At 31.9% G+C, this 72,089-nt stretch overlaps 1 protein-coding gene across 1 annotated transcript; it reads right to left on the reverse strand.

Moving 5' to 3' along the window:
* Window positions 1-13,464: 13,464 nt before the first annotated feature.
* LOC139510938 (uncharacterized) lies at window positions 13,465-15,870 on the reverse strand. The gene is made up of 2 exons (XM_071297491.1): window positions 14,378-15,870; window positions 13,465-14,204 (listed from the first exon to the last, which is right to left on the reverse strand). The coding sequence occupies exons 1-2, from the start codon at window positions 15,868-15,870 to the stop codon at window positions 13,511-13,513; spliced, it is 2,187 nt and encodes a 728-aa protein (XP_071153592.1). The 3' UTR covers window positions 13,465-13,510.
* Window positions 15,871-72,089: the final 56,219 nt, after the last annotated feature.

Here is a 72,089-nt window from a genome sequence, read left to right on the forward strand (position 1 = left end):
TGAATTTCTAAAACGAGTTCTCAAAATTAAGAAAGAATTTGGATGGACATTAGGGAAAATCACCATAAAAATATATTAGACGCCTGCCTTAAAAACATACGAGATACTTTAGTTTTACATCATGCCAAATAAATGCATACGTCTTATCGGGGCCTTTTATAGCTGACTATTCGGTATGGGCTTTGCTCATTGTTGAAGGCCGTACGGTGACCTATAGTTGTTAATGTCTGTGTCATTTTGGTCTCTTGTGGACAGTTGTCTCATTGGCAATAGTACCACATCTTCTTTTTTATATACATAATTTAGAAATAATTTTCAAATTTATAAATGATTTAAACGTATAAATTATTTTTTTTAAGATAAAGAATTGTACACTAGAAACAAACATTCAACAATCAATAATCAATTCACTTGATGATTTCCTATAACCTCAGGGTTGATGATTCTGCTGGTGGCTATTCTTCCTCGATGGGTATTACTTGCCTAAATGTCAGTAAATCTTGGTTGACATTGAACATTTTTTATATGATTATTTTCTGTACATTATCTGTTATAAAATGTTGAAGTTATCGAAACACTCAAGTTTTTTTTATCCGCAGGCATACGTGGCCTAATCAGTATTTTGGGGCACTTTTGTATTCAATTTAAGCAAGTTCCTATTTGGTTTGCCCTCCCAACTGTCAATTTGATCGCCACTGATGAGTCCGAAATCGACCTGTGTACAAAATTATAAGCATTGTATCTTTGATGATGGTGTAAGTGAAATATGACATTCATATCTCCTTTTTTGTTTTTTGAACATTAAAGTTGTTCACATTATTTCATTTAGATTAAAAAGTAAAATAACAATAATACCGAACTCCGATGAAAATTCACAACAGAAAGTCCGTAATCCAATGGCAAAATCAAAAGCTCAAACACACAACGAATAGACATCAACTGTCATATTCCTGACATGTAGAAAATGGTATATTAAATAGTATAACCCCTTGTGGCGTTTGGTTTTACTTTCTAATAATAAATGATTTGAGCAATAATGAAATGAGAAGCTGAAGGACAACTAATATATATTTAAAAGGCTAATTTACAGTAGATAACCTTCTATTATTTGTTTGTATTTAATGCGTAATTACGTCAATTATTACCTAAAATTAATATATTTTCTTCTGATTCTATTAAACGGATATAAATCCAATGCATATTTATAAGAAAATATAATAAAAAACATATTCATATTGAAACCTTAGATAATAGGTTCTAAACTTTATAGGCCGATGTAAATACTTGTACTTAAAGTTAAACAGCTTTTGCACAGTTAACTTGAGTATCGAATATTTTGTTTATTTTGTTTTACTCTAAGGTGTAAATAACCTAATATTGTGTCGATCTGGACGACAAATTTGATGATTAAAATACATGTACATGTTCCAAGAAAGGACATGATTCGATAAGACCTGATGTCGGCCCCAAAATTGAACTGATTAAGAGAAAACCGAAACTGTGCTGATTCAATACTTAAATGTTACTTTATAACAGATCAATATAAGTTTGTTAATAAAATTTGCTAAGTTCGCTAAAATGGAGCTGTCAAATTTACATATTTTCCATGAGTTTAATAAATTCGCAGACTTCAAAACGCAACAAAGAAATAATGTCTTAACCAGCAAAGACTATTTTTTCTGTTGAGTAATATATTTTCTTTGATTTGACTCTCATATGACGATTTTGAGGCACTTTGAAAATACCACAAAAATATTGGACCAAAATGTGGCCTTACCGAATCTACTCATTTGAAGATTTATTAAAGAAATCGCATCGAATAGTTTTAATGTCTGTGATTTGATAATTTTGTACTCGGATACATAAAATGAAAAAAAAAATAACATAAGACAATTAAAAATCTCAGAAATTCCCAAATTTATTAAAGACTCCACAGTGACCAGGCCGCCTGTGCTGTTGTTGTGATTTTCTTAAAAGTCCTTCAACATCAAATGCAAATAAAAACTTTCCGCCAACCAAGATAGTCGCAACGTCCGAACTTTGTTTAACATAGGACCATGTGGGTTATTCATTAAAAAAATCTTTTTATCTGGAAATTTTTACTGAATTAGAACTTATCTTTGGTGTAATGATCATTTGGTAGGTGCTAATAAGAATTGTATCCGACGACCTTGCACACCCAACTGGACGGCCGCCACGGTCGAATCCTAGCTTAACATACATGTAGGTACCTTTTGAAAATTCGTTAAAAAATTTTATTGTCTAGATTTATTTTCTTAATTGAAACCAAACTTTTGTGGAATGACTATAGGATGGGTACCTCTCTGAATATGTATCCAGTGATCCCGCCCACCAATAAGGATGGCCGCCATGTCCGAATTTTGTTTCATATATAGGACCCTATGGGAAATTCCTAATAACCTTAGGGGGGGGATACTTGGTATTTTCCTAAAAATAGTTTGAAAAAAGGGTTTGAAAAAGAAATTTCGCCTTTTCTTGAGCCTGTTTTGTACATTTAGTTTAACAGATATGATCCAATGGAAATTTTCACATGGAACCTTCGGTAAATAGGAAAATAAAAAGATATGGGGTAATTTACAGAGAGACCACACTCCATCCATGAGAAAAACGGAGGGAATTTAAAAATCTAGAGGTCTCCACAAGGCTTTCAACAAGGGTGGAATCTCACTCCTTCTGAAAAGCTCTAAATCGCCCTAACGTGTACATACGTTTGGTCATCAAGAGATTCTGGTTTCTCTTTTTGTGTGTCATAAACATTCAATTCGGATTTGAATTTAATTTACCGAAACATTTCCGTACATTAAATCTTAGGACGGTCAGAACATTTTAAGGACGCAACAGATCGAAGTACAATTTTAAGTAGTACATAGATGTGCAGTAATTCAGCTTCCTGTACATGTTCATGAAGTTCTTAATTTTGAATGTTGATTTCGTTAAAAAACACCATTTTTTTACAATGAAAAATCTCAAAATGTCCGTTAACAATGAAAAAGTTTGACCATGAAAAATCACATATCTAAGAAAAGCAGTCGTTTAATTGATTATAAGAAAGTTTCAGTATATCATGTCAAATTTCTTTAATTTGAGAGTTTTCCTTTAGTTACAAATGTAGCTCCAAGTCTAATGGTGAAATAAAAATGAATGTCTCAGAAAGTAGTGAATTAGTTTCCATAAATGACAGATGAATCGGGCCAAACTTAGTAACTTACAGTAAACAGACTACTGTAACATTGACGCACTCACCAAACTGTTTAAAAGATTTGTGTTTATGACCAAAAATTTATATACAACTTCATTTATAAATTAATCTGACTTTCATAGCGCGTCGTCACAATAATGAAAGTTATAAAAACAAAATCTATAACCAGCAGATCTATACTTCTATAAAGAAAGTATTCTTCTACAAAAGGGTATTTATTATAAAATGGTCCTAACTATAGAATAGATAGTTTACCACAGAAATCTTAAACGGAAGTTTCGACAATTTTAAACAGAAGAGATTTGAAAATAAATTTAACTTTAAATAAACACTGAAATAATTTTAATACCTCGAAGGTGTAAAGAATAAACCAACAATCTCAATCTTTAAAAGCGTCTTCATTGCATTAACCGACGAGTTCGTGTTTACAGTAGAAACAGTGGATGTGACGCCAATAAATTCATTATCATTGTAGTCATGAATATTTATCGCTTAAAATATTAAATTGATAAAGATTTTATTGAGGTCGAACCAACTGTTTCTACAGCTAAGATCAGTTACATGTAACATGATCTCGTCGATTCGCTCGACGAAGCCATTGTTTATGAAAGAACACACATTCTAGATTATGTATTTTTGTTTCCGTCAGTTCGAAAGTATTTGATCATTTCAACTCCTTTGTATTTCATAATATGTGTCATGAACAAAGACATATGTTCGATTGAATAATGATTCCCTCAGAACAAATGATAGAAATTTCGAAGATCCCGTATTTGATCCTTTACCGTTAAAATGAAAATGCCAATGACAGAGGTTGACTATAAAAATGTTTTACTGTGTTAAAAAAAATTCGACTTAAACAATGAAAACTTACACGTTGGACATGAAATATTTTGTCGATGAAGAAAATTAAATTATGTCACTTCTGAAATAAGTTTGTCGATAACGTAACTTATTCTGACGGTAAAGAAACGCAAATTCGGTCACTACTCTGTTAAGGGCTGTATAACATGAGATGGAATTTTGATCATTCGTCTATTACAATTGAAGTAAACACATGTTTTAAAAACAACTGCACCAAATCTGGAACAGTTGTTATCAATTCGTTTGATGTTAGAGCTTTTCATTTTACCATTGGAAGACGGATTTTCCATTTGAATTTTCCTCAGTGTTCAGTATTTTTTTTATTTGCTTTTTTTAATACATTTTAAGTCGTCAAAATGTACAGATAATGCCTTTTTCCGTTTGAAAAAAAAGCGACAGATACAAGTTAAATGACAAAAGATGTTCCAATAAAAAAGACAAGAGAACATCTGATTTGTGTAATTGATAAATATTTGTCATTCGTATTGTACAGATTCGACGATAATTCTAATTCAGTGATGTCACAATGGAAGAAAAGACAATGCTTTGTTCTCTCGTTTTCAAAGAAAAATGCATTAAATTTCTATTTAAAAAAACTGCCAATTTTAAGTTTAAAATGTTTTTCGGGGAAGGTATTTTATTGATGTCTCCATATTTCTGGTGATCCTTTATGATATGCGCATCGAACATAATTACGAAGAGAGCCTGACATTTAACATAATTATTATTTTGGGGAATTTAAAGTGACTACTCAAAACCGAAAATGTCACTGTTGAATTATGTTTAACATAACAAAACCAACAATATAAAAAAATGAAAACAAAGCACGTTATTAATTTCATTCGTCCGATAATAATATTTTCTTTAGAAAACTGACCTTTATTTTTTGTTCGTTTTTCTACGCAACTATTTTGAAAATACTGATGAAAATAAGCAATAGATTTTGACGTTCATATGTTTGATTGTGTAACATTTGCAATTGTTTGGTGTACTGGCAAACATATGAAAACATATGCTCAAATGTAGATGTGAAATACTTTTAACTTTACATTGGTATACTGTCTAGTGCTTTCTTTCATACACTGTACATATGTCACGTACGTCAGAGAGTGTGCTTTTTGTTATATACTGAAAGTATGCACCAAGCTCGTTTCATTAGTTTTCATTTATATAAAACCAAGCCATCAATGCACAAACTTCGTTTCATTAGTTTTCATTTATACAAAACCAAGCCATCAATGCACCAAGTTCGTTCCATTAGTTTTCATTAATACAAAACCAAGCCATCAATGCACCTTATTAAAATTTTGGTCAACAGATGTACAATCTTCATATCTTTATTTTCCACATCGATTCATAATGTCATTTATTTTCAGTTATGAAAAGAGATAATAATTAACAGTAGCAAAACCAAGTATATATAAAGCTCCTAACAACTCATGTAACCTAAAATCAAATTGCAACTTTTGTTGGTGTCAACGATTTGTAACCAATTCAAAATGAGACTTTGGTTATATGTTGCACTGCTTTGCATTTATTTAACTGAATATGCAATCGAAAGTAAGTAGACTTTAAATGCAATTAATGAAAACTATTAATTTTGGCATAATAAATTATATTGGAAATCAGTCTTGTGTGTTAACATTTTCCTAAATACTTTCTAAATGTTCTTAAACACTGTTGTTGTTGATTTTATGTTACATTTCATTGATTTGACATATCATTTGATTATACGTAGCTGTATTGATTGGTAACATAATATTTTAGCACTCGTTATAGACAAAACCAGTATTAAAGAAACAGTGTTTCATTGCAGTTCTTTATATTTGAATTAACAAACAGGTCTCTGAAGATACACGGACGACCAAAAATACAAACAATAGTTTACAAAACACAACATACAAAACTGAAGACTGGACAACACGATCTCATAGTGTTTGAAAACACTTGGTGTGGTTATTCCTTTTTTAACAACCAATGCGTGCATCAAAATATATGAAAGATAACTTTAGAAGCAAATAATTTTAAAATGTGAATATAATTCTCGTGGGCGGCATATATATGTCTACAATTCTAAAAACAAGACGATGAGGGAGCGAAGAAGAAGAACCGTAAACACATATATAAGAAGATATGTCAAGAATATATACAGCAAAACAGCAAAACTAAGCACCAAAGCAGATGAAAATATCTTATACGAACAAGAGATAGACAACATGATAGCCTTTAGAAGCCATTATTTCAAATTTACTTTTGATATTCTAAATTCCATTAAAAGAAAAGTACAGACATGGAAGCATAATGATTATATATCAGGAATTACAACATTGTAGTTTTGTTTTTTTTAAGAGTTGCTTTCGTTAATTGGCAAATAATGGTTGCAAAACAGTTTTGCAAGCGACGCATAGCACTCTTAGTGATATACATGTTGTAAAAAATATATCTGCTGTTAGAAATGGTCAGTACAATGGAGTACTGTGCCGTATATTATAAATGCTCAAAATGCTATGACAGTGCAGATAAATGTCTCGAAAATTCACTGAAAAATTGCAAAAATCACTTTATAAATTGTGTGCATTAAAAATACTTTCCTGTATTAATCTTCACAAGGTTGTTTAAAGCAAAAAATTATATACAAAAATTGAAAACGAATTAATAAAGTCTATTGTTTAAAGCGACCAACAGTTGCTGAAGCTAATTGATGCCCGACGTTTATGCATGTCTGGCGTACTAAATTATAATCCTGGTACCTTTGATAACTATTTTATCAGTTACCCTTGAACAAAAAAAAAGATATCGTTATTTTGAGTTTCATGTACATCTGATAAGGACAGCAATTGAATGTGACATTAACGAAAAAAGGTCTTGTATTATTATTTTGGAATATTGTTTACAAGTTATAGTACAAATAAAACAATATGTGAGTAAACAACAATGAAACATAGCAACTTAAAACTTTAAAACAAACCCAGAAAAAGACATCCTGATATGGTCTTTTATTCATCACTGTCTATTTGAAACCTTATTGCGAAAATGATATTTTTATTTCAGCAGCTAGTATTGTTAGAGATGCCTCAATCGACGACCGCCAAAGAGTCAGACGATCTGAAGGAAAAGATCCACCAGCTTTACGTAAAAAGCGATCTGGCGGTGATGACCATGTAACATACCATGTACATTATGATCCTGTGCCAGTAGACCCACCACCTATGTTGCGCGTTAAGCGATCTGACGGCGATGTCCAATCAGAGTTAAAGGGTTAATTCAAAGAAATATTGTTCTTTATTCTGTCGGAAAATACTTTAAGCAAATAAAAAAAAATAGAAAAGAAGTGTTATGTTTATATAGAAATAAAAAAAAGAAGATGTGGTATGATTGCCAATGAGACAACTATCCACAAAAGACCAAAATGACACAGACATAAACAACTATAGGTCATCGTACGGCCTTCAACAATGAGCAAAGCCCATACCGCATTGTCAGCTATAAAAGGCCCCGATAAGACGATGTAAAACAATTCAAACGAGAAAACTAACGGCCTTATTTATGTGAAAAAAAAATGAACGAAAAACAAATATGTAACACATTAACAAACGACAACCACTGAATTACAGGCTCCTGACTTGGGACAGGCACATACATAAATAATGTGGCGGTGTTAAACATGTTAGCGGGATCCCAACCCTCCGCCTAACCTGGGACAGTGGTATAACAGTACAACATAAGAACGAACTATAAAAATCAGTTGAAAAAGGCTTAACTCATCAGATGGACAAAAATACAATAAGTCTATTGTCGATGTATTTACATTCAATTTATTATAAAGTATTGTATGATAAAATGTGAATACTTATTCCTTATATCATAGGAGCATTATCTGCGAGATATGAAAAATTAAAATACGATTTGTTTGGTTCAATCATTAAACAAAATGATAAATTTAAATACTTATTCGCCTTATAAGAACAAATTTTGTTCAATTTTTTTTCAAATAAGATAAGAAATACTGCTAATGATTTTTTTCAATTGCAAGTTAATAATTTAACCTATTGAGTCCGTATTTACTGGATCTTACATTAACCCATTAGCTGGAGATTCTTTACGCATGTATTTAGCTATTAAAGGGAAAAGAATGTTAACATTGAAGGTAAAACAAGGATGAATATTTGGTTGACTAATTCGATCCTAAAATTTATCATTCTTATACATGTTAACGACGATTATCATACTTTTAAACCTTTAGTATGAAACCAAACAGACTATAAAAAATGCAATTGTACTTGGACACTATCTGTTTGTATTTTAATGTATGTTTAGATATGACCATCGGTAGTCTTCGGGAGTCATGTCGATGATAAATAAGATGACGCCCAGATAAAAATACACACGAAAGGTAAATGCCTCCTATCGAGTCCATGCATTGTTAATATTTTATCTTAGATTTTTAGTTTTAGTACGTTAAAATCAAATATGAACATTTGAGTCAAATCAGTGAAGATGAATTTGACAGCTAATGCCCAAGTAACTCATATGCATACATCAACATAACTCTATTTCCATACCAATAGAATCCCATGTTCCAGACATTTATCCTACAGAATACTGGTATAATGTTTAAGATAACCTCTAAAACCAAATTATCCTATACTGCATTTAATCACTCTATATGACAAATCAAAAGTCGAATATCTAGTTAAATGTGACCATGACAATCTGTCCAGAATTTTTTTTTTTTTTATTATTATTCTTTATCGTCACTGAGCGGAACAATCAGGTCTCTAGAGTCGATGTAACCTGTTCGACTGTGCAATATTTTCAGATTTGTTTATTGCACATCGATAGGAAATGTAGATGGTATTATATTACATAAAAAAAAGCAAAATCACAAAAATATTGAACTCAGAGGAAAATGCAATCGGAAAGTCCACAATCACATGGCAAAATCAAATGACAAAACACATAAAAAACGAATGGACAAGAACTGTCATATTCCTGACTTGATACAGGCATTTTCAAATGTAGAAAATGGTGGATTGAACCTGGTTTTATAGCGCTAAATCTCTCACATGTACGACACTCGCATCAATTTTAATAATATTGATAATGATGCGTGAACAAAAAAAAACAGACAAAATAGGTAAAAATGTCACAAATAAAGGTAAAAAGTATTCATTCGGTAGGTCACATTCGTGAAAAGGGAACGGGATTGTAGTAACGACATAAGGAACATATCCGATATCATCTTTATGACAGATATTCCATAATGGTCAACCAACTCGTGAAGGCGTCCGTAAAATTTACGAAGTGATGATTTCAGCTTCCCAATACTTTACTATTGGGAAGCTGAAATCATCTCTTTTGTCGTAAAGTTTTGTTTTCAACCGACCCTCATAGTCAATTTCTGAATATAAATCTTAATCTAGTGGCAAAATTAAAGCTCAAACACATCAAACGAAGGGATAATAACTGTCATATTCCTGACTTGGTACAGGCATTTCCTATGTAGAAAATAGTGAATTAAACCTGGTTTTATATCGCTTAACCTCTCACTTTGTTGACAGTCTCATCAAATTCCGTTATATTTACAATGATGCGTGAACTAAAACGACCTAATAACTAATATAGTCAAAATAATGGTACAGCAGTCATCATCGTGTAGCAATTTTAAAAGGAACAATTTAACAGAACACATAAACATCTATCTACAAACACATTCATTGATTCGCGTGTCTGACGGCAGAAAATTATATACGTCACATATTTTTTTTCGTTCAATGTTTATACAAACAATTTTAAAATTTCACACGGGCAATGTTAGCAGACTTAGTTAAAAAATCAAAAGTATGTAAGAAATAATTTCAGAAATAGACCGAGATTTAAAATAGTCCAAAAGTTATATGTAATTTATAAGAATCCATAAATAGTTCATTCCACTACGCGATTGAATAATTTTGACGTTTGTGGTTCAACGTATTTTCTAATTCATTATAGAAATATATCATAATGACATATAATTGAACAATATCATACTGACGGGATCTTTTAAAGTTCAAAGTCACGCTATAAGAACCAAAGAAACACAAAAAGTTGCATATCCAAAACACACCAGCAACAAAATGAAAGATAATACAAACACTTTGACGGGATGTTTAAGTACCGAGCCACGTTAAATGGATATCACATAAAATAATCCAGCAGTAAAAGTAATATTAATAATAGAACAAAGACAAATGAAAGAACAAGATAACACGTTAAGATGATAAACAACATCAGTACGCAGAATCTATACATCAAGACCATCATGTATTATTTGTGAAGTTGATACGGAGTATTTATCAACGAGGTCGTGGTACCTTCCGATGAACTTTTTTAGAAAAAGGACGAGACGTTATTTGACCTAACCTTGGTTCATCAACTTTTTGCTCAGACACTGATGACGTTTTACAAAGTCTGAGTAGGAACTGCAAGCTCTTAAATATCGAATAAGTTGGGAAATATATATCCCATATGCAGATGAAGTTGGTATATTGCTACTAAGGTAGGGGAAATCTATAATTTCAAAATCACAATCGTCTCGTTTGTTATAGATTCTGGTACTGAGATGACTGTGTAAGTCAAATTCGAGATATAAGTCTAAAATGAGGCGGAGGAAGCCGTGTCTGTTGTTTATTTTATTTCTAGTTCTTGGGGATATATTAATGGAACCAAATCAGAAAAGTTCGGATTGTTTATGGAAAGAACATCATCAATATATCTGAAAGTGAAATTAGATAATTTGGCTTCTTTGATCCTCTTATTTTTGGCAAGTGTCTGAAGGAACTCCGATTCATATGAAAATAAGAAGAGGTCGGCAAGAAGAGGAGCACAGTTTGTTCCCATAGGAATGCCGACAATTTGTTGGAAAAGTCTACCTCCAAACTCAAAAAATATGTTGTCGATAAGACACTCCAGCATACTGATCACTTGTTCTTTTGTGTAGCATGATTTACCTTTTTGTTTGTCACAATCAAAGAAATATGCCTTATGATATTCCACAGTAATAAATTTATAGCGTATGCTACCATTTTTATGTTGAAAGGCAATTTTTCAATTTCACATGGGGGATGGTGGTATACAGGTTTGAAAAATCAAAAGTTTTGATAGAACTAATTTCAGAAGAAGACCGAGATTTAAAATTGTCTAGAAGTTCTTAAGAATTTTAAAGAATCCACATATGGTTAATACCACTACGCAAGTAAACAGTTTCACAGTATTCCTGAAGACCCTCTTTCACTGCAGACAGATTTGTAGTCAATCTAATGGACAATTCTTTAGTAGAACATGAAGATGAGCCAGCAATATACCGTTGTTTGTACGGAATTTTATGTAGCTTTGGTATCCAATACAAACAAGGAAAGTCCTCCGATTTGTGTTCAATGAAATGTTTATTGAAGCCATGAAGGACTTATGATTTGCTAAAATCTCATCCTTGTCAAATGATATTTCTTTGTGTGTGGGATTACCTGAGTGCTCATTTATACCTAACTCTTTTACAAGACATTCGTAGTAATACGATTTACATACAAAGACAATATTATTTAAAGCTTTGTCCGCAGGAACAACAACATATCTATCATGAAGAGATGGTAGACATCTCATGGCCTCTTTTTCTGTGAAAACGGACTTTGGTCGATCGTTCACACAGCTTTTCAACTTGTGAATGCGACTTTTAATCAGAGACCTGATAGTTTTAACCCATTCTAACAAAGTGTCCAGTTCAACTTATTCTCGCTTAGCCTATGCTCTGGCGTAGTCCTCGATGGAATCCATAATTATTTTTAAGTTATGGTACCAATTGATGTGTTGGGGTTCTCTAAACTTAGGACCATGAGAAATCACCTTTCGGAGATTTTCATGTTGAATTATGTTTAGATCCCCAGTTGTAGGTACTGATTATCATTGTGTATGTTGTGTTTAGTTAATATGAGGCAGGCATTACCTGTGAATGGGGACGAAGTCTATGATTTTTTTTTAATCAACAATGTTAAAAACAGAAACGGAAATACCGTAACGTTTCCGATTTTGGTTTGTTGTTAGCGATTTTCAGTTGTGACGTTATTTAAGTTATGACGTCATATTCAATGTAAACAAAGAAACGGTGTCATCAGGTAACGTTTTTTTTTAATAACAAACATTTTTTTTAAAATGAATTAGTATTAGTTCCTTTCTTAGACTGATAAATATACATTTTATTCAAAGTCTCATGTTAAGAAGACCGGAAACGGAAGTAGATTTCTGCGCAGATCCGGATATTCAAAAACGCGACAAAAAAAAAAATTGAACGACTTTGAGTTCATTAGTACAATGAAAAATTCGGGAAATTTTCCCGATTTTTTTTTTTTTTTTTTTTTTTTTTTTATTGAATTTTCTACTGTAATAGGGGACTTCGTCCCCATATAAAACAAAACGAATAAGAAACAATAATGTAAATTTTATATTCAGAAGTAAAACAAATATAGGTAGCGGAATAAAAAAATCATTTTCCTTGGCTTCGTGAGATATGAAGATATGTTCACCCTCGAAAAGTCATATTTCCCTCGGGCGATGCCCTCATGAAATTAGATTTTTCTTTGGTGGCAAAATCTTTATATTTCCCTCAGGCACGGGAAATAAAGCTATAACGTTCTACGGTAAATATGACCTTCGTATCTCCTTTTTTTGTTTTTTAAACATTGTCTTATCAAATGTTGTGAACATTATAATTTTTCACATTATTTCATTAACATTAGTAGTCAACCTCATACGTATAGACCACTTTTTCCCGCGTTTTTTTTCTTTTTTATAGATTACGTAATAATGCATATACCTGTTATTGTGTAATAATACATATTGCTAATTACTTATTGTGTAATAAAGCATATTGCATTAATTGCGTAATATTGATAATTGACTTATTGCATAATAATGCATATTATAAGTTTTATGTAATACTATGTTTTTTTAATAGGATTTATTTGTAATATATGTGCATTCTGTAGCTAATAAAGACATGATAATGAGATGTACGCAATAGTGCTATGTAATAAAGTATGATTTGCAACTGTAGCGGCAAAAAAAAAGCAAATCAGTGTTGCAAACGCTAACTAGCAAAAATGGTGCAACATGTACATATGTTTTGATATGAGTAATTAACCTGATTATTAATTTCACTTGACCTTTGGGTCTGTTTACCGTAAGATAATTATTATCAATTTGATATTGATGGATATGAATAAAAAATTGTCATTAAATAATCAGGCAACAATAAGTTGGATGCTTTGTGTTATTTTGTTGTACTGTTTTTCTTCCTTTTTTACCGTTTCTGTATAGTTTTCATTTTTGGCTTATTTATAAAACACAAGCAAATGTATATATTTTTATTTTATTAAAACGAACATTCTACAGTCATCACATTCCATAAGGAACTGTTGTGTAGTTGTCCTTGAGCACTCTTTTATCAAAAACTATTCTATAGTCCTTTTCCTCCACACATAAGATGATATCAATGGATTTGACGTTTCTACGAATTTTGTACTCGTCTGTAACTGTTACCGATTTCATTCTACCTTTTACCATCTCTTTTACTATTTCAAAGTTCAGTTCTAGTGAATTTTTATAGTTCAATGTGATGCCACGTATTTTACAGCATGTTTGGTTTCCAGCTTTGTCAGGTTTTATTAATTTAAACGCATAGTTCTTAGGCCCACCACTTACAAAAACTTCAATGTTATTGTTTGGTAGCTCATCAGTCGAATCACCCAAATAATCTCCAGTCATTGGTCGCCAATCGCCTGGTTTTGAAGAAAATATTATTGAATCAGTGTCACAATACAGTGATCGGTCACCAAGGTTTTCAAGGTATTTGTACAACTGTAGTCGAGCTTGAGCCGTAGTGTATGCAGCAATTACTACATTCGTTTTTCCAGATTCTTCAACAAATTTTTCGTTATTTATCCATTGAAGACGAACCATCTCTTCTGATACAAAGCTAACATCTTTTACTTCCTGTCCATCGCTCGTCAGTATGTCAAAATAAGTTGCTGCATCTTTAACATATGTCGTCTTAGGCAGGTTCAAACGTTGTCCAAATTTACCCCAGAAGCTTGAAAAAGAAAAGAATTAAAATACAAATTTAATATTTAAAAAATATGTTATCAAATATTCATTAAAATGTTTTTACATTTGAAACATGGTTATCTGTATTTATTTTTAGTTTTGATGTATATCTGACTTCAAGTTTACAAATTCGTAAGAAGATAAAAAAAAATAACTTACCTATTTAATATCAATTTGGCAAGTTGTCGTAAACCTGGATTCTCTTTAATGTTTTTCTCTTCCAGCCAGATTCCCTCTTTTTCGAAATAGTTCTTTATATATGTGTGTTTATCTTGGTCTGTCAAACACCACTCGGGCCAACCACTTGCCTCTTGTTTAATCTTCAAAAATGTATTCACGTATTCTGTGAAGATTCCACCTTCTTTGGTATCAGGATTGTATTGTGATACTTCGTCAAAATGCCACACTTCATAAAGTTCTGTTATTAAATATCCTTTTGATACAGCTTTTTTTATTTCGTCAGTTACCCAAGTTCCGACTATTGCTCTTTCCTCATCAGTATGCTTACATTCGTCAGTAAAGTTGTTTTTCATACATGTATGACACAACCCAAACAAAAGTTTTCCATTGCATTTTAATGGCAACACTGGTAGGAACAATCCTCTGGGTGGAACAATTTTACATTTGATTAGCCCCTCATATCTATTGATGTCCTCAAAATTTTCGGTGATTATTTTGGGGTGACCCAAAGGAATTTTCCCCGTTTTATTAATAAACGGGTATAATGATGTTACATCATAATAATCAATTTTATCTCCTTTGGCCTCTTTGTAGGTTGTAAATGCCTCAGTTCGACCTCCATAAAAGGCGTCCCGAGGTTCCAATGGATCTTTAAGGCACAGATTTTCAACAAAATTCCTCATCTGTACATTACTCTTTAATTCATTGTCAAACTGGCATTCCCAAATCGATATATACTTGTAACCATCTTTTTCAAGAAATGACCTCTTGTCCATTGTTCGCTGGAAAAGATCAGCCATGGTATAACCAGTTACCGGATTTATGGTAGATCTTCCAAAACATTTGTCGCAACCATGCCAGAAACAACCATGAAATTCGTATACTTCTCGTTCACCTGCTTCTGTTTCCCTATACCCATCTACTAAAAATGAACCAATTTGTTTCTCGCTTCCGTTTCCTGCATGCATAATGTCGATAGTGTCTTTTTCTGACAGATATTTTAACAATTTCAAAGCTTTGATGGACTGCTTATGTTCACATCTGTATCCATTAGCTGGTATGATACCGATACTTTGATGCTCCAAGAAATTTCTTCTAAAAACCAGGTTACACGCTGATGCTATCGTGATGCAGCTTTCGAAAGGGTCAATTCCATCTAAATCGCCTTTCGTTGTTATATCCATAAACATTTTTCTGAACTCTAAACAACCTTTTCGTAAAATATCGACATCAGATCTACAATATTTCAACAGCTCTTCCTGGAGGTTAAAATGATCGTACTTGTGCTCTCCATACCACTGCATAAACGTGGATCTTTTGTCCCTTGTCATTTCATCTGGATTGTAGAACTTCAAATCAGGAAGATTTGGTAAATCTGTGTGCTGATTTTCTTGAGTATTGAACAAGTGTGGGAAGTAACCTTTAACCATTTCCTTTAAACCAAATGTTTTAGGAAATTTATCTAATGCCATTGGTAGAAAATTAATCGAATCAATAAATCTAATATTGCACTGGGGAACGTCGATTGACATCAACTTGGACCCTGTAACAATTACCTCTGGCAATATAGCATTTTTGTAAAGATATTGCAAGATAGGATAACTATCATAACCTTTAAAGTTGTGACACAGTACTTTTGATCCGGCATTTTTTTTCCGTAAACAACCAGCGGCAAAAGTCGTCTCTTGATGATTCTCCACTAAATATATGTTCATGTTTTCCACATGAATCGCAATAACTGGTCTTGTCAACCTTCGAGTCTTTGCACAATTCGCATATCTTGTGAGCAATACATAGATTTGGTATGTGCTGTCTAGTTCCACACCAAGACTGCTTGCAATGTTTACATTTACGCCCTTCGATGTTTATTTCGAACCCCATGTCGCACTGTAAGACTTTGTTTTGTGTACATTCAAAGTCAAAAAATATAAAAGTTTTTGTGTGTTTCTTCTTTAGTTGTTTAGCATTTTCCCCAGGTTTGACGTCATGCTTCAACGTATCTATATTGTCAGGACATGCAGGTAACATGTAACATTTGTGTTCTTCCGGGACATAATCTTTACATGTTTTGCAATAATGTTCACCGCATTTATGGGCTGTTTTATGTAGCTTTGTATATACAGACTGATTACACTTTCTACATCTGAAGTTAGTGTAACAAGTTGATTTCCCTGTTGAAGTTTCCTGCTTGTGCATTTCATAACATTTAGCACTTTTAAAGTATCTGTTACAATCATTACAGTATATCCAATCTTCATCACCAGACTCGTGGGTTTTGTAACATTGGTGACAGACATTGTTACAGGAGTGATCTACTTTATGATCGTACCCCTTGTTACATTTTGTGCAAAAATAATTCCGACTGAGAAAAGCAGGCATTGCTGTTATAACGTCATAATGATGATCGTGGAGGTACAGGTAAATTTTCTTTTCTGCAGTTGGTCCTTCGTATATAATGGCATTGAAATGCTCTTTATAGACTACATGTATTTGGTAGCCATCTAATATTCTTTGGAAAGACTTGATCTCCTCTATCCCACATCTGCGAAATGGAACACCAGCTTTATTGTGCAACTTTCTGGCTAGTTCCCCTTGTATATTTCTGCCCTGTCGGATTGAATTCCATTTTTCATGGCCATCTAATCTGGCTTTGGCTGTCATTATCGCTCTGGCACAACATAAATCATCTTTGTTTTGAATTTGGAGGAAACATCTTTTTTCATTTAATGTCTTTTCCAAGTCTACATATTTACAACGCTTTCCAATACCACCAGATGGGAGACTTACATGAATCAGTTCAATTTCAAGTGTTTCGTCAAGAACAAATTGTTCGTATGATTGAAGAACCCTTTCTATTTCTGAGAGTAGGCGTTCGGTATGCAGTTGAGATAATTTCATAAACGGCAAAGAGATTGGAAAGTCCAGTTCTGGACATTGAACTGACAGTCGAACGAGATCAGATTGATCCATAAACTCTGTTATGTTCCTTATAATGGAGTTGAAAAGCACTTTTAAACTCTTTAAAATATTAGGAATTCCTCTGATATCCAAATCTTTAAAGGTAACTTTGTACCGTGTTGACGTTGTGTTAAATTTTGGCATTCTATGCTCCCCTACGACCATAATTGTATACATATCTTCAGGATTGTCGAAGGTTGTTAATTTTCTTTTCACAGGGGGTCCATAATTTTCTTGTCCCTTTCGCGTTTGACCTCTTCCAGTCTGACCATGATGGGTATGTATATGATGTAACTCTAGAGATTCGGGTTCAGAATAGTGTTGATAGCATATATTGTTGATTTTGTCGTGTTTCTTTTTATGAGTGTCCAAGTTATCTTTTCTGTAAAAATTCTTATGACAAACATCACAGGAAAATAAGTCTCTATGCCCAAGTATTCTTTTGTGCTCCTCTAAAAAACTCCGCTTGGAAAAGACTGCCCCACAATGCAAACATTCATACTTTTGTGACATCTTCCCTGATTGACGATCCATTCTTAAATGATGATTTCCTGTAGATTAAAGGAATATAAATGAAATGAATACACAGATCTATAAAACAAATATGTCTTGATAAAAACTGTCATATGAATATTTGATTTCAAAGTGGAAAGATGTACCAGTGTCCTTCTTGTTTAATATCCTTTTCCAGAAAGGACAATATGCAAAGACATATAAATAATAACCATGGGAAGAATCAACCATACCTTGAACAGAAGGAACATTCAAATACAGAAATGCTCTCTCCGTCAACATTGACACTTGTTGACAATGTCATTTTATGTCACCCATTTACCATGATGTTGGCCGGACCTACAGGCTCGGGGAAAACATTTTGGATGAAAACGCTTTTAGAGAGAGCAAAGAGAATGATAAAACCAACACCAGAGAGGATAATATGGTGTTATAAACGATGGCAGCCATTATTTACTGAAATGCAACAGACGGTAAAGAACATTATTTTCGTTCAGGGGATTCCCGATGACCTAAACAACGATTCATTTATAGACCCTAAATACCCTAGTCTTGTCGTAATAGATGATCTCATGAAAGACGCAACAAATAGTAAAGATGTGTGCGAATTATTTATCGAGGGAAGTCATCACCGTAACTTGAGTGTAGCGTGTATTATGCAAAATGCTTTTTCGAAAGGAAAGGAAAATAGAACGATGAGCATTAATAGTCAGTACATAGTTCTCTTCAAAAATCCACGTGATCAAGTAACACCTACTGTATTTGCTAGACAGATGTATCCAAACAATTCAAAACGATTCATGAACAAATATATAGAAGGAGTTAAAAGACCATACGGCTACCTGTTTATTGACCTCAAGCAGAACACATTAGAAGAAGAGAGATTAAAAATTGATATATTTAATGAACAAAACCAAAAGGTAGACAGTTCGGATGTCATGATTGGTGGCGGTATGGCGCAGTATAAAAACGATGAAGGTAAAAATATTGACCAGTTTGAAGTAAGAAGAACAAGAGAGCAGTCGCTTTTAGGAGACTATTCAGAACTGTTTGAAACTAAAGAAGAAAAAATGCCTTCATGTGATGAATGTGGATTGATGTTCGAAAACGTATCTGATTTAATGAGGCATGTTAAGACATGGTGTCCAGAAAATAACGATTTGAAGCGTAAATTCAACGAGGAATATGAGGATATTCCTTCAAAGAAATTCAAAAAAGAAATACAGATTGAAGACGGGGAAGACGATGTTTTTAAGAAATTAGCTAAATATGCAAGAGACGAGACAGAAGACATTTGGGAAGAGAAAGTTGACAAGTACTTGAAAAACGGAATGAGTGAAACTGAGGCAAAACACAGAGCTAACCGAAAACTTCGAGATGATGAACTTGACAAGTTTATGTGGAAATATGCAAACTTGGTACATTATATTTTACAACTTAGAGTTGGTAGACTGCATTTAAAGGTAGTAAAATTCAATGAAAAACTGGTTCAAGAAGGAACTGAATATAAGAAAGCAATAAAAATGGCGATAAGAAAATACAACAATGAACTTGATAATTATCTTGATGAAGTCATTGAGGAGGAAGAAAACGGAGAAGAGGAGGAGGGTGATGATGATGACGAAGAGGAGGAGGGAGATGAGGAGGGTGGTGATGATGATGATCAAGAGGAGGAGGAGGGAGATGAGGACGTTGATGATGAGGAGGAGGAAGAAGAGGAGGATTAGAACTATTAGTGTTAATCATTTCGTTCTCTCGTTTTTTATGAGGAGGAGGAGGAGGAGGAGGAGGAAGAGGAGGAGGAGGAGGAGGAGGAGGAGGAGGAGGAGGAGGAGGAGGAGGAGGAGGAAGAAGAAGAAGAGGAGGATTAGAACTATTAGTGTTAATCATTTCGTTCTCTCGTTTTTTATGAGGAGGAGGAGGAGGAGGAGGAGGATTATAATATGAAAACTCAAATTATGTTTCATTTTACTTCCGACATTCAACCAGTGCACATGGCGTCGTGGGAAAAGTATTTACAGAAGATTTATTATGAGCCATCAAATGCCGCTAGTTTTGCTGGACCGGATAAACTATACGCATTTGTAAAGCGAGATGGAAAATACAAACTCAGTAAATATAAGATAAGAAAATGGTTACAGAACCAAGAGTCTTATTCAATGCAGAGAGGTGTTCGACGACCTAAAAATCGAACTCATATAAATGTCGCCGGTATAGACGACCAGTGGTCTGCAGATCTCATGGATATGGTGAAATTTAAAAAATATAACGACGATTACTCTTACGTTTTGGTCGTAATTGATGCTTTTTCCAAATACATATGGCTGCGAAAATTGAAAAACAAACAGGGCGAATCCGTTGCTTCGGCATTTAAAGACATTTTTAAGGAGGGTCGTAAACCAAACCGAATAAGAACCGATAAAGGCCAAGAGTTCAGATCAAGAAATGTACAACGTGTTTTTCAAACCGAGGGAATTAATCATTTCTATGCCTTAAACGAGGTGAAAGCAGCTATTTCAGAAAGAGCAATAAAAACCATTAAGACCAGGATATATCGTTACTTTGCCTATAAACAATCTTACAAATACATAGATAAATTGCAAGATTATGCTGAAGGTTATAATAACACTGTACATAGAACCATAGATATGCAACCGAATGAGGTGTCTAAACAGAATGAAGAAAGCGTACATCTAGCTACATACTTTGCACGGAAACCATCAAAGAAAATGCCAAAACATTTGAGATTTAGATTTTCAATAGGAACTCGTGTTAGAATAACATATCTTAAAAATGTTTTTACTCGTGAATATGAAGAAAAATGGACCGGGGAGATATTTACAATATCTGGTAGATTTTGGAGAAACAATGCTGCAATCTATCGTCTCCGGGATTACAACGGAAAAGAAATAGTTGGGACCTTTTACCAGAGTGAAGTCCAGAAGGTTACCACGAAAGATGATGATTTATGGAAAATCGAAAAAATTGTGAAAACCAGAGGAAAGGGCCCTAACAAACAATATTTTGTGAAATGGCTTTATTGGCCAGAGAGATTTTCATCATGGGTTAACACACGCGATTTACAAGACTTGTAAATACTGTATTACTAGTTTAATAAAATATGTTTTTCTCGAAAAGGTTTTGTTGTCTTTGTATTTGAAATATTTGATATGTCAAACAATTTATATAATAAATCTTACCTTAAGCAATAAATTGTCCAAGTTATCCCATACATCAATTCCCCGTGTATGTCGTCGTTTATTACACGTTTAAATGTGGCGCAAAAATAAGGAGGCATGCGCATTTATATTGATTCTAAGGAATTCAAAAAATCTCGCAGAAGAATTCAAATAATGTTGCAATGAGAATTCAAATAATGTTGCAGTGAGAATTCAAATAATGTTGCAATGAGAATTCAAATAATTTAGTAATAGGAATTCAAACAATTTAGCAATACGAAGTCAAGTATGCTTGAAATATTTTGTTTTCAAACTGGTAATAACAAATGCAGCTGGTGTATTTAACTAGACATAATTAAGTGGCTAAAGAGATAATCATCTGTTCATTGGCTTTTATTCATAGGAACCACTCAATTTTAAATCATGACCATTGATGTTAATCATGGCATGACCCGCTAGTTATATGGGTGATTAAGGACATCTGTCTTAAATAGCTGCAGTTGTGGGGAAATATCTACTTTAATTTTGCTATGAGTATATACGACAGATTTTAAATGTTAACTACAAAGAGGTTTTGTTTTTAATAATGTTTAGAAATAATCAAAAAGGATTATCTAAATTGAATAACGGTAGGTTATTCGTTCAAATAAAATTCCTATATAATTCAAACTTAAAAAAGTATCTAATTATTTATTAAATTAAATACGAAAATTAAAATTAAATGCACATAGTCAATTTAAAAGATCAATTTATCGGCTTTGATAAATATTCAACTAATATTCAAAGTTTGATTATATATATACTGCTATTTGTCTTGTCAGTTACAAAGCTTCAGACCAGATGACCTCAATACACAATACAATCGTGTTGGAAGCTGCAAGGACAGATGTTTTCATAATCAACTGTGAAACAAATCATTTAAACCTTTATCGTCAAGCTACAACGAAAAACATTGAATTAAAAGATAATTATTAAACCTAATTCAACAGATCATTATATCTTTACATGTTTTTATTTTCTTTTAAGTATGATATTCTTCTTTCAAAATCATTTAAATATTTAATTCATGATAATTATCTTTAAACAAACACGCGCAAAGGTCAAGTGAAAAAAGGCATACATAAGGTACTAATAAGCCTAATTACTCACCATGCATATATTACATATTTATCCTACTAAAAAAACATAGTATTACATAAAACTTATAATATGCACTATTATGCAATAAGTCAATTATCAATATTACGCAATTAATGCAATATGCATTATTATTGTATAGCAATATAATATTTCCCACAGAACGTAACCAAAAGTTAGCGTGCAATAAATTCTAATATTGCACTAGTGCAATAAATCTTCAAAATTCATGACGTCATCAACGACAAAATCTTAGTTTAAACCAATTTTTACTTTTAAATATTATATTGCTATACAATAAAAGGGTTATTGCATGAATATTTGGGAATATTGTCCCTCGTAGAACATATATTGCACTCGCAAGCTCGTGCAATATAAAATTCTACTCGGGACAATATTCCCCAATATTCATGCAATAACCCTATATTACACAATAAGTAATTAGCAATATGTATTATTACACAATAACAGATATATGCATTATTACGTAATCTCTAAAAAAGAAAAAAAACGCGGGAAAAAGTGGTCTATACGTATGAGGTTGACTACTAACATTCAAAAGTAAAATAACAATAATACCGAACTCCGATGAAAATTCACAACAGAAAGTCCGTAATCAAATGGCAAAATCAAAAGCTCAAATACATCAAACAAATAGATCTTAACTGTCATATTCCTGACCTGTAGAAAATGATTGATTAGATATAACCCCTTGTGTCGTTTGTTTTTATTTTCTAATAATTAATGATTTGTCGCAATCATGAAATGAGAAGCTGAAGGACAACTAACATATATTTAAAGGTTATTTTACAGAATAATTCGTTTGTAGATAACAAACTTGTTTCTTATTTAATGGATAATAATTTTATTGTCAATTGTACCTAAAATTAATATATTTTCTTCTGATTCTATTGAACGGATACAAATTCAATGCTTGTCTACAAGAAATATATATTAAAAAGAATATTTATGATATCTTATATATAATAGAGTCTAAACTTTATTAATCGGATGTAGAAACTTGTAATCCACGATGTTGTCAACATAAAAATGGTAGCATACGCTATAGATATATTATTTTGGGATACCATAAGGCATATTTTGTTAATAATAAACAAAAAAGGTAAAAGATGCTACACAGACGAACAAGTGATCAGTATGCTGAAGTTTCTTATTGACAACATATTTGTTGAATTTGGAAATAGGGTTTTTCAACAAAGTGTCGGCATGCCCAGGGGAACGAACTGTTAACCTCTACTTGTCGACCTCTTCTTTTTTATCATATGAATCGGAGTTTCTTCAGATACTTGTCAAAAACAAGAAGATATGTTATTTCATTTCCCTTTCAGATATATTGATGATGTTCTTACCATTAACAATTCGAACTTTTTCTTATTGTTTCCCTTAAATTTTCCACCAAACTAGAAATAAGAAAAACGACAGACACGACCTCCTCCGTCTCATTTTTAGGCTTCTACCTCGAATTGACATACACTGTCATCTCAGTACCAGAATCTATGACAAACGATACAAATTTAATTTTGAAATTATCAATTGTAGCAATATACCAACTTCACCTGCATACGGGATATATATTTCCCAATTTATTCGGTTATCAAGAGCTTGCATCTTCTCCTCAGACTTTGTAATTAGTTATCAAAGGTACCAGGACTATAATTTAGTACGCCAGACGCGCGTTTCGTCTACATAAGACTCATCAGTGACGCTCATATCAAAATATTTATAAAGCCAAACAAGTCCAAGTTGAAGAGCATTGAAAATCCAAAATTCCAAAACGTTGTGCCAAATACGGCTAAGGTAATCTATGCCTGGGATAAGAAAATCCTTAGTATTTCGAAAAATACAAAGTTTTGTCAACAGGAAATTTATAAAAATGACCATTCATATTCATGTCAACACCGAAGTGTTGACTACTGGGCTGGTGATACCCTCGGGGACGAAACGTCCACCAGCAGTGGCATCGACCCAGTGGTGTAAATAGTTGTCAAAGGTACCAGGATTATAATTTAGTACGCCAGACGCGCGTTGCGTCTACATAAGACTCATCAGTGACGCTCATATCAAAATATTTATAAAGCCAAACAAGTACAAAGTTGAAGAGCATTGAAAATCCAAATTTAAAAGGCACCAGTTTCTGAGCAGAAAGTTGATGAACCAGGGGTATGTCAAAGAACGTCTCGTTCTTTTTCAAAGACCTTGCTGATTAATATTCCGTATAAACTTCACAAATAATACACGATTGTCTTGAAGTAGAGATTCTCCGTTCTGAAGTTGTTAATTATCTTAAAAACGAGTTATAGTATTTTTTTATTTGTTTTATTTATACTACTCTTACTGTTTAGTCTGTATGTTTGTGATATCCATTTGACGTGAACCTGTACGTATGCATCCCTGTATTGTGTTATTGTTTTATAATTTTGGTATTTTTTTTTCATTTTTGCTAATGTGATTTGTCTATATGACTTTTTGTGTTTCTTTGAAACATATGACGTGGCTCTGATCTTATACATCCTGCCATTGTTCTATGATACTTTTTGTGTTCTTGTCTTTCATATTTGTTAATGCTCTGTCTATATGCCCATTTGTGTCTCTTTGATATGTTTTCCAAGAAATTCACAAAACGCATATAGACGAGCGGCAAGAAAGACAAGGGAAACTTCTAAATTGGTTTCTGCAGAGGGTATACTGTATAGAACTATACACTATATTATATGTATACTTTAAACGACACAATTATTTTATATTACCTGTGTGACGTCAACCGCGCGATTCTACTGATTCGCTTTTCATACTTAAAATTTTTCAATCCTTTATGGTTGAATTTTACATAGATAAATAAAATCGTATAATAAATTATAAAAAAAAACAAAGAATGAGGTTGTTAAATTTGGTTATGCCTTTTTGTGCTTCTTTGTTACATTTGTTTGTTTTTATAGTGATTAAAATAATACTGTTGTACTCTTATTTTTGACATTTTCACCTATTGTGTCTGTTTGTTTTGTTTCTACATCGTTGTCAATATGATGAAATTTGATGCGACTGTCATACAAGTGAGAGGCTTGGTTAGCTATAAAACGAGGTTCAATACACCATTTTATGCATGCGAAAATGTCTGTACCAATTCAGGAATATGACAGTTGTTATCCTTTCGTTTGATTTGTTTGAGTTTCTGATTTTGATGAGGGACTTTCCTTTTTAATTTTGATCGGAGTTGAGTATTTTTGTGATTTTACTTTTTTTGTACTCCACTTTGAAAATTAGATATAAAAAATAGTGTTTCATAGAAATCTTTTAACATATCATCAATCTGAATTCCGATATGAAAAGAACAAAACAAGTATTTTGTAACTGTTAAATGCCTTAAATACATCTACTTTATTCAATATACATGTATACATCGTTAAACAGCGTTTGCAGAATATTTTGTATATTTTGTTTTACTTTATGGTGAAGTCAACCCAACAGTTTGTTTAAATTTATTTATTTTTTAAACTCGAGTCATTTGGGAAGATATAATTTTGAAAAAAAAATGTCATATATTTATCGTTCATCAAACAGACGAAAAATATTTGTAGTTTAAAAGTGTAATATGTTTCATATTTCAAAAACACAATTCCTCGACAACCAAAGATAAAATAGATGTAGTTTTGTGACTTAGTAAAGGATGTTATATTTTAAAAAGTAAAATCACAAAAATACTGAACTCAGAGGAAAATCAAAGCGGAAAGTCCCTAATGATGGCAAAATTCTAATGACAAAACACATCAAAAACGAATGGACAACAAACTGTCATATTCCTGACTTGTGACAGGCATTTTAAAATGTAGAAAATGGTGGATAAAACCTGGTTGTATAGCGTTTAACCTCTCACTTTATATGACAGTCTCATAAAATTCCGATTTATTTACAGTGATGCGTGAAGTAAACAGACATAATAAATAAAATAGTCAAAATATGGGTAAAGCAGTCATCATCGTGTTACAATTTTAAAAGAAAGCAAACAATTGCTTCGCGTGTCTGAGGTCAGAAAATTTATATGTCAAATATTTTTGTCGTTCAACCTTTATACAAACAATTTTAAAATTTCACATGGGCAATGTTAGCATACAGGGTTAAAAATCAAAAGTATGTAAGAATTAATTGCAGAAATAGACCGAGATTTGAAATATATAAAAGTTCTATAGAATTTATAAGAATCCACAAAGGTTTCATTCCACTACGTGATTAAATAATTTTGTTGTTTGTGGTTCAACGTATTTCTAATTTATAATAGAAATATAACATAATGACATATTATAGAACAATAACATACTGACAAGATCTATTTAAGTACAGAGTCACGTTATAAGAACCAAAAAAACACAAAAAGTCGCATATACATTACTCACCAGCAAAAATGAAAGAAAAGCTCATAGTAGGGTACAATAATTTGTTTTTCTCACTTTTCACAAATTGGGGAGACGTTTTAAGAACAAAATTGATTGTATCAAAGGATATTATGTGTTAACTAGCATAGGCTCATCTCTACACCGATGAGCAATTGTTTGACTTATATCTCTGTCACACTGACTGTTTAGATTTATAATGAATAGATAAGGACACCAGTAATATATCGCTGTTCAATAGTCATCAATCGATTAAACTGAAACAAATCCGTGTCACAAACCAAATCTGAGGGAAACACATCCCACATAAAAATAAAACAACGGAATAACACAAACACTGAACTGCTACAAAAACAAACACCAGCATGTATAGAAACAGATTATTTGAATTCAACTGCGATATTCCTGGCTTGGTACAGACATCGATTGATATCGATAATTGCGAATCCTTGTTTTTCTAGCTTCAGACATTCTGCCCATTATTTTAACAGACAAACATTAGTATGCAACGATATATAACTCTAACAAATTCAGAAAAGAGCAGAGGAAGATATAGAACTGAGAACGAGTATGGTCTTGATAAACATGTTAAGATGTCTTAAAATTAAAGGACGACAATTATAGTTCATTGTAAAAGGAACAGTACTTTCTAATACATACCATATCAGAGCTAGAAGCTTAAATGAAAAACAGTTTCTATTATTTCTTTTTGTATATCTAAAACTCACAAATATTTCAACATGGCGAAAATCGTGGCTCGACTCCACATTAGAATTTAGCCCTAAATGACGACTTTTATCAATTATCTACATTTTTGCTTATACTTTTTAAATATATAAAAGACGAAGTGAAAAATGTCAAAATTATCAATCAGACAAGATTTATACAATTGTTGGTCGATTCCTTACAGGAGATATTGCCTTTTTTTTCATTTTTGGACAAAAATATTTAAAAAAATGCAAAATTGCTCTACAGGGTAAGATCTATACATTTTTCAAGATTGTAGAAATTAGCTTATTATACATGTATGCATTGTTGCCTTTTACTGGAAATTTGTATCCATTTATTTTAAAGCCAACATTATAGTAGATAAAACAAGATAATACTACTGTTTCTGTTTTTAACCTGACATTATATATATCATTTGTTGATTTGATGTTAATTTTCAATACTAAATTGAATACTAGAATATGTCTCATAATTAAAAATGTCCGAGCATTTATCAATGTTTATATCCCATAATTCATTCAGATTTCACATTTTCAGTTAAATGTATATGGATGAAAAGATTTAAAATTTGTGTCTTCATTTATGTACAAGATAAAAGGAAAACATAAATATCTTCAGCAGTTATAACATGATTGTGAATTTTCTTCCGTCGTTTATAAGAAATGCAGTAAACATATGTTAAATAAATGTAACAAATCTGGAACAGTTGTTATCCATTCGTTTGATGTGTTTGTACTTTTGATTTTTTTGCCATTTGATTACGGAATTTTCTTTGTTGAATTTTCCTCGATTCTCTTTTTTTTTTTACTTTTTTCAATACATCTTTACAATGTTATTCTGTCTACTGCGTCCTTTCATATAGTTGTACACTGTCCATATGTTACGTACGTCAGAGAGTGTTCTTTTTGTTATATACTGAAAGTATGCACCTAGTTCGTTTCATTAGTTTTCATTTGTACAAAACCAAGCCATCAATGCACTTTATTAACATTTTTGTCAACAGATGTACGATGTTAATTTCTTTATTTTCCACATCCATGCATAATGTCATAATATTTCCAGTTATGAAAAGGGATAATACATAATAGTAGCAAAACCAAGTATATATAAAGCTCCTTACAACTCCTGTAACCTAAAATCAGACTACACTTATAAGCAACTGCAACTCTAGTCGGTGTCAACGATTTGCATGAGAATAATTCAAAATGAGACTTTGGTTATATGTGACACTGTTTTGCATTTATTTAACGAAATATGCAACTGAAAGTAGGTACACTTAAAAATGCAATTAAAGAAAAATGTTAATTCTAATTAAGCATAATAAAATAAAATGAAAAAAAATCTTGTGTGTAAAACATTTCTAAATGTTATTACAAACCCAATGTTTCCCCCAATTTTTGGCCCCCAAAATATAGCATTTTTACAAATTTGTTAAAATTTAAAACCTTTAGCTATTTATTGCAAAATATAATACTTTCAAAAATATTGGCCGTTGTTTGACAATACAATGCACATTTATCAGGTAATAGCATCACATATTACTGAAATCCATTCTATTTTAGCAGTTATGCTAATTTTACGACAGTTTTTGTCTAAAATGGAAGGGGCCGCATTTGAGTTCATTCTTAATATTTAAATATATGTTGTATTCGATGCTAAAACATAACATATATACTAAAGGTTAAGAATGAACGGGAATGCGGCCACTTCCATTTTAGACAAAATCAATCTGAAAAATGACGTTTAATGGCATATTTGTTATATTTTTCATATATAAGCTTGAATTTGATCGTCTTCGAATATTAAGCCAAATCTAGCCCTTACCGGACCTTCTCCTTAATGTTGTTGTTGATTTTATGATACTTTTTATTGATTTGACATATTATTTGATGATACGTTTTGTTTATATTATTACGTATAAATGGTATAGGAATAGCTGTTTTGATTCATGACATATACTTTAGCACGCTACATAGACAAAACAAGTTACTTAGAAACACTGCAGTTCTTTATTTTTTAAAGTTACAAACAGGTCTATAGACAGACGGAGACGACAAAAAAGACAAACAACAGTCTATAAAACACAACATACAAAACTGAAGACTGGAAAACACAATCTCAAAGTTTTTTAATACACTTAGTGTGGTTATTCCATTTATATAACCAATGCGTACATTAAAATATATATAAGATACATTTGGAAGCAATTAATTATTAATAGGACATATAATTTTCGTGGACACATAGTAGATATAAGAAGATTTGGTATGAGTGCCAATGAGACAACTTTTCATCCAAGTCACAATTTGTAAAAGAAAAACCATTATAGGCCAAAGTACGGTCTTCAACACGGAGCAATCGCTCACACCGAACAGCAAGCTATAAAGGGTAAAATTTTGACAAGTGGTAACCATGCAAACGTAAAAAAACAACGGTCTAATCTATATGAAAAACGAGAAACGAGAAACACTTATGAACCACAGCAACAAACGTTAACTAATGAACATTAGATTCCTGACTAGGGACAGGTGCAAACAAATACAGCGGGTTCAAACGAATAAATAGGTACCAACCTTCAACCTTTCCCGAAACAATAGTAATACATCATAACATAGAAAGGCACACTATAAAATATCAATTGTAAAAGCTTAACTCAATCATACAATATTAAAACCAGTGAAAATACACTGAACAAATAAATGTGATCTATGACATAATATAAATACAAAATCATGCAAAAGGGGTGAATAAATTGTGGCAAAAGTTGTATTCTATTGTGAGATGTTAAATAATTTCAGAAAGTCAACCATAACCTTTACTGTCGACGCATAGCACTGTCAGTATTTGTGATTTACACGTTGTCAAACATATATTTGCTGTTAGGAATTGTCAGTACGTTGGAGTCAAGTGCCGTATAATTATATGCTCAATAAATGTCGGGAAATTAATGGCTCTAACATTGTGCCAATGTTGAAAATCTACTAACAAATTAAAAAAAAAAAACAATTTTTAAATTATATGCATTCTATATGCTTTTCTGTGCATAATTAAGGCCCGTCGTCTACTTTTATCAACTACCCTTGCACAAACAGTTTTTATAAGGATCATTTAGTTAGAGCGACGGAATCTAAATTTATACATCATTCATTGATATTAATTCAGATAAAAATATTTGATATAACATAACTTTCCTAAAAGGTCATAAATGTTGATACAATAATGAAAAATTATCTTGTTTTTACTACTTTGACGTTAGCGTCACTGATGAGTCTTGTGTAGACGACACGCTCGTCTGTATTAAATTACACTAAAACACACCCGCGAAATCGCGGGCATATACAGCTTGTGAACTGTTGTAGTATGATTTTTTGTAAAAGATATTATGTATGGAGAATTTCATAAAAGGTATCAAAAGCCCTCTCCCTTTTTCCAAAGTCTGATATTTGTTTCCTTTCTGTTAAATTCAATTATTTTCGTGTTTCTGGCCTCAGACCACAATTATTCTTCTTCTTTGCTACAATGTATCTTTTGGTAAAAGTCAGATTAAATTAAAAATTTGCACCGCGTCAAACACGACATAAATGTAACTATTTATATATAGACCCTTATCAGTCTAATAAAATATGCTTCTAGGACAATCCATCAGTGCTTTTTCTTTTGAGAGCCTTATTAACATGCCAATGGTAGGATATGAATCTTGTATAAATGAATAAGACCGACTAAGGCTAAATTGAGGGGTGGTCGGAGGGGTCCTGATCCCGAAATCTCGGGCTGAAAAACATGAAATCACAAGATTCAGAATTAAGAGAAATTCATATCCCGAAATCCCGAAATCGAATAATATATTCCCGGATCCCGTAAGGATCAATCCCCAAATCCCGAGCTTAAAATCACCTGATCCCGATGTCCCGAAAAAGGTCCTGCCTCACTGTAATCTCTACCCTACTTTCATTTTTGCCAAATCACTACTTTCACTTTCAACAATAAATTTTTATTTATTTTTGAATTGATTTTCCTCTAAGTTCAGTATTTTTGTGGTTTTACTTTTTATGCCCCATGTATGGGCAATATGTTTTCTAGTCTGTGCATCCGTTCGTTCGTTCGTTTGTTCTTTCGTCCGTCCGTCTGTCCCGCTGCAGGTTAAAGTTTTTAGTCGAGGTAGTTTTTGATGAAGTTGAAGTCCAATCAACTCGAAACTTAGTAAATATAGTGCCGATTTGGCATCCGTGTACTATGGACACATTCTTGTTTCCACACGTTTTACTTATTTTAATATATATGCAACTGGTATGACCCCTTAAATAGTAAACATTTCAAAGAAAACAGTAGACCGAATACAGAGAGTCTATATATTAAAGTAGTATAATCGTAGTTTACATGTAGATAAACGCGAAAAATAATTGTCCCCTCTAAGGAGGTATAATCGTTGTGGTTCTTGCGATTAAAACACCATGATATGGAGAACGCTCTGGTTGGCTTATTTATTTTTCATTTTTGTTATCTATCATACGATTGGTTGTACTTGTGCATGTTTCAAACCGGAAGTCTTATCTATGACTTAAAGTCAGTCTGATGAAAGAATCAATATCCAGACTCCTTTTTTGTCGTTTTTCTCCAAACATACCTCAATCTGAATAATCATGACAAATGCGACTATGCATGTTACATATAGAACACAGAGGAAAGATGATTAAGTTATCGTGGAAGGAAGAGAAGCGACACACAAAATGAGGTCTTCTCGTTTAATAGTATAGAAGTCTATTACCTTTGATAACTATTAGTACACATGTATGTCAACATATCCTATTGTAAGGTTTATTTGTGTATTTCTGTCTCCGTAATGTTCTTGTATTTAATTGTGCTGTAGTCCTGTCATGTATTGTTATCGTTTTAGTGTTATATTTAACATTGTCATAAAAGTGCGAGGTTTGGCTCGCCACAAAACCAGGTTCAACCCACCATTTTTCTTAAAATGTTCTGTTCCAAATCAGGAAAATGTCAGTTCTTATCTTATAGTTCGTTTATGTGTATGTTGCATTTTCGTTTGGTTTTTTTTATTGCACTTCATTGATTCTATTGTTTCGCTGTTTTCCTTTTATAGTTGATGTGTTTCTCTCAGTTTTAGTTGGATAAACAACAATAAGGCATAGCAACTTAAAAAACTTTACAACAAAAACAGAAAAAGACAACCTGATATGGTCTTCCATTAATCTGTGTCTACTTAAAACCTTATTGTGAAAATGATATTTTTATTTCCAGCAGCTAGTATTGTTAGAGATGCTTCATCCGAAAACAGCCAAAGAGTCAGAAGATCTGAACAAAAAGAGCATACTCTTCATTATGATCCACCGCCTACTACTTCACCACTTTTAATACCTACAACGCTACCTGTGGTGCGCGTTAAGCGATCTGACAGCGATGTCCAATCAGAGTTAAAAGGTTAATTCAAAGAAATATTGTTCTTTATTCTGTCGGAAAATACTTTAAGCAAATAAAACAAAAATACAAAAGAAGTGTTATGTTTATATGGAAATAAGTCTATGTCGACGTATCTATATTCAATTTATTATAAATTATTGTATGATAAAATGTGAATACTTATTCCTTATATCATAGGAGCATCAAGATATGAAAAATTAAAAAACGAGTTTTTTGGTTCAATCATTAAACAAAATGATATAGTTAAATACTTATTCGCCTTATAAGAACAAATTTTGTTCAATTTTTTTTCAAATAAGATAAGAAATACTGCTAATGAATTTTTCAAGTGCAAGTGAATAATTTAACCTTATTGAATCCGTATTTACTGGATCTTACATTAATCCATTAGCTGGAGATTATTTACGCATGTATTTAGCTATTAAAGGGAAAGAATGTTAACATTGAAAGTGAAACAAGGATGAATATTTGGTTGACTAAAATAGTTATCAAAAGTACCAGGATTATAATTTTATACGCCAGACGCGCGTTTCGTCTACATAAGACTCATCAGTGACGCTCAGATCAAAATAGTTAAAAAGCCAAACAAATACAAAGTTGAAGAGCATTGAAGACCCAAAATTCCAAAAATTTGTGCCAAATACGGCTAAGGTCATGAATATATGAATATTTGGTTGACTAATTTCGATCCAAAAAAATATCATTCTTATACATGTTAACAACGATTATCATACTGTTAACCCTTTAGTATGAAATCAAACAGACTAAGAAAAATGCAATTGCAATTGCACTTGGACACTATCTGTTTGTATTTTAATGTATGTTTAGATATGACCATCGGTAGTCTTCGGGAGTCATGTCGATGATAAATAAGATGACGTCAAGATAAAAATACAAACGAAAGGTAAATGTCTCCTATCGAGTCCATGCATTTGTAATTGTTTATCTTAGATTTTTAGTTTTAGAACGTTAAAAATCAAATATGAGAATTTGAGTCAAATCGGTGAAGATGAATTTGACAGCTAATGCCCAAGTAACTCATATGCATACATCAACATAACTTTTTGCTATTTCCATACCAAAAGAATCCCATGTTGCAGACATTTATCCTACAGAATACTGGTATAATGTTTAAGATAACTACTAAATCCAAATTATGCTATACTGCCTTTGATCACTCTATATGACAAATCAAAAGTCGAATGTCTAATTAAATGTGACCATGACAATCTGTCTAGATAATATTTGTTTTTCTTATTATTCTTTCTCGTCACTGAGCGGAGCAGTTAGGTGTCTAGAGTCGATGTACCCTGTTCGACTGTTCAATATTTTCGAATTTGTTTATTGCACATCGATAGGAAATGTAGATGGTAATATATTACATAAAGAAGCACTATATACACGTCGGTTATAACTTGATTTGGTCATCTTTTTTTTAATCTTAGAAGACACAGTTACATCTTTTAACACGGAGCAAAAGTCATACATCACACAAAGTTCAACACAGCTCCTACCAAAAAACAAAATGTTTTACATTTTTTATAATAAGTGAAGAGCCGATACAACCGAAAAGGGTAAAGGAGAACTTTAACGCAGACAAAAATGAGTGAAAATGGAAAAAGTAAGATAACAAAATATACCAAACATCAAGAAAAATTCTAACTCAAGATTGTTTTGAACTTTTTTATGCATTTAATATTGGGTTTCGTTTTTATTTTGTTTTTTTTTCTGTTTCAATGAATGTTGGTTGGGTTTTTTTTTCGTGCTTTCCAAACCCTTAATCTTGAATTTATCTAATAATGGGTCTTCTTAAAACACATAATCGCGAACTAAGCACATAAAACAATCGTTTAATACGTACAATCATTATTTCGGTCTAAGTCTTTGTTGACTATTAGACCCTGTACTGGCATTCACCCCATAAGTGCTTCTGAGTTTATATGTTTGCATGGTGCTTGTGTGTCTAGCACGTATAACTGTGTAACTGTATGTCAGTCTGTTCCAAAACCGTTTTGGCAATTCTGTCTAGCCAATATCACTTTTTATATTGTAATGTTTCAAAGTACAAGCAAATGTAAAATACCGGATTTTCAAAACTGTGTTGTCAGTGTTTATCGACCATCACTGCCAAAGTCTATATGTAAGTCACACTATAATCAAAATTCATTTTAACAGAATTATCCATTAATCTGTTAAAAAGGCGATCCATAATTCTTCAGTGAGAGGACATTATCTTCACTCTAAGTTTAAAGATAATGTTACTTGTTTTATATTCCTGAGAAGACCTATCATGAAGCCTTATTGGCTGCGGAACCGTAGCTTGAAAGTCCTTGTGATGTTGGTTTTTTTTATATTTGTGGACCAAAGAGCTTTCCTATTTCAAAACATGGAAATTGCGACCAAGGTTCAGGTCACATTTATTTCTCAAAAAATATTATTTTTATCGTCCATGTTTAGTATCTTATCGTAGTATATAGTTTGTTTTGTTAGAATTTTTTTTATCATAAGGCGAACCTATTGTTGAAGGCCGTAAGATGACCTATAATTGTTAATTTCTGTGTTATTTTGGTCACTTGTGGACAGTTGTCTCATTGGCAATCATACCACATCTTCCTTTTTTCTATTTATGTTTGAATATATATTTCCTTGACACTATTACCTAATTATTTACTGTTATATACTTTCAACACCTATTTTGTTTTATCATTAGTTTTTGTCATCAATTTGAGTATGTCGATTGTCGCCAGTCGCCGTCTACGTACTTTTAATAAATAAAATACAGAACCAATTTACGTTATTGGTCATTTAGATGTCTTATTTACATGTTTTCTTTTTTAATAGTACAGTCTGTAGAAAGACACATGGCTGCGTTAGGTCAAAATCACATCATGAGGGTTAACTTCTTGTAGTAATGAAAATTCTACCACTGTGCGGGATTTTCTCGCTGCGTTCAAGACCCATTGGTGGCCTTCGGCTGTTGTCTGCCCTTTGGTCATGTTGTTGTCTCTTTGACATATTCCCCATTTTCATTTTCAATCTTATTTCCTCTTTCAGACCTCATTCAATAAAACTAAACGTAATTGCATCATACTTTGTACTTTTGCAAATGTTTACATATTCTACAAGCCTAACATTTAACTAAAAAATCAAAACTTCGTAAATCGGTCTTATCTTTTTCAAAGGTTCAATAGCAATAAAAAAATTATGTGTTTACGTATAAATAAGGAATTAATATGTGTTAAAGGTTGGTTTATGCGATCTTAGAATGTGCAGCTTTAGACAGCTGTGTTATTTTATATAAAGGAATCCTATATAACTGTATCTATAGAATGTTAATCGTTGAAATAACAGTTAGTAGTGTTAAATAATTCTAGTGTATGCAATATGTGTTACAAAATTATCTGAAAGGGAGCCGTGGTGTAGTGGTTAGTGCATCGGACTACTAACACAAAGGTTCCTTGTTCGATTCCCGTCTGGGATGAAAATTTCAAGAACTGAAATTTCGGCTCTCCCTTGACACCTTTTGCGAGTATGGTCTTGAGGAAACGATGATAGTCCGTCGGAAGGGGACGATAACTGACTGACCCGTGTTAAGAGAGAGCTCTATCTCTTGCACGTTAAAGACCCCATTCTAGACTTCGAAAAGAGCAGGCTAATGCCGCTACAAGGCAGCACTCGCACCCGCAAAGTGGAAAGGGATTTATACAAGTTGCAAAACTTGTTTCCCAATCCACTATTAATAAATATGTTGAAACTAAAATTATCTGAAATATAGTAAATAAAAAAAAACACAGAAACGCAATTTGTTATGTCTCCAACGAAGCGGAACGTTTGGGAAAAAAAGCTGTAGTGACATTCCGACAAACATGTAGTTTGCTGTTTGTGTGTTGAAAAGATGCTCTATAAACTGTGATGCAATACTACTTAAACATTTTTAACATGTGATCAATTCTACAAAACATTGTTTTGGCTAGCTATAAATAAAGGCAACAGTAGTATACCGCTGTTCAAAACTCATAAATCCATGGACAAAAAACAAAATCGGGGTAACAAACTAAAACTGAGGGAAACGCATCAAATATAAAAGGAGAACAACGACACAACATTACAATGTAACACACACAGAATCGGACTAAGCATTAGACCAAATCCTATGAGAATAACAAATATAACATCAAAACCAAATACATGAATTTGGGATAGATAAGTACCGTGACACGTCTTATAGTAATGGGAATTCACACTCGAAAATAAGAGAAAACAAACGACACAACGGAAACACAACGTTAAAATGTAACACACACAGAAACGAACTATAATATAACAATGGCCATATTCCTGACTTGGTACACTCAGGACATTTTTAAAGGTGGGTTGAACCTGGTTTTGTGGCATGCCAAACCTCCCTCTTTTATGGCCATGTGAAATATAACATTAAAATGACAACACAACATACAGGACTACAATATAAATAAATAGGAGAACATAATTGACAAAGAAACACACGAATAATAGCTAACAAAAGGCAACAAGTTTAAAATTTTAATACGCCAGAAGTGTATTTTGTCCACACAAGACTTACTAGTGACGCCCAGATACAAAAGTTTGAAAGCCGAAACAAGTACAAAGTTGAACAGCATCGAGGACCAAAAATTCAAAAAAGTTGTGCCAAAAACGGCCAGGGTTTTCTGTTAGGTACCAGAACATCCCTATTATTTAGAATAATTTATACTTTTGCAAACTTAATTTTATAAAATGACTATGCAAAAGATATATGATAAAACTGAAGTATTAACTAATTACAGGAAACAACCGCAATATACTACATAACCCGACGAAATGCAGCACATCCGAATAAGTTTAAACATCAACGCCAAGTGACATCATATTTGAAATTGTAAAAAATGACAAAAAACAGATTTAATCCATATTTTTTTACATACCAAGTCAGGGATATAACATGTTCTCTATAAAAACCTAATATAGTCTTTAGTAAGACCGATAATATTACACGTTTTGCTAAGTTTGCCTGATCCAAGTTTATGCTACTGGTATACATCATCAAGATAAAGATTTGACAAATCATGTGTCTAATTTGTTCGAATAAGGTTTCAGATAAACAGAAAAACGCGTCGATTAACCATTTGAAGCTTGAAATCGTTTATGTTATCATACATTGACAACATTACCGAAGTTGGGATTTCATTTTTCAGAAGAAAAAAAAGAATGAATACGAAAACGGAATAAAATCCTCAAAAAAGTGGATAAACATGGTCGGGACATGGTCAAGGAATATTTAGGTAGTCTATTTGATACGGAAATACAGAAGATGTTAATGATTTGCATTTTGTTATTTCAAGGCTGCTCGAAAAAGAAATTTAAAACCGTATAAATAAAACCCGATACTCAAATGTGTGCCTCCAGTCTAGAAAAATTTAATTCGATAAGGTTTTTTTTTGTTGGCCTTAGAAAAGTCAGTGATATAATTTTCAACGGAGTCTTGCAAGACATGTACAGATGTGACTATTCTAACTGACACGGATACCTTACACGGATATGTCCATACAGAAGTATCCCTACATAAAGACACTATATAGACACTCATCAAGCCCATCAATGATACGTGGGTTCTTCCTGTCTAATATAATTATATGACGAGACCTTTAGATATTTCACTTTGATAGTTTTGCTTTTTGGACTTTCCTCATGCTGTGCTATATATTCACAAAGGAAGTACGGGTTTAAGTTTAATATAAGAGAACATATGGATTTCCTATAATTGTTTCTTTGGACGTTTTAGTTAATAACAAAACTATGAACGTAACAAAAATGCCAGACATAAACAAACGATATGTTCCTGATTTTGAACAGATACATACAGATTGTGGCGCGGTTCCACATTTTTGTGTGCGCTCAATCCTCTTCTAACTTGGGACAGCAGTGTTACAGATAAGGGGACGACCATTTGATATTCTGGGGGGGGGGGGGCAGGAGGATTTGTTTTTGATAGGTTATTTATTTTTGCAAACTAAGAGGATAGATTATTCATTTTCTGCACTATTGAAGCAAGATTTTTCATTTTCATTAAAGCAAGGGACTGATTATTCATTTTCACAACTATATTTTTGATATTCGAAAAACATACATTTTTTAAATGTTTTGTTTATAAATAATACATATAGTATAGTCAAGTCATTATGTAACATTTAATTAGATTAACCATCCCCCTCTACAGAAATGAATCTCTTTAAATTCCCAACTGCATATACACATAGTATTAAGTTTAGTTATAACTAGGCACTTTTAAATGTTTTGGCAAACCTACTATGCCGAGCGGAACGAGGCAAAAAAATTTTTGAAGGATTTTGGAGCCACTGAAGGCCCAAGACGCTATAGAACAAATGATGCAAAATCATGCTTTCTGGGTGTTCGGAAGACCCTTTCATAATCTGAAAATAAAGTTTTGTTTTAATAATTTTTTGACAATATTTTGGTCTCAAAGCAAAATGTATAAATTCAGTGTAAGACTGTAGTTTCTGGGGAAAACATCAAAAGACCAATGTGCATGATAAAGCAAAAATGGAATTCACATAGTTAAGCCTGTGGCTGCTGTTTTTTTTTTTTTTTTTTAAACTCATGATCAAGTTCATAACAAAATTACTAGATTACAAAAGGAATGCAACACTTACAGAATACAGAAGGGCAATCAATGAACAAAAGACAAATAAATAAGAAACATTGATCCCGAAAAATCAGGGCTATAAGTCTGAGGGAAAACAGAACTTTCTTCTTGCAAGGCCGTGAACACAATTTGATATGGAGACAAGCGTTTGGTTTTGAAATTTCCTACATGGAGTTACGGCCCTGTTAAAATAAAGGTAAGGTTTCCTGAGACAATATACTTCAAGTTAAATGAAACCAATTTTCAGACATTTCAAGTATATTTAAATAATATTTATACTTTTGTTATTAAAAAATTTGGGAAGTGTTTCCCGATTTTTTTGGGAAAAAAGATGAATTTATGAAGAATCTGGTGCCATCTCATATACTTTCGATTAGACCTGCTCAGTTATTTATTTTCTATACATTGCAAGTCAGGTAATTTATTTTCAAAATACCACAGAACAAACCATTTATTTTTGTGATTATCAAGGCTGAGTTATCTATTTTCAAAATCCTCCTGCCCCCCCCCTCCCCAGAATATCAAATGGTCGTCCCCTAACATAAGAAAAAAATCAGTAACAAGTTATATAAAAAATTCTCTTAATTCTAACCGTTTGTTTTTCGGGAGAATTTGAGTTTAGTATAAACCACTTAATTTAACTAAACTTATATTTTCATGGTCCGTGTAACACTTATCAATTCAAAGTTTTAAAAAGTTTTGAAATTTTAGATTTTTGGAATTTTGATCAAAGTTTTAAAATATCAAAATTTCAAATTGTGTAAAAATTTTGAAATTTTGAAATTTTAACCAAATTATTAAAATATTAAAATTCTAAATATCTTTTATAAATTTGATAGTTTAGGAATTTGATCAAAATTCTAAAATATTAAACCTTACGTGCAATTTTGATAATTTCAATTTTTGAAAGTTTGATTTTTTAAATTTTTGATTAAAATATCAAAATAGAAAAGGGGCGAAAAGAGGGGTACCTGTAAACACTGATGTTAACACGACTCCGATAACAATCATTCTTAGTTATAGATAAATAGCGCGAAATATATCAGCTCATTTTTTATTACAAAATAAATAATGAAAAGAAGAAGTCGTTTTTTTTTTCTTAAAACATATTAGACATCACATGGGATAACAGTATCCTGAAATTTTAAGGTTGTGCATCTATCAAAAAAAAAATAGTTAAAGCTATTGAAACCGAAATCAAATAAGTTGATTCAAATCTCTTATATAAGGTTAGCGTTTGAGATAAATAATTTAAAGCTATTTGGTGTTCCCAGTGCCCAACATTTAGTAGTAACAGTGAAAACTGACCAACTCGCAGTAAACTAAATAGTATTATTCACCTTTTTGGCGTTCCTGATGAATGTAGATCCAGAAAAAGCGCTTCGGTCGCATGCAACTTTAAACGTTTTGTTTTCTTTTTATCGATTGCATGACGATAATATATTGCCTTTTATGACTTATTTCAGTTTCAAGAAATGATACGGAAGGAATACTTAATGTATAGCGTCGCAATGAACGTTAGAACTAGGCATGCTTCAGCTGGCCCCTAGAAAAAAGTGTACTGGTTCAGTGATTATAGACGTCATACTAAACTCCGAAATAAAACAATGAACTAAAATTTAAATCATACAAGACTTAAAAGGACAGTCAGAGGCTCCTGAATTGGTTCTGGTGCACAAATGCACAAATAAAGAATGAAAAACACACAGTAATACGAACAGTAAAACGCACTTGAAAAGGAAATACAAGTCATATGTCAGAATAGGAAACAAAAGAAACTGATCAAAATGACAATGATAATAAATTAACAAAGGACTACTATATATAAAGCTAGCAGTTACTGTCATACGCCAGCTCCAGACCTCAATTAAACTAATTAAAAGGTTATGTCTTCATTATGCACACTCTCTCCCTGTTGTATTTATTGCTAATTTGTTCCGGAACATTCATGAAATATTTGTCACTGGCAACAAAAATATCGATAATTAAAAATACGTACAAATTACGAAGAAACTTAGGATTCAACTCCCTCTTACAAAGTAGACCTTATAGATGGATTTTGATATGTTTTAACTTCACTTTGGCCAAACACCTCTTCAATTGTTTCTGTTCTTATTTTTCTTGACTTTCAAATTTCAGTTATCAGCGTTCCGTAGGTGAATTCTTTACTTAAAATTCTGCGTTTTACATTGTACTGGTTTTTCGAGAGCAACATTGGTGTATGGCCAAAAATGGAAAAATCCACCATGCAGCTGACAGTGTGGCTTCTCTTTACTCGCCCCATTCTGACTGGATGTACCTGTGTTCTTTTAGTTTGCTCAAAATCGATTGTCGTAGGATAGTTTAAAAATGCTAAAATAACAAAATGCTTATACGGAACAATAATACCCCTTAATACAAAAAAAATCCCTTTCCTTTTATTTATTATTTTAAAACAGTGGTTGATTTAGGACCCATGATGGAGCTTCGTATATGATAACCAGTCCAAACGTTGTATGTAGCAACCATATAATATTACATTAAAAGTTGGGTGTGGTTGTTTTGTCGAAGCGCTAACATTTTTTTAAACGTTTTTCTTCGCTATAATCAAATAATCTGGTTCAAATTGTCCTCTGCTTGCACAGAATATTATTTTTTCATCAAATTAGGGATCAGAATATTTTAATGTCCCAATATCGAATCCCCTCGTGGAAGTATCAAAGTAAAAAAAAGTGACTATCTATATATTGATTTCCCCCAAAAGATTACCATTGATCGCTTGAATAAACTTTTGGAGAGAATTTTTAATTTTCAAAATGCCGACACCTACAAATGGATAGATAGGCGCTTAATGTAGTACAGCAGCAACTATTACATAAATATGAATGCTGAAAATAATGTTATCCATTTATATATGATATGAATGGTTTCAAGTTTTACAAAACCAGATATAAACGTTTACTTTTTTTTAGCCTTTTTATTTTTATTTGACTTTATTTACCTTTTTAATTTAATTTGATTCGAGCGTCACTGATAAGTCTTTTGTAGACGAAACGCGCGTCTGGCGCAAAAATCGACAAAATTTATATCCTGGTATCCATGTATAATGAGTTTATGTAGATACCTTGTAACAGTATCTTGGCTCCAATCTACTAATATTTGATCTTAGTACTCCTAATTTCAGCGTCAATAAGATATATATATGTAAGACTCAGATCAACGTCCGGTCTCTAATCGACGGCCTTTCCTCAAATCGACGTCCAAATGTTACGTCACAATGAAATAACATTCCAAATCGACGGCCAATTTTATGCCTATCTAATCGACGTCCATTTTTAGGCATTTCATCAAGGAGCATGTATGTTCTCAGGTTGAAGAAATGTATATGGAAAATATGCATAAATGTTTAAAAACTTAGTTGTCATAAGAACCCTACAAAACACGTACGTATAAGTGTAAATCAAGTCCAGTAATTTATTATTTGTTGATATTGAACATGGATTAAAAACGACTACAATCAATTGGACGACGTTTTGGCAATACATTATGTCCGATTAGAGTATAAAAATATTGGACGTCGATTTGAGAATGTGACATCATATTTGGACGTCGATTTAAGGAACGGACGTCGATTTGAGGAATGGACGTCGATTAGAGGCCGGACGTCGATCTGAGTCTTACATATATATATCAAAAACCTCCCACATTGTTGACTAGTACAACCTTAATTGGGACAACCTTAATTGGGACACCATGCATTCAGTATTCCTACCGTACCAAAAAAAAATATTAACTAAAATCATTGATACAAGGCAATATATAATTATGATCGTCATACAATCGATAAAAATGAAAATATAACGTTAAAAGTTACGACCGAAGCGCTTTTCTGGATCGACTTCATAGGGAACGCTCAAAGCTGAATATTTAGGTCCAACAACTTACAAAGAACAGATTTAAACGTTAAAAATGATCGTTCATAATGTACATAGAATGATATATTCTTTAGCCAACATGTTTGCAGAAAGTAAGAAGTCGCAGAGCAAAACAGAAAAAATTGAAATCAAAAGAGATAATACACCGTGTATTGAGCCTTTTTATTGCTTACAGTTCAGTAGAAAATATATATACATGCTCAACCTAACCATACTATTTGACCTACTGCGAGTTGTTCAGTTTTTACTGTTACTCCTGTTTCTCCTAAATATGGGCGCTACAAAAATCAGCAAGAAAAATGGCAGATATCAGAGCCGTACGTCTTGTTTTGAAATGAATTCTCTTCTTTTGAGAAATATTTATTTTATCATCAAAGTTTTCACCGCTTACAACTGTCTGTCTGTGGTTTTATTTCGTACATTAACTTTTAAGTATCAATATGTTTTCAATTCATATTGTTTCGTTTCGTTCAGATTTTATTTCGTTTCACTTTTACAGGTACCCCTCTTTTTGCCCCTTTTCTATTTTGATATTTTAATCAAAAATTTAAAAAATCAAACTTTCAAAAAGTGAAATAATCAAAATTGCACGTAAGGTTTAGTATTTTAAAATTTTGATCAAATTCCTAAACTATCAAATTTATAAACGATATTTAGAATTTTAATATTTTAATAATTTGGTTAAAATTTCAAAATTTCAAAACTTTTACACAATTTGAAATTTTGATATTTTAAAACTTTGATCAAAATTCAAAAAATCCAAAATTTCAAAACTTTTTAAAACTTTGAATTGATAAGTGTTACACGGACCTTTCATCAATTGTTTATGCTTTATGCAACACATTTTATCATCCTGATATTAAAAATCCGTTACATTGGGCCTAATATTTGCGATGTTTATTTCAAATGGTATCATGTTAAAAAAAAACAATTTCCTTTGAAGTTTTGTACAAATCTTTCATAATTCCATTTAATTTCAAGCAAATATACTAAAAAAACTGGATAAAAAAGTCAACCTTGGCAGTTGATGATCTTAAGATTCGATATTCTTGTTTAAAAGTGCTCGATCCACTCCTACTTAACAATTATGGATTAAATACTGCATATTTCCAACAGCTTTCATGACAGAAATAAATGTCAAAATTTCAAGCGTTTATTGACATGATATGCATTTTTTATTGATAAATAAAAGGTTAATTTGATCTCCTGAAGTCATATATATCAGTGGTTAAGACGAGACGCCTTTAACATTTCTATCTGGATAAGCAAAAAGGAAACTTACAAACATGCTGTCTTTATCATTTCTAGTGATTGGATATGGTATGTATTTATAAAGTGGTAGCTGAATTATAAGTTGTCCTTCATAGTTAGACTAATATTGCAAAAAAAAAACACATTACATCATTAAGTAATTAGCTCACATAGGTTGTCGGTATGACTCACTGTTGATTAACATTTTGGAGACCTTTCGTATTATTGTCCATTGTGAATCAGAGTAGGTAAATAACTGTTTTGGTATTTATGTGTGTCACTTTATGGTTAAACATCGAACACGATTTCTTTATAACCAAATGTTGAATGGATTATAACAATTTCAAACTTCCCTAAATTTTAAAACAAAATGTAGCTCCCTTTATTTTAGCAACATGATCCAATGTACCTTCCAAATCTATTCTTGCATGTCATCGCGTATTTCGTAGACTCCTTATAGATTGCTCCAGTCTCCAGTTTTCCCTTGACCGGGCATTAGCTGTTTTAGATTGAAAAACATACAACAGGAGTTTGATTTATTCAGATTGACATTATTATATATAATTTGCATAATACTAAAAGAAATTTACTTTTACTTGTGTATATACATATCGACGGAACCTGCATATATATTATATATCATGTGGTTGGGTTTATGAAACAATATCCTCTAAGTTCATTTAACTTCGAAGATCGAAATGACGAACAAAACACTAAACAGTCCGTAGAAAACTAAAGACCGATAGGAACTGATTGTAAGTTTTCATTTGTACGGCGAACACCTCTACATGAATCAATTTTTATCCTATTTACATGTAGTACGCTTCAAAATGTTTCAAAACGTTTTTGTGCAATATGGAGTCCTCAAATATGTTTTGTACATGTTTGTAGTACATGGTAGGTTTAACACATGACTGAAATATTTTAAAATCATTATGTCAATGTGGTCGGGTGGTATCAAGGCGGATACATATGGTTTACAAAACAAGATATACATGTAAAATACGGGTAAAACATTGATTCGTAACAGGTGCCCCCAAGAATAGGTATAAAAATGTTATTTAAATAAGTTATTATTTCACTTAATTTTTTAAACACGTAGTTATATCTAAGGTTCTCCTTTAAATCCTTTAATGTATAAACTTTTATGGAACTTTAATATATATTCACGGTATTTAATAAAAAGTAATATCTATCCAATACTAAGAACTCAAAACTGCATATGATCATTTATAGACCTATCCAAAACTTGATCATTTATAGACCTATCCAAAACTAAGCATATGATCATTTATAGACCTACCCAAAACTAAATTATATAAACAATATAAATTATATTTTGATGAATGCAAAGATTATAGTATTTTCTTTATCACCCAAAATTTGATCTTTATGTTGCGATTTTCTATCTATCAAACAGGCAACACTCCTGAAAAGTTATCTAGCTATTATACTCTTTTTATTATTTAGCTTATATTTGTTCATCCACAAGAAACTCCAACATAGCGTTCTCTTTATGTATATGCTGGAGACATAATTTGGAGCCTATATTTGACATTTATATTTCCTCTGCAAATACCTTTAAAACATAAGTAAGATTTCCATTCAGTGTCTGTTAGGCTCCACAGTAGCCAAAAACGGTCCGTAAATCTCAAAAATAGACTTTGAACCATCATGTTCTGGTTTGAAATCAAAATATTGATAAAGAATACCACACATTCATGCATTTCGTGGTGCTCAGCAGATTTCCGTCATATCGGTTTGCATGTGTGTTTGGTTTTTAAGAAGTAAAATGAATTTGTTTCAGAATGAAAGATGAATTGAATAAATTATACGCGGATGTGGTTCTGTATATTGTGAATTATCAATGAATAGTATTTCAACAATGCTACATATATATATATGTTCCAGACAGTATGAGTATTTGAACCGTACGCGTACGATCAGGACCATATAAGTATGCCTGAACGTATGCTCGTACCGTATGAGTATACTCGTACGGTTTAGTACGAGGTCGACCATACATGTGCATTTGTCAAATTAATTAAGAGTCAGAAAATTAAATAAAAACTTTAACCAAATTAAAAAGTGACGCTACATTTTTTAGTATGAAATTGAGTTCAAATGCTCAAATTGCAATTGATGTTATGGAAGTACATTACATGTATATTTTGGAAGATAAGTTTTTAGAACATTTAGGAAAGTTGTATTTCAAAAACCGTCAGGCCAGTAAAGTATAATGGTCAGAAGTATTTGTCACCTACAATTAGTTGTTATATATATCATGAAAATCTACGATTTTTTTCATAACAAATATTTAGGGACTATTGCATGTAAGATTTTAATCAAAATTAGTACCAACTTGCATAGGTTTATTTGTTTATTTGGTAATATATCTATTTTGAAGTTAATTATCAATTTCTGATGATCTAACACAAAGTTTATATTTTATCCAAAAATTTGATTTGCACCAGAAGAAAAACAAACCTAACCGAAGAAAAGTATGACCAAATAAACAAATATATATTCAGACAATTCTGCGCCTTTCAACAAATGGTTTGTGAAAATCCAACAGTAAATGCCGTCAAATGTATTTTTTCTTTTTTTTGCATTCACTTGCCGATATGTATTTGTGTGCTGAGAAATCCAGAACTAATAAAAATAAGTGTCTATGAGCATTGGAGGGTGTGGATAAAGGATAAAGGCAGGGTGTGGATATAGAATAAAGGCGATGGGAACTTTCATCCTGCATTGAGCCAGAACACCAACAATTGTTGAACTATGCTATATATATATATAGTCATAATGATTGATAAAATACACGTCACATCAAAGTTCACGGTATCGCTATCAGAGTTAATTTCCTTTCTTTATTCTCGTCTAAAGATTCTTTTTTAGTATTTTGAAAGGTGAAATGGAAGACTAGTATGAAGTTTTAAGCTGAAACTTTAACGAATTATATAATATCAAATAATAAAATTGAGAATGGAAATGGGGAATGTGCCAAAGAGACAACAACCCGACCATAGAAAAAAACAACAGCAGAAGGTCACCAACAGGTCTTCAATGTAGCGAGAAATTCCCGCACCCGGAGGCGTCCTTCAGCTGGCCCCTAAACAAATATATACTAGTTCAGTGATAATGAACGCCATACTAATTTCCAAATTGTACACAAGAAACTAAAATTAAAATAATACAAGACTAACAAAGGCCAGAGGCTCCTGACTTGGGACAGGCGCAAAAATGCGGCGGGGTTAAACATGTTTGTGAGATCTCAACCCTCCCCCTATACCTCTAGCCAATGTAGAAAAGAATGTTTCTGTTCTTATCAATACAATTTTATTGGTTACTGTAGAACAGATTTGGCGTTTTGTGAGTTTATACATATTAATCTTTTGAGTAATTTTACATGTGATTAAAACACTTTGTCAAGATAAACAACTAGTGTATGTATATTTTTCGGCGGAGGACATTTGAGCGAAAAAAAATCGGACGTTTAAGGTGGTACCCAACACTTTCACTAATATTAATTTGGCTCGTTTAATTTTCATAAAATTTTGACAAAGTAGCTACTTTGACCCTTTGACAAAAATATAAAAATTTAAAAAATTTTGAACCAACCGTTTTGTCAGAAAATTCCACTGGTTATATAGCAATTTGACAAACAGCAATTTTGATCATTGAGAAGCTTAATATTCCTTTTACAACACAACGTAATTAAAACGTTTAGCTGACTTTACAGAGTTATCTCCCTGTAGTGTTAGGTACCACCTTAAGCGCCAAAGTAGAACCCATTTTAGCGCCTGATTTTTAACCCATTTTAGCGAAAATTACAATTGGCAATGCCAATTTTAGCGAAATATTTTTAACCCATTATAAATTAATATATGCTAAATAGAAAAAATTTAATAGACTCAAGTCAGCACAATATAAAACATATAATGCCTATTAAAATACAGAACTTAATGTCTTAAAGATTTGTTCAAATGTTAAGAGTTCGTTCTGGCCTGGAATTTATATCATAGAGAACATACGTAATGGGTTCTGGATATACCCCCTGTGCAATTCTATTGAATTGCATTAGGAACTGTTCTTTATCTTCATCTTTTCTAGATTTTGGTGCACATTCGTCTATACTTCGTATTTTAAAAGTTGTTTGCAATTTGATCAGAGTATTAAAAAAAACGCAAATAGCTGGTGACAGCTATAACATTGCTTATTATTATGGGCATGGAACGACTCTGGACCATTATTTGTTGGTTTTGAATAACATTGAACTTCTGCCCAAAGCTTACTTATTATTATTCAACCAGGTAAGTTTTCGATAAAATGGGCTATCGAAAATACAGGTGGACGGATTAATCCGGCGTTAAAATGGGCTCTAATGTCGGCGCTCAAATGTCACCTAGTGGTTCAAAATATTTCGCTAAAATGTCCTACGCCCATATTTTTTAAGCCCCATTTATGAACATTGGCTTTCCCGTTTGAATGGTTTTACACTCGTACTTTTTGGGGACCTTTATAGCTTGCTGTTCGGTGTGAGCCAAGGTTCCGTGTTGAAGGCCGTACCTTGACCTATAATGGTTTACTTTTATAAATTTAAACTTGGATAGAGAGTTGTCTCATTGGCACTCATACCACATCTTCCTACATCGATCAAATCAGGTTTTATTGTGACATTTTGGTGGAAACCCATTCAACGCATCGATATCCGATACTAATCGATAAAATATAATTTAAAGCATAGAATATTTTCTTTTTTATTTAGAATTTATCATACTGGCTTCATTTTTCCGTTCTGAAAATCATAACACACTATTTTCCGTTGTTTTCTATAACGAACACCGAAATTAATAACGTTAAACGTTGGTTAAAGTTTTGCGACAGGAGACCTTTGGGAATTCATTAACTTAGTATTTTTTTTTTTTTGCTAAAGAATATAATCAAGATTGTTGCCTGAATGAATGCCGTTCAAATGTTATTAGATTAGGAGGCACCTTTGCTTTGTACATTAATTATGTCAAAAAGTGATTATATGCAAAGAATAAGAGAAAAAAAGTACTTGTAGAATGCAGTAATAATAACTAACGAATCTACAAACTTTTGAGAAATGATGTCCAAATTGGCCATCATCATCATAATACAAAGATCAAAATCAATAGAACAAAATCATATACAGATACTGTACTTTTTTCATGTTTCAAACTGATAAAAAAAAAATACTACCGAGGAGGAAGGCCCATGCTTTGTATTGTACTAACGGGATAAAAATAACGAATAATATGTTTTTAACAATAAAAAAATGGTGTGGACTTTAGCGGAACTTGCTATTGTGGACTTTAACGGTGTTTTCTTAAGGACTTTAGCGGAAAGTTTGTGGACTTTAACGGCGTTGTGGACTTTAGCGGAAAATTGTTGTGGACTTTAGCGGTGTTGTGGACTTTAGAGGAATTGTGGACTTTAACGGTGCCACAATAGACCTATCCAAAACAAAGCATATGATAATTTATAGACCTATCCAAAACTAAGCATATGATCATTTATAGACATGCATGAAGTTATTTTTATTCAGGACGATAGGTCTTTCTTTTGAAGAATCAACCCATACCAATTTTCAATGAAGGTCATTAATTTTCCTGATGAAATTTTATTTTCTTAAATATATGATTTGTTTGATAGGTATCGCGTAGTGTTACCTATTTAATGTTACTTCTTTATATCTACATTTAGTAGGTTTAAGGCGAAACAATGCCTCATTTATTTGTCTGGAATTTAACAATCCGTCGTTGACACACATTTTATCGTTCAAGACAAATAATGTGAGGGTTTGGTAATGTATTGCTACAATAGAAGGACAAAATGTGAGATAAATGTAATGCAAAACTTTTTAAAATATTTTAGAACACATCCGTGTGGAGGCTTTTGCTTTTGAAAATCTTATCGATCCACACTGTATTGGAATCATACTTTTACCATTGATTATTCGTATTTTTTTTTTGGTTTTTCGTGTTATGATTTAATTCTCCCTTCATACCAATTCTCATTTGGGTTTTAAATCTATCAATACATTTACTATACCTAATGATCAAATGACCCAATATACTTATATCCTGTAGAATAACAGCACGTATTTTAAATGGGGAGGGTGTATAATAATTAATTCTGATTCTGATTTTTTTTAATGTATTGTCAGACGGTTAATATGTTTATGTGTATGGACTATGGCAATTGTTATCAATTAATCCGTTCCTATGTATGTTGGCATTTGTTTTTGTACCATTTTTAGTGTTTCTGTTATTTCCTTTTATTGTTGACGAGTTTACCTCAGTTTTGGAGTGTCAATCGGATTTGTTTTCGCTTAATCGATTAATGACTATTGAACAGCGGTAAATTACTGTTTTCTTGGAAGGCAAGTTGAATAGGGTCAAATATCTTGCACTAAACCGTTGTGAATTAAAATTGCATAGAATTGCACATGTTTTTTTTTTAAATCAAAGATATAGCCGTAAATATATACATTTTATAGACACATACATGAAATATTGATAACTAATGTGATATTTTTATTTTCTATAACTTTGTAGCATTTGGATTTGCAGTTGGTGGAGGTTACCCTGGTGTGACCTACGGTAAGATACTAAAATCAAATAAATCTTCTTTAAGACAATATGTTCTTTTGTTGTACTAAAATGATAATATAAACGACTATTTTGGGGCTTTTTTTATAAAAAAAAAACGTTAGCGCTTAAAACTTATACGACAATATATTTTCTAAATTATCAAATGCACCTAAAATAAAAGCACATGTTTGAAAAACAAAAAGTAAAAATGATTTGTATTAAATCATTAATAATTCAAGGAAGATAACTCGGCATGCTTAGTATAAGGTCCTCAGCAATCTTATATTGTGTGAAAGAAGGATTATCAAAAAAGATTCAATAATCATGTATTTACATTAGTATTCATTGCCATGAATGACACGATGTAAGTCACTCGTAGATCAGTTTCTGTTTATTCTTCTAAACCACATAAGCACAACCGCAGTTTTTGAATGTTTCGCGTTAAGCAGTTTTTAATTTTCTTAGTAATATTTTGCAGACTGTTTTTTTGTGCTTTCGTCGTTTTCTTATTGGCCATGATTTATTTATTGGATTTTTGTCGACCAATGATTTTGTTATTGTTCCCTTTTCTGTTTCTTTTTCGCCATTTTGATTTTTTTTTGCCACTGTCCTAAGGAAAAACTACATGACATAATGCCAACATTCTCTCACCACTGTCTGTATTGTTTCTTCAAATCACCAAATAAATTAAGAATGGTGCTTTGAAACACCCAATCTATATAATTATGACTAAGAAATATTTTAGTTCAACGTAATGTTTTACTAATTTCCTTCAACTGTGGTATGGTGGTATTACACCTGTTGCGGTCATTTTAAGAAAAAAGAATCAAATCTTAGAATTCATGTAACTTGTGCAAAATACCTCATGGATATTTTACGTTTTTGTTTTGTTATAAAAATGTTTATTGAATTATTATAATTACATTATTAGCGTGTCTTCGGAAATTAAAACACTTCTTAAAAAAAATATAGATATAAAATACATAAAATATTGAATAAGTATAAAAATAAAGCTATTATCTTCATTTGCTAATTATTTTTCAGTTAAGTTTGGTCCTCCACCAAGTCCGCCTAGTCCACCTAGTTCCGGTGGATACCATTCACCACCAAGCTCATCTTCGAATTATGGTATCCCTCCGCCACCACCAAATCCCCCTGCAGGGTACGGTCTTCCAGCGCCTGTGCCACCTAGTCCCCCTGCGGGATATGTTCTTCCACGAGTGCCGCCAAGTCCGCCTTCAGGATATGTACCGCCACGAGTGCCACCAAGTCAGCCTTCAGGATATGTTGCGCCGCGTGTGCCACCAAGTCAACCTTCAGGATATGTTGCGCCGCGAGTGCCACCAAGTCAGCCTTTAGGATATGTTGCGCCGCGAGTGCCACCAAGTCAGCCTTCAGGATATGTTCCCCCACGAATTCCACCAAGTCAGCCAGCAGGGTATGTTCCCCCACGAGTGCCACCAAGTCCGCCAGTAGGGTATATTCCCCCTCATTTTGCTCTACCAAGTAATGGACAACAATCATCAAGTGATACGTCATCTTCCGACTCAGGTATAGGAGGATCAGTTTTGATTCATCCTATGCTTAATAATTATCCATACTCTGACAACCTACCGCCAGTAGACTTTGACGTTCCTGAGCCGGCAGATTATATAATGCCACCAAGACGGAAGTACCATGGAGGTTTGTACATTAATTAGCATGATGAGTATGATAGGAAGAACCTTTTTTTTAAGTTCAATCTTTTATATACACTTTGTCTTAAACTTATTTAACAAAGTTCCTGCTTTTGAAAAAAATAATCGGTTGTTCATTATACCAAATGTGTATCTCCAAATCATTTTTGGCTAAACAATATCTTGGTAAAAACTGTCCTTTTGAAGTAGTCAATTCTCAGAAACCAATTTAGGATTTGTAATGAACAAAAGAGAAGTTATGACATGGTTGGTTTTGGTCCCCTTAAATTCGAAAATAAAAACGTATGATCAATCTACCATTATTATATTACATTATTCAGGTATTCATAAGACATTAGTATTTCATATTTCTAAATTGTATCAAACACACTTGCATTTGAGTTTCAAATTTCATGTAAACCTTAGTGCAAAACAGCAAAGTTACAAAAAGTTATTTTGCTACAAAATGATTTTCTAAGATATAAAATATGTGTAAAATACCTTTTGGTTAAAGCTGTTGCATATACATATTTGCGTAAAATTAGCATTAAAGGTCAAATACGGACTGCCGTAGCTGTCTTTTGTGTTGAATTCTATAACACATTTCGACATAACGTAATACCTACCTAACACGTGTCCAATATATGCACACACATGGCCAGAATATATATGATATAAAAAAAAAAGAAGATGTGGTATGATTGCCAATGAGACAACTCTCCACAAGAGACCAAAATGACAGAAATTAACAACTATAGGTCACCGAACGGCTTTCAACAATGGGCATAGTAAGCTAAAAAAAAAAAGTCCCTGAAATGACAATGTAAAACAAATTTACAAAACTAAGTTACAAAAAATGAACGCAAAACAAATATGTAACACATAAACAAACAACAACTTCTGAATGACAGGCTCCGGATTTGGGACAAGCACATACATAAATAATTTGGCGGGGTTAAACATGTTAGCGGGATCCCAAACCTCCCTCTTTCTTGGCAATTTAAAAGGACCGAATAATGGCTCTTATCAAACAGTTACCTCCTCTTCGACCCATTAGGTTATTTATAATTGGTAGTATCTTATTGGTACAAAAACCAGGGCATCAATCAATAGATCTAACAACAAATAGTGTGATATTTCTGTATAAATTTATAAATGTATAATAAAGAGGGAGGTTAACTTATTTACTTACAGAGCTAAAATGATCCTTTATAAATGCATGTACAACTCGTCATATGCTTTTACTTTGTAGGGTCTGGTGGTAGGCGGAAAAGTGTGCCATCCTATTAATAAAGAGGAGTCGTAAGAATTAAAAAAAAAATATCTAGGTTTCAGATGTGTTTTTATCTTGTTTGTACCATTTGTAGTCCTTATTATATATATAAAAAAAAACCCGGTGATTTCATTAAGATATAAACTCAGCATTGTAATGCACAAGACTAAAAATAAATTTAAGAACATATCAAGGTCATATATGTATTAAACGATGAGAATAATATACTAACAACTTAATTAAAAATATGATATGATACATGACCACAGCATGTCAAACCAAGACGTGATATGCTCTTCAATAGTTTTACGACGATATTTATAAAATAAAGTAAAAACATGGAAGTCAATATATAAAGTTATTAGAAACGTAAGATAAGAAAATGTTAACATTAAGTTTTAACAAAAACACTACTATCTATATACAAGAGAATCTTGTGTTGCTCCTATCCAACAATCAAGTGGCTGTCTAAATTTGCCACTTTGATTCCAGTCGATTACTGATGTAATGATCTTGTTTAAGTGACTTAGACGTTTATGTAGCTCATCGTCATCTTGTACTTATTTTAGTATGTTGTCTTTCTCTTTCATCGATGTGCATACCTTGGTATTTTCATATTTGGCATTTGGTAATTCTTTCAGTTTCGTTTAGTTTTCAAATTGATTTTATAGGGAAATGCATATTTGAATATAGTAGTGTTATTAAGATAAAATGTTGTTAACATTAAACACCAAGAAGGTTGTAGTACAGCTCGATCATCATTTCGTTTCCATCTGAAAGAAATGATTTGAACGAATACCTGTAAATTACCTGTAAAGATACTGATCTAAAAAACAGTTTCTGTGATGTAACTGATCACTCAGCATACTGAAAGTCAATGTAGAAAGTAAACATACTTGAACTGATAACGTTATTCCAATGCACCAAGAACAAGCTTAAACACACTTTTACTGAGTAAACTTTGAAATTTATATCCTAGAAAAACGAAGGTCAGTTCACTAATTTCAACATCTCATTGACATTTCCAAAGAAGGGTTTCCAAGTAGAAACGGAAATTTGATTTGGGGTTTCGAGTGTAAAGTAAAGGCTTTAAATTCAAGTAACGAAGTAAGAATTGATTTTCTATTTTACTTCTTCATATTGACATTTAATATCATTTGTAGTCAAATAATCTGATGTGAGAAAGAGCAGATCTAAGAAGTTTGTCTGATAAAATATTTTAATGAAGCATGATACTGGACTTTAAAAAGATGTAAGACTTCAATAGTTAGATCTCAATCTTTTAACGATTCAATTTGTTGTTGTAAAGGTTATAACTTGAACTCTTGCATTTCATAAAAGAGGTGAAACAGTTGAATTTAAAAACAAAAATCACAATCAGATTTCAACTTGTCTTTCGTTTGAACAGAAATTATATTTACTATTGGTGTGTTTAAGTTTTAATGTTTGGCTTTAATTTGCTTTCGTTTGTTTACTTTGTTTTCATTTCTTGAAAAAAAAATCCTTGACTGTTTGCTATACGTTTTGGTTTTATTGGCTATTCAACATTTTTTATGAGGTTTGTATTTCAAATTATTAGTTAACTCGAATAGACATTAATTAAAATGAGCATCTGATCAGGGAAATTTATATCAATAACTTCCGTTTGGTCAATACCTATGCTCGGTTGACTATTAATCCCCGAGGATATCATCACCCAGTATATAGTACTTCAGGACTTGCATGACATTACAGATATTGATTTTTTTAAAGATTGATTTGTTTTAAATTTTGAAATCATATTCACATCTCCCTCATGCATAGCTTCCTGTAATAATAAGCATTGCCTAATATTGACAGGTCGATTAAAATATCATTTGTGCATTATTTAAAAAGCTTAAAGTAAAATCAAGCTTTAGAATTTAAAACAAAATACTTATTAGGTATATTTGAACCATATATTATGACTACCAGAAAAACAGAAAAACATAATGTTTATTTGTGCAAGAGTTAAATTACTAGTATGCGATTTGTCATAAAAAGAAAGGTCGCCATTGAGCAAACACTGATCTATTACGTCCTAGAGAGAACCACTCGCCTTTCAAAGAGAGCTCTATTGTCTGAATAAAAGCAACAGTAGTATACCGCTGTTCGATAGTCATTAATTTATTAAGAGAAAACAAATCTGATCAGAAACCAAAACCGAGGAGAAACATATCAAATATAACATGTATAAGAGGAAAACAGAACAACAAGAACACTGTATGTAATACAAATGATGGGTTGAACCTTGTTTTATGGCTAGCCAAACCTCTCGCTTATATGAAAATGTAAAAAATTCCGCTAAAATGACAACATTAGGTGACAGGAATACAATACAAAAAAAAACATAAGAACACTCAGGACAGAAAATTACATAAAAATATTTAAAAAGTACATTACTATGCGATTTGTGAAAGGGAATAACTAAAAATTCAAACACTGGGAGCAACAATATGTGTATTTGTTAATTGTTTTAAAAGTAAGTAAGCCATCATTTGAAATTGCTATTTCTGTGTTTACACATCTGCACATAAACGCAAGAGTACCTGAATATCTTTCATGTCATTGTTAAATAACTAAATCTTAATTATTTTTCAAAGACGATATTGCACTCAATGCTACATGTAACCATTGCTTTCTACTTGCACCTCAATCTAAGTAACGGTCCCTCTTTGAAGATTTTTTTTTTTTTTTTAGAGTAAATGAAATGTCATCAAATCAGGAAAAACATGCAATCTTCGCAGTCTGACTATAATCAGCTGTTGGGTTCGTTTCTCAAACAGCAGATTGTAGTCAGATATATATCTACGGTACAAAAAAGAAGTTAAACAAAGATGATATGTCCGGGATATCTTGTGAGTACTTTGTGCACTAAAGACTAATGTAATATTGGAGAATCATCTACTTCAATAGGTTTGAAGTTGCTTTTTCATTCCACTTTAAAAGCTGAAAGCGTTTTGATTGAAAGTTATTCTTTGTTATTTCGATTTTCCAGTTAATTACACAAGAGAAGTTCTATTTTGGGATTTAATAAATTGTTGATCATTAAGATGACATGACAAAACGAATGTTGTTCGATTTTAATTGGTCTAATATAAAAAGTTACAGCAGGACATCTCCTGGCAAATTAATGTACATCATAAACATCATCAATCACTTTAAAGAAATCCTTGCAATTAAAAAATAGTGAATAGAAATATGAGACTATCATGACTGTTTCTTTTCTTAAAGTTGAGAAGACCATTATACGAATAAACAGTCTTACACATAAATTTTAAATCATACTCAAAATTTGCCGATTTAGACTGATTGTGTACTGCTGTTGTACAGTTTATATTAATATTGGGCCTCAAGGTATTGCAAATGGATAGACAACGAAGAAAGGGTTATTTGTCAATTGAATACATTTGGTTGCTTATAAGCGTAACTTACAAAGCACATGGTTTCTTTTCAAGTCGTATAATACATGTATATTGTAAAATATGAACATTTAAAAATTGAAAACAACACTTTTAATAATTTCATGCGAAGCGCTTTTCTGGATTTAAGTTTTTTTATTTGAATCATTTAATAAAAAGATACCGAGTTTATATTTCATTACGCAAAACATATTCCGTCCAACTAAAATTTATTCAAAGGTGAAATCGAAAAAAAATAGGTCTGTATGCATTACGTATTCAGGCAGCAACGAAAACAAAAGCAAATCAGAAAGAACGGCATTATTTGGCTATAAATGGTGATATATGCCTAGTGTAGCAATACTTTATTGTTTGGGTGATGATGATGACTAGGGTTTAACATCTTGTGGCAATTATACCATACATGAATATCAGAACGAAACCATGTTAATAAGATACGATATGAAAATGGACCATGTTTTGTATTAAATCAACATACTAAACCGGATTCTTAACGTGTGAGTTCACAACGAAACACACGCCGGCAGATCCGATCGGGATATATAATTCTGATTCTGAGTCGACCACCCTTTGCTCTTTCTCCTAAATGCGACAACTTAAGAAGTAGCAGATACTCATTTTTTAAATCTTTGGTTTTGACCCAGCATGGAATCGGAATCAACCAATTCCTTCACTTGAGGTGAGCACGATATCACCAAGTTGGTTCCTAATAATTGTCTCAAGAATCTAAAATTACCAAAATACCAAACCGCGCCGAAAACCTAAAGCAGAAAGTCCCTCAGCAAATGGTGAAATCAAAAGCTCAAATACATCAAACGAATGGATAACAACTGGCATATTCCTGAATTGGTACATGTATTGTCTTATGTAGAAAATGGTGGATCAAACAGGTATAACACTATAAACAGAACTCGACTACATCAATGATATTTTATGTCAGTATAAGAGTGCTGAGTAAAAGTATCTTCTACCATTCATCAGGTTAGGAATGTTAGGTCCTCAGTTATAAAACGGTCATTACTTTGTACATTTGAACCTAATTCAAGACAGTTACTTCAAATCCAAGTCATTTCGAATCTGTCGATAAGAAACCATCTAAACTTTTATAAATCTATTTCGGCGACAAGTATTATAATAAAACATCTGCCCCTACTAGCCAGACAAATAAAGCACAAGACACTCATTACATCTGTCAACGGTTTCCATAAAAACTCTCATTCATTCTTATTAAGACTAGCAATATTAATGCTGATGGACATTTATTGCTAGATAAACACTTACATCGAGATTGATATAAGTAGTAGGATATTTAGTAAACTGTAGCTTAAGCTTATTGTAGATTCCACGATGATTTATTGTTCTTTTATGGGGAAAAAAAACGAAATAGCAATGTCACGTTGTACTGATATAAACTACCATACAAAATTGTGTTTTAAATTTTTATATGGTATTTTAAAAACACGTGTCGTTTTCAATGACATTCCTATTATTGGATCTGAATCGCTGCTTGTAAGACTGCTCAAAATCATCTATAATACATTACGCTTAGCAACACATACCGTGCTACATGACATACCAATGTTTGGTTCTGCGCCACTTAATTGGGGACTGTAAGTCCTCTTCATGAAAATCCGCTTAGAAAGACATATCGTGCTCGATGACATTCCTACGATTGGACATGTGACGCTTCTAGGGGACTACGTTAAGTCCTCAACCGTACAATCCGCTATTATCTCAGACAAATCTCAATAAATCTTTTTCTTACAAAAATTGAGAAAGGAAACGGGAAACTCATTTCAAAATGATATCTTTTTTTTATTTAAGGCCCATATGAGCGGCTACTTCAGTGAAGTACATTACATTAGTTACATAAACATGGTTTGATTTTAATCTTCTGTAGTACAACTTCAATTTTTTCAATTTTCTTTGTTAACTACAAATATTCTCCTGTTCAGTATTATGCCATGATGTACTAGATAGACACCACAGTATTTCACTTTGCAATTTGTACAAAGAGTGATAAAATTTTATACATGAAGCCTCCTTCATTTATAACAGCTTGAAACTGAAATAAGAAATAAGAATTAACACGAATGTTAGCGTTATAATGCAAACACAGGAATGATATTAAAAAAAATATGTGGCACTAAACTTCCGTGCAAACAAACAAAGATTGTTAATTCCTTCAAAGACATTTTTGTACACACATATGGGTCATTTTCAAAAAATGTCGAATTTTGAAATTGAAAAAATTATCAAAAGTTACTTATTCAAACAACCCTCTACATAAACAAATCAAAACAAACAGTACTTTAAGAACAACATATTAAAAGATGCAATCTTAATGATGTCATACAAGAATATGTTGAAACATTTTTTGATCGGTGGTACATTATTTTGTCTATCCTGTTACCATTTTCAAAAGAAATTTTGGGTTATTAAGAAAATGTTTAGATAAAATGTTAAGCTTGTTTTAAGTAGACAATTAGATGGGTTTCAAGAGAATAAACTTCTATATATATTCATTCTGTAATATGATAGATTATTTGCCAATTTTCCAGGTTGTACTGAAAAATGCCTCTAAAAATTGTTTTTCAAAGGTTGTAAAAATTACCACCAGTAATGCAAGTCTAAGATAGCAATTTATATTGTTCGGCATTTTTTCACCCTTTCAAGTAAACCCAACATCAAGTAAATCCCTCATAAGTTAGTTTACTTTTCTCTATATTTCATTGGTAACAGGAACGTACGTTTCTGATATATTACTATATAAAAGTCTATCCTGTTACCTTTTTGTCTATCCTGTTACCGATATCAGTATTGCACCTGCGAATGCTTAATTGGGACGATTAAGACGTTATAACCTTAAGATGACTTCAAAAAACGAAACATTTCATTCGTTTTGCACCTATATGTTAAGATAAAAAAAATAACGAAGTTTTTGTCTACAATTGTCTATCCTGTTACTGTAACCATAGTTACCATAGTAACAGGATAGACATAACAGGATAGACAAATTTCTTCGTTTTTGATTGCTGTTGTAAAATAACTACTCCCTTTGGTGAAGTGATTATGTTTTTCTATTGTGAATTTGGTTTCCAACACGTTATTGCACTTTTTACAAGTATACTGTTGGTGTATTTAATCAAAATTGGTGGTAACAGCATAGACATGAAAAAAAGTACGCTATATTTTTTTCACTAAATGTCTTGAAATTTCTTTTCTCTACACTGTCGTTCAAGAAACGAGGCGTTTTAAATGTAAAGATTACTTTGTACTTTTGAGATCAACACTGACTGATTCAATATTCATAGGGAGAATAATTTAACGGCTGATTTAAGTAGCGGTAACAGGAAAGACATGAACCTCCTGTACGCAGATTCGATTTAGTTTGTAGATAATATGTTACATACAATGATATAGAAGCTACGATTTTTCGTTAAAGTAATATTTAACGTTCTTAAAAAGTCCCTTTTGCAGATATCAAGCCGATCAGAAAATCGCAAAAAAATCATTTGAAATGTGATTTTCTGACGCTGTACGCAGACAAATACCCCCAAAATGGGTCTTAAATGCAGTTTAATCTTATCAAAATAGATGTAAGGTGTGTTTATTATTAATGTTCTGAATCACAAATCTGACAAGCTTTCATTTAAACCATTACAACTGAAATTTCCATTAGAAATAAAAAAAGTTAGCATGGGTGTACTGAAAATTCGACATTTTTTGAAAACGACCCATATACTGTTTGCACTTTCGGACAGTGACACAGTTTATCCTTATAAAAATGAATGAAAAAAACATTTGCAGTGTTTAGTGGATTTGTTTTCATATTAGAAAACACAAGACGTAAGAGTACGTCTTTTTATTTCATTATTTATCAAATTTTTGTAACATTATTACTCTCTCACTACGATATTTATTACAGTTAACAATTAAGTCTTCATTGTTTGCCTGATAGAATACAGTATTGATTCACAAAGAATAAAAAAAACACGTAAAATTATGTAGTTGATTCATTAATCAATTATTTATACAAATATAACCTTTTTCAGATTTTTCTGCTTTGCAAATTTGCATGTTTAAAGAAAGACTGAGCGTCATACGATATGAAATACAGTGATATTATGTAATTTACTGTTCGATATATTAGTTTAAGGATGTATTCTTTTGTCTTTTCACTCTCGTTGAAATCTCGTTCTTGAAATATTTCCAAAACATGTGATACAAGTGGAAAATATCAATGAATTTTAAAAATATTATAATCAAACATAACATAACATAAATAATTGTGTATTTACAATGAATGGTTTTTGAGTAATCCAGTTTTCAAATTTTACGACCAATCAAGTCGGTATTTTTAGCCAAATTTTGAGAAAATGGGTTAGGGATACAAAAAATGATTTTACAAGAATCCTGTACCCCCATACCATTTTGGTCTTTTTAAATTTCTTAGATATGTATTTATCAATTATTTATAACAATAAATTTAAATAATATACATTTTGTTCTTAAAACTGAGAAAAATCACAAAAATACAACATTGACAGCAAGGTAAATTTTACACAAAAAAAGCGTCAAAATATGATAAAACTTTCTTATATTAACACCTACCTATAGTTTTTAAGTAATTTTTATTTAGATTGGTCCACTTCATCTTTATAGAAAGTATGAAAAAAAGTTTAATTGTGGAACTGTGATTTTTTTTCACGATAATAGCCCAAAAATAGGTAAAAACCGATGAAAAATGGGAAAATCATCAAAATTGGGCATTTTTAAATGGCCGTAGCAAAAAAAGAAGTGCACCACCATATGTTTTTTCTTCACCAATTATTTTGTTACAGTCTTATAAACCCAAAAATCTGGTTAAGAAAAATAGTTTAATTCTAGACTTTTTTGGCTCCTCAGAGGTGTACATCCTTAAAGAAAAAGAAATGTAGATAATAAACTAACAATGAAAATAAAAAAGCATCCTTAAAGGAATTCAATAGATTGTTTTATTCGCGTTTGGCTATGTACTTTAAGGAAGTTAGCTTTTTTCTACATAACCCTATTTATCAACTTTCGCAGAAAGAAGTTCAAAGGAGCAATAGATTTTATCTGCTCGTATATATACTCTTGGCAACTAGTGTGTCGAGATTAGAATCTTGGAGTTGAAAATAATAACTAGAGGCTCTTAAGAGCCTGTTTCGCTCACCTTGGTCTATGTGAATATTAAACAAATGAAGCAGATGGAATCATGACAAAATTGAACATGTGTTTTGGTGATGGTGATGTGTTTGTGCATCTTACTTTACTGAACATTCTTGATGTTAACAATTATCTATATCCATAATGAACTTGGCCCAGTAGTTTCAGTGGAAAATGATAGTAAAAATTTACAAATTTTATGAAAATTGTTAAAAATTGACTATAAAGGACAATAACTCCTTAGGGGGTCAATTGACCATTTCGGACACTTGACTTATTTTGTAAATCTTACTTTGCTGTATATTATTGCTGTTTACAGTTTATCTCTATCTATAATAATATTCATGGTAATTACTAAAACAGCAAAATTTCCTTAAAATTACCAATTCAGGGGCAGCAACCCAACAACGGGTTGTCCGATTCATCTGAAAATTTCAGGGCAGTTAGATGTTGACCTGATAAACAATTAGTATGATTTGCTCTAAATGCTTTGGTTTTTGAGTTATAAACCGAAAACTGCATTTTCCCCCTATGTTCTATTGTTAGCCATGGCGGCCATTATGGTTGGTTGATCGGGTAACCAGACACATTTTTAAAAACTAGACACCCCAATGATGATTGTGGCCAAGTTTGGTTTAATTTGGCCAAGTAGTTCTAGAGGAGAAGATTTTTTTAAAAGTTAACGACGACGGACGACGACGACGACGGACGACGGACGAAGGACGCAAAGTGATGAAAAAAGCTCACTTCGGGCAAGGTGAGCTAATAATATCCAGACATAGTTTTAGAGACATTTCATGCTTATCAAATTTTTAAGTGCAACAAAATTAGTACCGTTAATTTTATTAAAAGGTCAACCGAGAAAGCATTGGAAAAACGTCAATACTTTTAACTTTTCCAGATCGAAATAATCTGACATGAAAATAACAATTTTCACAATTTAGCATTTTAAAAATTGTTACTTTTGCCTTTATATATCCCAAAATGAAAAAGTAACTAATGAGCTCTTTCATAGACATTTTGAAATTATAATGATAACCTATTGTGTATGTTTGTTTTTTAACAAATGATTGTCAATATAATGTATTTTTATGCGACTGCCATGCAGTGAAAAGTTAAGCTAGCTATAATACCAGGTTTAATTCAGCATTTTCCAAGAAAATTCCTTACCAAGTCAGAAATATGACAGGCGCTATCCGTTCGTTTGATGTGTTTGAGCTTTTGATATTGTCTTTTGCTTAATATGGTCTTTCCGTATAGAATTTTCCTCGGGGTTCTGTATTTTTGTTATTTTACTTCTTACTAGTGTGTCTATAATTTGTTGTATTGTTATTTTTAAAAATCCCTCGTTATGTTCACTCTTTTGATTATCAATATCTACACACTAAATAGAACCAAACATATACTCTTTTGTGGTATGCTTGTGGTATGCCACAAAACTAGGTTTAACCCACGATTTTTTTTCTCTAAAAAATGTACCAAGTCAGGAATATGGTCACTGTTATATTATAGTTCGTTTCTGTGTGTGTTACATTTTAATGTTATGTTTCTGTTGTGTCGTTTGTTTCCTGTTATATTTGAGTATGAGTTCACATTACTATAAGACGTGTAACGGTACTTTTCTATCCCGAATTCATGTATTTAGTTTTAATGTTATATGTGTTATTCTCATCGAATTTTGTCTAATGCTTAGTTCGTTTCTGTGTGAGTTACATTTTAATGTTGTGTCGTTTTTCTTCTCTTATTTTTAATGCGTTTCCCTCAGTTCTAGTTTGTGACCCGTATTTTGTTTTTTTCTGTCGATTTATGAGTTTCGAACACCGGTATACTACTGTTGCCTTAAGTGATTAACTACAAACTAAATAGGACCAAACATATACACTTTTGATTATCCACAAAAAACTAAACATTTACTCTTTTGATTATCCACATAAAAAACCAGTACATACTCTTTTGATTATATACAAACTAAAACAGAGCATCCAAACGTGTTAATACAAAAAAGAAACAGACGGACGAACGAACGATTTCACTGCTGTAGTATATATGATTAGGTGATATTATTCAATGAAATTAACCTTTTTGACTTAAATTGTTAAGTATCGGCGAGGTTTTCATATATAAAAAAAATGATACGTTTTTAACTGTCCCTTCTTTATTATGTGCAGAAAAATACATTTTAAGGTGATATAATAAGCTCATCATAGATACCAGGATTAAAAATTTATATTTACGCCAGACGCGGGTTTCGTTTACAAAAGACTCATCAGAGACGCTCGAATCAAAAATTGTTTAAAAGGCCAAATAAAGAACGAAGTTGAAGAATATTGAGGACCAAAAGTTCCTAAAAGTAAGTTAAAATAATAAATAACACTTAAAATTTGCTCTATTTGAAATAAGTAACTGTATTTTTTCCCCAGCTTGAATATGGTGTCATATAATTTCGAAATGAGTGTTAATCAACCTCTGGTCAAGGGAAATTACTGAGATGCGATTGTTCAAAGAAATGCAGGTCAGTAAAAAGATGTCTATATGCATATCAAGGGAAAGATAGAGGAACACATAAATGAACATCTCGGACAAACACAAGATTTTTAGACAAAATCAACTAGTAACATGTAGTAATATTACAGTTACAGATACCAAAGACTTGTGATAACTTGAAAAATAAATTGCTGTTATTGTCAGAATCTCATATGTAAAATATTAGTAGGTGGTTTTTTTTTAAATGGCATAATGATATACAGAATTTCTCATCCTACATGTTATTTTTATGTTGTAAATATGACTTAAACATTAAAAAAACAAGGTCATTCAATACAAAAAAAAATGGTTCACTAAAAAGGTCTTTTTGCAGAATTCAGAGTAACTATAAAAAAAAAAGGAATAAAGCGAAAGTTCCGAACTCCAAAGAAAAAGAAAATTTACAAAATTAGCGAACTCTAAAAATTGAAAACAGAAAGTCCCTAATTACATAGCAAGATCATAAGGTCCAACGCATCAATCAAATTGAAAACAATTGTCATACTTCTTATTTGGTACAGACATTTTACTGATGTAAAACAATGATGGATTAAACCTGGTTTTAAAGTAGCCTAGTTTAAGGGATCTGAACAGTTTTACAGATATTAAACAATTGATAACATGAAATGGGTGCAGCATATTACACATCATATGATACACTAGAAAGGGCTGATCAGGGCTGTTCAGGAAAACATATCGTAAAGGAATGGGGGACCCGGGTCTAAACTATTCAAAATATATTTACCAATTTATTAAACTCCATCGGACAACAAGCCACCAGGTGCACTGAAACGTTTTCACTTTTACAAGAAAAATAATACTTGATTTCGGGTAATGAACCCAAGTACCAAATGGAACATTGTTATGTCAAAAAAAATTAAAATATCTTCCGGACACAAGAGGTCCCATAAATGAATGCCAAAGATGAAGCTCATGACAGCACGCTACCATCGTCTTATAGTGATAATAGTACACCTTCAAAACAAGTCGCAAGTAAAATTCAAAAGACAAAAAAAGAGGTTTGGTCAATACAAGGTTACCTGGTAAGAAGAAGAAAAAGAAGAAGATATACTTCTAAAACATAACGTCTCATTCGTCGACTGGGATACATATTGGTTTATATAATATCAGGAAAGTGATAACGTCTTTAAATAGCAAGGGCGTGATACTTAGTAGTCTAAGTCAGTTAAAACATTTGTTTGCATTCTGATTGGCGATTTAGAACATTTACTGGCCTCCCCTAAAAAATGTGGATTTCCATTCAATTTGACGATCATAAGACTTAATGCAACTTGTTACATGTAGTTGTGTTTTCTATTGGTTTTTTTCAGTGATAGTACAAAAAAAAATGTATTCCCCAAACATCAGTGGTTACTTTAACTAGCTCTCACATTTTGAAACTGATTTATTTATCTTTTATCTTTTAATCAGCTTAATGAACGAATGATGTTTCTTTATTATTGTTGTGTTCTGTTGATATGGCTGTCTCATTCGCTTTCTCTTTTATCTTTTTGTACTAATAAAAGTTTCATTTTTATTATTCATCTGTACAGGCACTCATCTCATAAAAGCTAAGAAAACACAAATTATGGCATATCCATACATATATTACAATTAACCATTAATATCTTAAACCTGAATAATTGTAACAACCAATCACAGTCTTTTTTAGTGCATTGGTAAAAAGACAAAAAATGTAGAAAAAAACCGTTGTGTAAATATCAGGAACACTTCAAAATAATTGGTATCGCCATTTTGTGTTTTATAGCGAATTTGAGATTAGTGTCAAGGATCATGACGGAGTATCTAGAAGATATACTATATATTACATTTCTAAAAAAAATGATAGACCGGTCAACAAAAGCTTTTAACATTTTAATATAAAATTGAGAATGGAATTGGGGAATGTGTCAACGAGACATCAATCCGACCACAGAACAGACAACAACAGAATGACCAATCGTGTAACACTATTGTGTACCACATAGTTTATAAATAAACAGAACACAGATCTACATCAATTTACAGAAGACCAATCTCTTTTTCCCGAAAACAAACACAGATTCTCGTTTTTCCCAATCCACTATAAATAAATATGCTTAAACTAAACTAGATACTCGTTATGATTTCAATTACCAAACTCGTTCAAATATTTTCTTTAGTAATTGATAGATCTATTTGAGGGGTTTAAGTTATAAAAGCTAAGAAATTAAAAAAAAAATCAAAAAATAGAAAATTTGCAAATGTCTTCTAAGATCAATTTATATTGACATTTGAATCAAGTTGGTAAAAGTGTAGGCAATATTGTGCATGGGCGTTATGAAGTTTAAAATGCTTTTGGGGGTAAAGTTAATACTTGGACAATCTGTCTGTACCATTGATACTTTCATCTTTATGTTCGACGTATGGTTCCAACTGATCTAAAACTGATCTCGCATACTCATCCAAATACCATTGAGCTGTTGATTGGAAAAAAATCCAAGAGAGAAAAATTTAACTCTGTGTATAAGTGTACGCTTAAGATAAGTTTTAACAAACATAGATATGAAACTTAAATCGTTTATTGGTATTCAATTTAGTATCATAAAATATAACATTATAAATATGCAAAAAAATGTTTCAATGATGTCTCACCTCAACATTTTCTCATAACAATGTTTGATATGAAAACTGCAACAATTTTGATTTACTGAAATAAAGGCGAAAGAAGCGACCACTTTAAAGTTTTGATTAACTATGTAAAACCCATATTTGATATGATCGTTGTAAAAATAAGCATCCCAAAATTTTTTGATATTCCTGTCACGTGTATGTTGTTACTGCCATTACACAAATCGTTGTCATTACAACACATTTTTTCAATACATCCTCTTGAGGAATAAAGATCCCGTGAACAATTTCTGAAATCGTTTTTAGGCGAACAATCCCATGCACAACCGCGAACAGTGGAATATAATTGTTTGTTTTCGAATGTACTATGCATCTCAAAATAAACTTTCTGAAATAAAAATAAATATCATATTGAAACATCAGCTTATACAACTGTTTTGTCGCATTAAAGAATTTCGGAATATCGTTACATTAAACATTTACAAATTAAGTCCATGCCATTTTCATATTATTAGGACATTGAGTATGTTACTTTCGGTTTGTGCTGGGCTTTGTGTTGCTCAGTCTTTCTTTTCCTATTATATGTTTTGTGGTTCGTCGTTTTCGTTTTTGCCATGACATTTTCAGTTTGTAATCGAATTATTGATTTTAAAAATTCTTCTTGGTGTCTATCGCCTCTTTTTTAAGGACATATACGTTCTTTTTCTGGTAACCAATTTTCTATAACATATTTTTCAATTTATCTTTCTATACAATTTCATAAGAATAATACATTTATCAAACTCTAAATGGTAAAATTACAAACAGAATGACAATAAGAAACAATTTCAAATAAATGGGGGAAATTTGAAGCAGGGTAAAAATATTCTAGATAGTGCTTACAGGCACTATTGCGGGCTAGATTCTGTCGTTTGAAAAAACTCAAAATCAACCATCATTCTACTTTCAGGAAATATTGTCTTAGTTAACTTGAAATTTAAATAATTTGTGGGAAGCAAACCAGTTTATATAAATCGTCAGAAAAAAGCGACTTCTTTTTTCGAATAAAATAGTTAATTTAAATTTCCATAGCGCTTGTTAGTCTGTATCCCTTGCCTCCTAGTAACCCTTACTTGAATGTATCCATTACTTTCCAGTAGTCATGGTAAAAATGCATTGTTTATATGTTTCTTGTGTTTTAGTACAATCTTCGATTTTCATTATCAAATTTCAAAATTGAACGGTTTCGTATTGCAACAATGATTTATATATTGACGAATATACATACAAGAACGTTGGTTTTCCTGTTTTGATAGTTTTACACTAGTCATGCTAGGGCTCTTTTTTACCTTGCTGTTCGGCGTAAGTCACGGCTCCTTGATGAATGCCGTGCTATGACATTTGACTGTTTACTTTTATACACATTGTGACTTTAAAGGACAGTGGCTCATTTGGCACACATGCCACATCTTCTTATTTCTATGACATAGACGCTTGTCTATTTTTGCTTAGCTACTTTTAGTATGCTAGCTGTAACAATGACTTCTACCTCTTCATCTACTTTTATTCTTATAGCAAGCCACATTACCTGACAATATTGGCCTCGTTTACATGTTCTCTGTTCAGCTCTTTCGTTATCATCCGGGTCTATATCACAGTTATCGGATATACAGTGCCAACATTTTAGTGCGCAACAGCAACCTGTAATCAATGTATAAAGTGAAGATTGGACACAGTTTACGAGTTAATGACGAATGCATTACACTGAACATTTGAATATTTGAAATACGAAATGTAAAAGAAAACTCAAATAATTCCATTATAGCAGGTGCACAATTTCAACATACTTGAACTCTGCCTTTGACGTTTCTGGGGTCTGGGTTGGATCTATAGGAGTTCACTATACGAAACGTACCCTATTTCATAAAATCCAGAAAGTAAAATATGTATACAGATCGCTCTTTTCACAGAGTATAAAATGTTTCAGAGTATTCCTGATAGTTCAAAGTTAAAATCATAGTTAATGTTATGATAGCTTATACTTTATAAATACTTAGTTATTCAGGAAACTTGTAACTTCATTCTTTATTAATAAAGAAATGGTCTCTGCATGAATTTAACTATTACAAGTTATGTATATCCAATTTAATTGAATTTATGAAAAATATACTCACAAAAATGTGGTGATGAAAATACCAAATAGGACGTTTAAAAAAATCAGAAGAATATAGACAATACAACAGCTTACATAAATAAAAGTCAGAAAGACAATCAACAACAAAACGGCACTGAAAAAACCTAAAGATTAAGCTACACGAACCCAACCAAAACTCGAGTGAGCCGCAGCGCTACTGAATTGTTTCAGTTACTGTTCCAAACAGACACTCGTTGAGTTTCTTATGGGAAGTTAATTGGTTGATATGATAAACGATGAGAGGTAGGGGACAGGAATATGACTAAGCGCAACATCTATTATTGGTTTATTTTCACATAAATATCCCATAAATGTAAACGAAATAATGATAGCATACGTAAACCTGTTAAAATATATTATATTGATTAAACCGTTTAGAACCATTGGTTCAATAGCTTGTTAGCAGCAAATCGTTAAAAAGAACTTACATTAGAACACACAGGTCTTTGAATATCGTATAAATATAGTCACCATGGTATTATTAAAATCAGGGCAATAAAGTCAGAACCTCAATGTCCATTTCTAAATATAAGTTAAGATGCACATCAGACCTATAACAAGCTTTAATCAGACTGTGGGTTTATCTGTTATCATGGGAACAATTATTATAGCTTACTTAAAGGTATTGGGTATTTGATTTATTGTCGAAAGCCTCACGAAGACTAGTAATGTTCACATCTTTGTACTCTGATCTTTAATTGATAGTTGTCTCAAGGTATTAGCAATTATATCACATCGCTTTATTTCAAAGTAAGACAAAATGAGTTTGCATGTTATTTGTAAACAGAAAAAGAAAATCAAAAGTATATACTTTTTATGTCAAAATCAATGAGTTTTCCGAAGTAAACAAACTATAAACTTCATTGTAGCAAAGTTACTTTTATTTCGTACTTTATTTGCCTTTTTTTACTTTTTTGATTCAAGCGCTACTGGTGAGCCTTTTTAAACCCGCGTCTGGCGTAAAATGTTTAATCCTGGCATCTAAGATGAGTTTATGTTATGGAACTGGACTCATCCCTGATACCATAGTATATTTCATTATTTTTAATGTCTTCTGAACACTAGTAATAAGGTAGGATAAATCTCAAAGAACTAACGACACAAAAAATGACAAATAGAACATCCAGGTGACGTTTCAGCAACTTACAGCTGAATATACGATAGATCACCCCTTATCAACACTAGTCTAAAACAGGTGGAAACTGTCAAACTTCTATCTTTAACACAAAATGATCCACATAGAAGTGGATTTATTTTTAAGGCCACAGCAAAAAAAAAACACTGACGAGGATCCTAACTCTCTCTGGTCAGATACATAAATGTGGCGTTGTTGTCAATTTTTATTTTAGTTTCAATTCTCCCATTTTTATGTCTATCAATGAACTGTATGTATTCAGAACTTTTTCAAATACATGGACTTTTCTGTATAAATCCTATAACCATATGTATCCATAAGTTCAATTTCATTTGATATATTAATTGTGCTTTCCATATATCTGAAAATATTTCTTTGACATCAGATCCTATCAGGGATTTTCATTATGAGTTCATCAGATAAAATGAAAATTGTACGTTATCGGGTAGATATTTATGATTTAATACAGCAATAAATTAGGAACCCGATATTCAGATATCATAACATCATTCCGTATTTCATCAATCGTCTTCAGATATCATAACATCATTAATTTTAGAATTTTCTTAATCGCCTTCAAACGTTAACATTCAAAGAATCTTCCAAATTTGAAGATAATATTAAGTTTAATTATAAAAAGGGTTATTTTTGCTTAGATCCTGTTTTTCATACATTAAAGGAATTTTTGTTGATCTTATTAGTCATATTCAGTTATGATTATAAATTATAGAGTGACAATATAACTATGAAGTTTATCAAAGAGAGATGCCAATTTTTAAACATGTATACAAAATATGATAAAAACTAAGAATACATTCGTAGAAAGGCCCTTTAGTTTTCTTT

Source organism: Mytilus edulis, chromosome 2 (genome assembly GCF_963676685.1).
Source record: "Mytilus edulis chromosome 2, xbMytEdul2.2, whole genome shotgun sequence".
Taxonomy (NCBI): Eukaryota; Metazoa; Mollusca; class Bivalvia; order Mytilida; family Mytilidae; genus Mytilus; species Mytilus edulis.

Bases quoted from the DNA above. Each gene is read 5' to 3' on its own strand.
- LOC139510938 (XM_071297491.1), bottom strand. From the start codon at position 15,870: ATGGCATTAGATAAATTTCCTAAAACATTTGGTTTAAAGGAAATGGTT. The intron at 14,205-14,377 runs GTAAGTTATTTT...TTCTTTTTCAAG, and splicing joins GCCAAATTGATATTAAATAG to CTTCTGGGGTAAATTTGGAC.